The sequence below is a fragment of the Microcaecilia unicolor genome, chromosome 1 (genome assembly GCF_901765095.1).
Source record: "Microcaecilia unicolor chromosome 1, aMicUni1.1, whole genome shotgun sequence".
NCBI classification, from domain to species: Eukaryota; Metazoa; Chordata; class Amphibia; order Gymnophiona; family Siphonopidae; genus Microcaecilia; species Microcaecilia unicolor.
The window spans coordinates 549,858,004-549,930,092 of NC_044031.1; the positions used below are offsets into that span (position 1 = coordinate 549,858,004).

The window sequence follows — 72,089 nt, forward strand, 5'->3', positions numbered from 1 at the left end:
AATGCCCACGAAATGCCCATTTCCCTGCCCATAACCATGCCCCTTTTTGCCTCCATGTGTTAGAAGTTTGGTGCAAATCGTTACAGAATATGCTTAATGAGTTGTGTGCTTAAATTCTAATCAGTACCAATTAGTGCTCATTATTGCTTGTTAAGTGCTGTTATCAGCACTCATTAGCTTATTAAGCCAATTGAGTTGCGCGCATTGTTATAGAATCCACGCCAATTTCAAGCGCAGATCTCTAGGCACGCTATATAGAATCTGGGGGACAGTCTTTTAGCTGGTTATATGGTACATATTACGCTTCATTTAATCATTCTTTATTTATATGATCCCAGGCGGAAGGTGTCCGAGAGAGACTTTCAGAGCAGCAGTACCACCGACTTGTGGACTACGTTACAAAGTTATCCCATCACCTGGTGCCCAGTGCTTCTTCCATACAGATGGCTTCACAGGTCATAGCTGCAGAACCACCACCAAATGTCATCAAAACTTATCAGTATCTAGTTGAGCCACATTTTGCAAGAGTATTCATCAGCAGATTTACTATGGTAAAAAACAAGGCCTTGCGAAAAGGATTTTACTGAATACCAGGGCAAGAATGTTTCAACTATGCACAAACCAAATATACTTTCTTAAGGGAAATTATTTGGTTACTTTATATTTTTATTTCAACAGTTAGTTACATATATTATTTTTAAAAAGAACTGTTGACATGCTTTATGCTTATTAGCGTTTTGGAAGTTAAGAATAAAGACTAGGAAATGATAGACACGTTAGAAAGAACTGACCTTAAGGCTTTCATCTTCAGGAACAACCTCTTCCACAAAATCTTTTCACAGAGTACAGTACACCATGTTGCATTTCAGGAGACTGGACTTCTGCATAAAATACTGGATAGAACCCAGATATAAGCCAGTTATTAGTATGTTTAGGAAAATAATTAGTTTCTCTTATTGTCCTAGAAACATGAAGGTAAATATCACAGCAAATATACATTACCATTCCATATGGAAAGAACTCAGATTTCACACATATAGAAAACTTAAGATTTCGCACATGACTTAAATATTCTCCAAATACCAGAGCTGAACCATACTCTAATCAGAACAAGATCATAATTCACTTCCTACCATTAAATTTTTATTTTTTGAAGCAAATCATTCATGAGAGATGGAAGTGATATTGTGCCTTTACCCAGCAGACTGAATCTGGTATTGCTGGCAGGGACCATGAACAAACAATAATCCTTGTTCCTGAGTTCAACCCCGCGTAGTTAAATAAATAAGTTTAACATATTGTTGTGACCACTGACAAGCACAAATAGGGTAACCCCACCCCCTACACCAAATTATCATACATTATCATGTTTTATAAATAAGTGATAGCTAGTTGATGTAATTTTTCCTTTTACACTCCAACCTGTTTACACAACATTTTCCATAGATAAAAGGTTGTTAAATTTGACATTTGAAATATGGCTATCCAGCTGTTTGTGTTCCATAGAACACCGAACATCTGAATTCCTGCTTTAGTTGTATAATGTTTAAAATAAAACTATTTAATAATAAAAATATGTATATATGTGTGATTTCCATTCCTCAATGTTTTATGTACAACTGAGCAAGACTATGTAAACAGTTTAATATTGCTGATTTTAGATGATCTATGCATAAAGTATATTGTAATACGAAACTGGTGAATCAAATAAAGACTATTCTCACAATATTTGGTCTCTTTGTTAAGTATACAAAACTAATACAATTAAAATGTGTCATATATATAGATATATGTATATTTAGAATGTTTACATACTTTTTCATAAAACTTAGCATATGAGCCACCAATGTCAGAATTAATATATGCAATGCACTCTAACTGTAAGAGTTTACTGTACTTAAGACCTACAATACAATATATACTTTTTAGCACTGGTATAACCTGCTGGGGCTCAGTGGTTCCAGTATTTCTCTACCTGTAGCAAGTGATAGATTATTCAGGCTGGTGTTCCTGGCCCCTGTCTACCTCCCAGCAGTGCAGGCAGGAGCCGCACAGCTTGGTAAAGCCTAACGAGCTCTAAGGTTCCTGAATCCACTGACCGGACCTGGTTAAGCAAGGAGCACTCCTTTGCTGCCCTCAATCATTGCCTCATAGCAGCCATTGGGTGAGGCCTATGGCTTGGCCTCTTGGAGCTCTGCCACAAGGGATGTGGATCCCCATTCTCCCTCACTGCCCTTGCATCTTTGTGGGTCGTCGTCCCCCCCCCCCCCCCCAGGCTGTGAGGGTACAACTATGAAATCCTGTACTGAGAATGTATGATATGCACATGTAAATAATGCCACTAAATCTAGTGGACAGACACATCTACACAGAGGTCCCAAAATTCAGAATTCCCTCTTATTATTCACTGATAAGCCACATGGACAACAAGGACCAAACAGAGAAACATTTATTTATAAAGATAGTGCCAGACCAAGTATAAATAAAAGTAGAGTTTACAGACAAATGTAAAAGGCCTTGATAAATATTTAGAATAATAAAATGAACAGAAGTTAGATGGAATAACACACATCCCCTATTGGCAAAAAAGCCACCTTAAAATCCAGCTCAAATAATGATCACAGAATTTAAATTATAATACTAGTACTATAAATCATTTTCTATAGCGCTATCAGTCGTATGCAGCACTTCACAATTGAACATGAAGAAAAGACAGTCCCTGCTCAAAAGAGCTTACAATCTAAATCAGGACAACCTCAGTCTGTTGGTATCAGGTTGTCTCCTCACAGTGGAAGCTGGCACTGCAGGTACAAGGCGCTGATAATCTTCTATTGTTGTATAGTGCACGTCATGGTCGTTGTGTTGATGTTGTGCAGATGTTAAATTATCTTGTGCCTTTTGCAGATGCATCTTATATGATTTCTTATCTGAGCTGGACTTCATATCCTTATATCATCATGACAGGTGATTGGTCCATTCTCTATTGTTGTAGTTATGGAAAACCAAGTAGTCTAGGTTTATAACAATATTCCTTGTCCAAGGTTACCTGCATACCTTTTGACAGAGTAATATGAGCCACTGGATAGACGGTTCCAGGGTCACAGCCAGTGGACTTTCTTAAATGCAATGCAAGGCATGAGTCTTACAGTGCAGTCAGATGACATCATAAACCAGCACCACAGGTTCAAATAAGATAAGGTTTGTGATTCACTGGTTATAGTCGTGGCAGGAGGCTTTACCCCTAGCAGCTCCAGGCAAAAAGAAAATGGACTGGGGTTTGCCTGATTTAGTTTTATTCCTTGGTATAGGGAATACATCTAAGTTATAAAAAAAAAAAGACTTTGGGGGAAAAACCCACACACAGCAGACCCTTCGGAACCGGATGGGGAGAGTCCCAGACCATGATAAGCCTCTGCACTGGCCATGTTGCCAGGCGTGCCAGCAGGCTGGCACTGCAAGGCGTTTGTGAGTTCCTCGCTGATGCACTGATCTTTCCTGCCAGCTTAGCATGCACACCTGAGGTAATTTTCAGGGTGCTTTTCGACATGCAGGCCTCAGTGGAGGAGATGCACTTCTAGATGCAGGCCTCAGAGAGGTGTCTTTCTCTTCAGGTATGCAGGGGTGAGACTTTATTACCCAGGAAATGTTGCGCAGATTGAGCTGTGGTATATGGGGAGAAAGACCTGGCACTGTAGCCTTTTTTATTACTGCTTAGCATAAGAACATAAGAATAGCCATACTGGGTTAAACCAATGGTCCATCTAGCCAAGTATCCTTTATCCAACAGTGGCCAATCCAGATCACAAGTACCTGGCAGAAACCCAAATAGTAGCAACAACCCATGCTACCAATCCCAGGGCAAACAGTGGCTTTCCCATGTCTATCTTAAAAGGCACTATAATATTCTCAGTTTTCTTCTCCATTCTTGTCCTAATAATTCCAAGCATTCAATTTGCTTTCCTAGCCACTGCTGCACACTGAGCAAAGGGTTTCAACACCTAAATCCTTTTCCTAGGCAGTGACTCCTAATGTGGAGTATATCTGGTCTGGGCTTCCAGACCTCCTTCACTCAGTTTCCCCCTCCCCCATGATACTTCCTATCATTGTTACCTGATTCCCTCTCAGTTCTTTAATCCCCTATCCTTCTCCTCCCTCAGATTCTTTTCTCCTTTATCTTCTCTCTCTCTGAAATGGGAAACTTCATGAAAACTACATATCTTCCCTCAGGCATCATGACAGCTTACATAGTTCTTGTTCTCTACTGAGTTAATATTTCAGTAGATGACACATGCATGTCAGAGTGCCTCTCCTCCTCACTCATTCCTGGCTTGAGGGACAATAATGGGAACAGCTTGCAGAGCTGGCTCTCTGTTCTGCTATCCAGTGAAGCTTCCCAGAGTGCCTTTAAGACTGAGTTAGGCTTGTGTTTCAAGAAAAAAGGGGGGAACCCTATTCTGGAGTGCCTATTGGGGCACTTGAAACATTTTGTGCTCCATATAGCGCTTTTTTTGCGTGATGGTGCTTTCAGGGGGTCCTTCCAAATGTGGATGCCCTCTTCATGTTTCTTCCAAAAAAGAAGAGTTCAGGATTAATATAATGGTTCGTGCAGCAGCAGGCTGAGAATCGAGGGACCCAGGTTCAAATCCCTTTTCAACATTTCTGCTATGCCTGTGCAGGGGAGCTCAGCTCTAAGGGAGGTGCATGATGTCATTGGCAGGAATGGCAGCCATTTTGTCTTCCCATCTATGACCTGAATATAATACACAATGCTGACAAATATTTTTCAATAAACTTATTAACAATCTTCTCCCTATATATATGTATATGAATAGGGACGTGCTCATATGTTTCCGAAGGACAGTCACAGACTCACTGGTCTTCAATGTTGTCCAGGCATATAATCATAGCACAACTCTATTTTTTTTTTTTGAAAAATGCCTCATGCCACAAGTAACATATTTGTACGTTCAATGCTATGAAACTTTAACTTAAAATAACGGGAGGTTTCACAGCATTGAGTGTACGAATATGTTACTTGTGGCACTTTGAGGCATTTCTGCAGCAGGAGCTTTCACAGTTCCCATTGGGGCTTAGGAGCAGGGCTGGTATCTTCCACACTAACCATGGCCCCAATTGCTGGGGAGGTCAAATTGTGGCCCCTGGGGGGGCCCATGCTCTGTTTTGGATCCAGCACTTTGTCCTGCTGATTAAGTAGACTCTGGCAGCTGAGGCTGGCTCCTCCATGTAGGAGCATCTCCCAGGAGCCAAATGCCACAGGGTTGATCAGGCTCCGAGAGTGGCTCTTGTCATATTGGAGTCTGTTTTGGGGGACCTAGGGAAAAAATAAGATACCCGTAGCAGGTACTCTCCGAGGACAGCAGGCTGATTATTCTTACAACTGGACGACATCCGCATCAGCCCAGGAACCGGCATTTGCCATAGCAAAAAGAAAAACTTTCCTAGAGCCTTCTGGCGCATGTGCACCACACATGCGCAGACTGACTTCCTGCCCGCTGTGCAAGCACATACCTCAGTTAAGTCTAAAGCATTAACAAATAACTCCAAGAGGAAGAGGGTGGGTTTGTTAGAATAATCAGCCTGCTGTCCTCGGAGAATACCTGCTACAGGTAAGTATCTTTGCTTTCTCCAAGGACAAGCAGGCTGGATTATACTCACAACTGGGGTATCACTAGCATCCAGGCTCACCCAAAACAATAAACATTGGTGAATTGGGCCTCGCAATGGCGAGGACATAACGTAGATTAACCTGAAACTATATACAACTAGCTGAGAGTACAGCCTGGAACAGAATAAAATGGGCCTAGATGGGTGGAGTTGGATTCTAAACCCCAAACAGATTATGCAGCACCAACTGCCTAAACTGATTGTCGCGTCGGGTATCTTGCTCAAGGCAGTAGTGAGATGTGAATGTGTGGACTGAAGACCACGTTGCAGCCTTGTAAATCTCTTCAATGGAGACTGACTTTAAGTGAGCCACCTACGCAGCCATGGCTCTGATATTATGAGCCGTGACATAGCCCTCCAGAGTCAGCCCAGCTTGGGCATAAGTGAAGGATATGCAATCTGCTAGCCAAGTGGAGATTGTGCATTTTCCGATGGTGACTCCCCTCCTGTTAGGATCAAAAGCAACAAACAACTGGGCGGACTGTCTGAAAGGCTTTGTCAGCTCCACATAAAAGTCCAAGGTGTAGAAGTTGCTTTCACCAGGGTGGGCATGAGCACCGGGAAAAAATGTTGGCAAGACAATTGACTGGTTCAGATGGAACTCCGACACCACCTTCGGCAGGAACTTAGGGTGCATGTGGAGGACTACTCTGTTGTGATGAAACTTAGTATAAAGTGCATCCACTACTAGGGCCTGAAGCTCAATGACCCTATGAGCTGAAGTAATGGCCACCAAGAAAATGACCTTCCAAGTCAAGTACTTTCTGTTCCGGGGCAGAGGGAGCTGCAACGAACGAGTGAAGTTAGCAAACTCGGAGCAGGCGCGCGCCGCAGCACCCCCTCCCCCAGCGGCGAGCACCCAGGGGGGGGGGTCATTTCACCGGAGGGGGGGGAGGTGTCATTTAGCGGGGGGGGGAGCATCGGCGATCCGCCCCGGGTGCCATCCAGGCTAGGAATGCCACTGACTCTTACGGAGTTGGTCTTGAGACCAGACTCTGACAAGTGTAGAAAGTATTCAAGCAGGGTCTGTGTAGGACAAGAGAGAGGATCTAGGGCCTTGCTGTCACACCAGACGGCAAACCTCTTCCATTTAAAAGAGTAACACCTCTTAGTGGAATCTTTTCTGGAAGCAAGCAAGACCCAGGAGACACCCTCTGAAAGATCCAAGGAAGCGAACTCTACGCTTTCAACATCTAGGCTGTGAGAGCCAGAGACTGGAGGTTGGGATGTAGAAGCAACTCTTTGTTCTGAGTGATGAGAGTTGGAAAACACTCCAATCTCCATGGTTCTTCAGAGGACAACTCCAGAAGAAGAGGGAACCAAATCTGATGCAGCCAGTAGGATACAATTAGGATCATGGTTCCGCAGTCTTGAGTTTCAGCAAAGTCTTCCCTACTAGAGGTATGGAAGGATACGCATACCGAATGCCTGTTCCCCAATGTAGGATAAATGTATCTGACACTTGTCTGTTGTGGGCCTGAAGCCTGGAACATAACTGAGGGACCTTGTGATTGATTTAAGTGGCAAAAAGATCCACCAAGGGGGTGCCCCACGCTCGGAAGATCTTGTGGGCGATGCCCATATTCAGCGATCACTCATGAGATTGCATTAACCTGCTCAGCTTGTCGGCCAGACTGTAGTTTATGCCCACCAGATAAGTGGGTTGGAGAAACATGCCTTAACGGCAAGCCCAAAGCCACATTTGGATGACTTCCTGACACAGAGGGTGAGACCCGGTACCCCCCTGCTTGTTGGTGTAGTACATCATAACCTGATTGTCTGTTTGAAGGCTTTCAGAGATCAGCTGTCCAACCAAATTATCTTGATTCAGAGTGTTCCAGATCGCTCTTAGCTCCAGGAGGCTGATCTGAAGACCTGTTTCCTGGGAGGACCAGGCTCCCTGAGTGTGAAGCCCATCTACATGAGCTCCCCACCCCAGGAGGGATGCATCCATCGTCAGCACTTTCTACGGCTGAGGAATTTGGAATGATAGCCCCATGGTCAAATTGAGTTGGATTGTCCACCGCTGAAGAGTTGCAAAAGTCTGTGGACAGTCAGATAACATCCTCCAGATTCCCCGCAGCTTGATACCACTGAGAAGCTAGGGTCCATTGAGCTAATCTCATATGAAGATGTGCCATGGGTATTACATGAACTGTGGAGGCCATGTGCCCCAAGAGTCTCAACATCTGCCGAGCTGTGACCTGCTGAGACACTCGAACTGCAGACACCAGGGACAGAAGGTTGTCTGCTCGCGTCTCGGGGAGATAAGCCCGAGCTGTCGAACTCCAGTTTTTGAACAGGAGCGAGATGGGACTTGGTGTAAGTTATTATGGACCCTAGTAGCTCTAGCACCTGAATAGTAATCCGCATGGACTCCAGAGCACCATCCTCCGAGGTGCTCTTCACCAGCGAACCGTCAAGATAAGGGAGCACATGCAACCCCAGTCTGTGTAGCGACGCTGCGACTACTGCTAGGCACTTTGTAAACACTCTGGGCGCAGATGCTGGGCCAAAGGGCAGTACGCGGTACTGAAAGTGCTGTGTTCCCAGCCAAAATAGAAGATACTTCCTGTGAGCAGGAAGTATTGAAACTTGTGTGTAAGCATCCTTGAAATCCAGAGAGCATAGCCAATCGTTTTCCTGAATCATGGGAAGAAGGGTACGTAGAGAAACCATCCTGAACTTTTCTCGGACTAGAAATTTGTTCAGGACCCTTAGATCTAGGATGGGACGCATCCTCCCTGTTTTGTTGTGCGCAAGGAAGTACCTGGAATAGAATCCCAGCCCTTGTTCCCCTGATGGAATGGGTTCGACTGCATGGGCCTTTAGAAGGGCAGAGAGTTCCTCTGCAAGTACTTGCTTGTGCTGGGAGCTGTATGAATAAGCTCCCGGTGGGCAATTTGGAGGTCTAGATTCCAGATTGAGAGTGTATCCTAACTGGACTATTTGAAAAACCCACCGGTCGGAGATTACGAGAGGCTACCTTTGGTGAAAAAACATTAACCTCCCCCCAACCAGCAAGTCATCCAGTATGGACACTTTTACTGTGGCTATGTTCTGCTGGAGCCAGTCAAAAGCCCGTCTCTTGCTTTTGCTGAGGAGCAACAGGGGCCTTAGGTGCTTGCTATTGATGAGAATGAGCATGCTGGGGCTGAGCCTGAATAGGCTGTCGGAACGCCGGAGTGTACCTACGCCCAGCAAAAGGAATAGGGAGCATTGTGTCCCCCCAAAAAACCTCCTGATTGAGGAGGCTGTAGCAGAAGGCACCCGGCGGGTGAGAGAAGCCATAGCATCATTATGCTTTTTGATCTGGTTGACCAGATCTTCCACCTTCTCTCCGAAAAGGTTATCCCCCTGGCAAGGTACATCCGCCATCCTCTGCTGGACCAAATAGTCTAGGTCAGAGACATGCAGCCATGAGAGTCTGTGCATCACTATACCTTGAGCAGAGATTCTGGATGCCACATCAAAAGTGTCGTAAGCGCCAGGAATTTATGCCTTCTGCTGCGGGACCATCTAGCAAAAAGGCTTGGCCTGCTCCAGAGGGAGGGCATCAACCAAGGTAGACAGCTGCCTCATGGAGTTCTGCATTTGAACGCTCGTGAAGAGCTGGTAAGATTGGATATGGGCAGTGAGCATAGCAGCCTGATACGTCTTCCTCCTAAAGGAGTCCAAGGTCCTAGCTTCTCTGCTTGGGGGCACCAAGGCATAGTCTCTAGTACTCTCGGCTCTCTTGAGGGCAGAGTCCACCACCATGGGGGATAATTGAGACCTCATCAACCCAGGTTCACCGTGGATCCGATACTGGGAATCAGTCTTCTTAGGGATCACAGGACTAGACAGAGGGAATGACCAGTTTCGCATAAGGACTTCTCAGAGTACCTTATGCGAAGGAGCTATCACTGCCTCCTAAGGTAGAGCGTCTCAGCCCTGGGCTCATCCTCCACTTCCATAGGGAATGGAATGGCCTCAGCCATTTCCTGCACAAACGATAAAAAAGAGAGGCTCTCAGGAGGAGACAGTCTCCTCTCAGGTGGAGGGGAAGGTTCAGAGGGAATCCTAAAAGACTCATCGGAAGAACAATACCTGGGATCTTCCTCTGACTCCCACAAGCACTCCTCCTCAGTATTGGAAAGCAATTCTCTAAGGGAGCTCTGAGACTGAGCCTGCCTCGACGCCGAAGAACAAAGTCCTCAATGGCGATGTTGAGAGGCCGAAGCCCGCATGGACTGCGATGAATCTTCCTCCACCGACGATGGGGAGTCGACCTGAGTGGCAGCCGACACCGGAGCTGCAAACGGCACCGAGGACAGGGACCTCACCGCAGGTGAAGGACCAGACGCAACTGCAGCAGACGGCACGGCAGGTGCAAGCACCCTCGACGCCGAAGCAGACTGGTGCAGCAGTCCTTCCAGAAGCTCTGGAAGTAGGCCCGGATGCGCTTGTCGAGAGCCACCATTGGAAAAGGCTGGGAGGCCAGTGGAGCAGTCGGTGGCAGAATTAGTTGAGGTTCAGGAGCAGGAACTGGACTGCTAAGAAGCTGACGCATTGGCACCTCCTGTATGGAGGGGGAGCATTCCTCCTGGCACCGACGCTTCTCGAGTGCTGAATCCTTCAATGCCCGGAGCTCCTGGCACTGTGTATCAAAGGAGAATGGTGATGGTGCTTCTTAGCCTTCGCTCGATGCCCATCACTGAGGCTCCTCAGTGCCAACAAGGACGACGTCGAATCCTCATGTTGCCTCTGGGTCGGGTCCAGAGGTCTCGAGATAGGTGGAGACCCACTTGATGCCTCACTGCTCCCAGTGCGAGTTGGCCTCTCAGCAGCCATGTGTACTTCTGCTCCTGACATTGATGCGTCCCTCGATGTCGACACCGCTGACCTCGATGCAGATACCAACATCGAATGACCGGACCGAGCCCCAAAATGTTTCTCGTGTTGGGCCTCTCGAGCAAGTTGGGTCCTCTTCTTCATACAAAGACACAAGGCACAATGAGCTGGGCTATGGTCGTGCCAAAGGCACTGATTACACCAAGAATGGGTATCTGTACCTGAGATGTTCCAGTTGCACTGAGTACAACGTTTGAAGCCGCTGGGTGTCTTCAATGACATGGAAGGAAAAACGGCACCAGGGAAATCAAAGAACTTGATTGTGCCTAAGTACCTTGTCCTGATATCATTATATTATGTTGTTATCCACTTACCCACTTCTTAATCAACATAATTTTTGTATGAACCTTAATAGCAATAATTCTGAAATTCTTCTCCGTTAATATCATTGCCAAAATATTCCTATGCACCTTCTGTTATATATACTCTGATTCTCTATTCCATCAATGTGATTGTAGTTGTATTATATTGTAAGCCACATTGAGCCTGCAAATGGGTGGGAAAATGTGGGATATAAATGCAGCAAAATAAAAAAAATAAAATAAAAAGGACACAAAAAAGGGTAGAAACCTGACTGTGCGGCCTAAAACCGGCCGCCATCGAAAAAGAAAGGACGCAAGGGGAAAAAATGGACCTGTGAAAATAAAGGACTCTGTTTTTTTTTTTTTTTTTGAATGAAGAAAATAAATAAGGGGGAAAGAAACACGCAACAAAAGTCGAATAGCAAAAACAGAAGGCTCTTTTTTCAGGCAGTAACAAGGAGCACAGAATGAACCTGTCGCAGAAAAAAAGAAACTGAGGTACGCGCTCAGGCAGCGGGCAGGAATTCAGTCCATGCATGCACAGTGCGCGCTGCATGCACACCAGAAGGCTCTAGCAAAGCTTTTCTTTTTGCTATGGAAAATGCCAGTTCCCGGGCCGACGCAGACGACCCAGTTGTGAGTATAATCCAGCCTGCTTGTCCTTGGAGAACCTTTGGACACCCCTAGTAGCTTTCAGGGTCTGATTCTGAAACAGAGTCCCCCCCCCCCCCCCCCCCCAGAAGGAAGAGGAGGATTGTTCACTTGTCATTCAGCTGTTATAGTGGGAAGAACTTTCTGCTTCTTTGTCTCAGTTTCTGAAGCCCTGGGCTTCTCTAAGAATCCTTTGATTGAGCTATCAGAGGTAGTCCCTATCTTACATAAGCACATAAGTATTGCCATACTGGGAAAGACCAAAGCCCAGCATCCTGTTTCCAACACAAATACCTGGCAAGATCCCCCAAAACGTACGAAACATTATATACTGCTTATCCCAGAAATAGTGGATTTTCCCCAAGTCCATTTAATAATTGTCTATAGACTTTTCCTTTAGGAAGCCGACCAAACCTTTTTTAAACCCTGGGCCTTTCCCTCACTACTCATGGGGACATTGCTGTTCAGGGGACATCGCTCACTTTTTGAAGGGGTCTATCATTTACATTCTCCTGTCCATTCATCTCTTTTCTCTTGGGATTTGAATTTGGTGCTGAATGTTCTCTCAGGTTCACCCTTTGAGCCTCTGAAGTTGGCTTCCCTTAAGGACCTCACTCTGAAGGTAGTCTTTCTGGTGGCAATTTCCTGAGCCAGGAGGGTTTCAGAATTTCAGGCTTTGTCTTGTCGGGACCCTATCTCTCCTTCTCAGATAATTCGGTGTCCATCCACACTATTCTTTTGTTTCTTCCCAAGGTGATATCTCCCTTTCATGTGAATCATGAGGTACGTCTGCCCTCCTTTGTAGATGGGGAATCAGACTCTACTGTTAGGAGTTTTGTTTAGGGACTTGCAGGACACAAATGTGTTTTGCCTTTGGATCATCTTTTTGTTCTGTCCATTGCCCTAGGACCAGGCTGAGTCCAAAGCTTCCATTGCCCATTGGATCTAAACAGCCTTCGAGGCAGCCCACATTTACAGGAACAAGAGAGTGCCTCCAGGTTTGAGAGTTCACTCAACTTGGGCTGAGGCCCAGGCAGTTTTTCCAGAGTACATCTGCCAGATGGCAATGTGGTTGTTGCTCCATTCCTTTGTGAAGCATTACCGATTGGATGTGCTAACCAGAGACTATTTGGACTTTGGTAGAGCTATCATTTAGGCTTCACCTGCCTTGTGAGTATTTGAGTACTTCCTGCTTGTTAAGAATGGTTTTAGTCATATCTATCATTTCCTTTTCTATAGTCAGGCTGCACCATCCTTAGACCCTCCCTCAGAAGATGGCAGTTGTCAGGACTCTCAGGGATCCCTTTCTCTCCAGTAATATAAAAAAATATCAGATTAAGAAAATGTGATTCATTATAGCTGCAATGGTTGACGGGGCATGGGGTTTGCTGTATGGACCCTTCTGTAGCTTTAGCAGAGGCATAGTGGTGCTCTCCACTGAACGCCATTAGGTTCTACCAGTGATATCACTGGCAAAGTTCAGTATCTCTATCTCCATCTGCTGGCAAGAAGGGATCACACCCACTTGTTAAAGACAGTACAGGATGACTAAAGGAAAGAAAATTAGCAGGTATGACTAAATTTCACCTTTTAAGTCTCATCTGAGTGGAAACTGCTGGGCCTGCCTTTGGGCTCAAGGAATAGTGATATGGGTTTGGGGGTGGGGGGAGGAAGTGTGGAGATAGGTAGTTGGATTATGAGGGTATATTACTAAGGTAAAGAATATTTTGTTTTGAATGTTGACACTTCTACTGGTTGGTGGGAGTGGGGTTCATAGGGTGGGGGGGCAAATTTTAGTAGCCATTCCCTTTTGTGCTAGCAGTGCTTTGGCTGCCTGCTGACTAGCCAGCTGGCTCTTTATTACACCCAGGTGCTGTGAAGGGGATTGGATTTTGGTATACCACTTTTCTGTGGTTATTAATCAAAGCTGTCACATATTATATATACAAGTGCTTAGTTTGTATTTGGAGCAATGGAGGTTTAAGTGACATACCCAGAGTCACAAAGAGCTGTAGTGGGAATCAAACCTGATTCCCCTGCCACTGCACTAACCATTAGGCATTTTTTTCCGTGGCTGCCAGGGTATGTAGACATGTCATACCAAGTACCTGAGCCAATTGGTCTTGGTTGGGGGAAACAGGAATCATTACTTTGCTTGAGGCTGTTGGGACCAGATGACAGCACCTAGAGGCTTACATATACTGACTGGCTGGGACCTAGGCTGGTTGTAGTAATCTGCAGCTAGTAATATGATGGAGACTATGGGTGGTGGATTAAAAGGGGTTGGTTTTTTTTACTGTTGTGCAGGTTGGTTTATGCGTGCCGCATGGCAGGCAGCTGGTTTGTTTTCTCAAGTGTGACCATTGCTGTTTTATATATTGGCTCAAGCTTAAAAGTTTGATTTGATGTATTCTACATATAAAGTTGAGGCTAACTTTTTGACCAAACTAAATTGGTTCTGTTTTTATGTGGAGATATGGAGAGGGCTGGTTTATATGAAGGATGAAAAGGCATGCATGAGGTCCAGTGCCAGCTACCAGGGTTACTCAGCCTAGAATTGCATCAGTATTCCTGCTGCTGTAATGGGACAGGATTAAACAAAAGCTTCTGTTTGGCGGTTTACTTGCAGAAGTACTCCTGGTATTTTTAAACTAAGTTAAATTACTTTATTTACACTGAATCCTTTGTGTGCTTCTTATTATTATGTAGGTTACATCATATGCAACCCCCCAAGCCTACGGAATTTCATCAGTTCAGACCACAGCTTTACAATGAGCTGCGGACTACTGTGCAGTTTCACAATGACAGCTAGCTTTGCTCATGAAGATCATGTTTGCATCAAACAAAATTTATGAAGTCTAGAGCACCAGAGATGATGAATGAGCAAATTAGCAAAGCAATAGAAGTATTTATTTCACATTATTTGCAGTGACATTTCCTTTGCTTGTCATTTTAAATTGTAATTAAAACCAGAGAGCTTTGTGTATTTGATGTCCAAGTTAATGTTGCCTTGGGTACTATGCCTTTACCTGGATTTGTAGGTAATAAGGTCCCCCATCACCCCTATCCCTTTTCAACAGACTTTTTTCTGGTATATGTATAGAAAGTCTGGTCTTGACAGACTGTTAATAGACTACAAGCTTACCAGATTTTGATTTTGTTCATTTAGGTTAGAGAGGTGTGGTAGCCGTGTTAATCCACTTTTAAAGGTAATCAATAGAAATAAAACAAAATAAAACATGGAAAAGAAAATAAGATCATACCTTTTTTATTGGACATAACTTACTACATTTCTTAATTAGCTTTCGAAGGTTGCCCTTCTTCATCAGATCGGAAAAAATCTAGGTCATTTAGGTTAAAATTATAGCTTGTATAAGTGTAGCCGAATGTGCTTATGTATGTAGGGAGGGGGTGTATGAAGGATTCAGGTATAAATGTTTTATATAAAACTGTTCTAGTGTAAGCTTACCCTACTTTTAATATACTTCTTTTATTAGGCAGGCCTCATATAAGTAGCTTTAATCATTACATGTACAGGTAGGTTACAAAAATCAATTAAAATGAAATGCTGTAGGTAAAAGGGTCAGAGTTCTTGAAGGGAAGATACACTAATTGTTGATTACAATTCCAGTCGCTCCTCTGCAAGGCTCAGACATCAGTTCAAACCTATTTCTCACATTATCAAAAATGTGCTGCAGAAGTTTTAAGACCAGACTAGCCTAACCTGAATGGTAATGATGATGCCATTTTTAACAAAGGGCACATTTTCTGACATCTTTCCATAGTAATATTATTTACATCTTAGATTAGCTCAGTACCAGTAGTAGTATTTAATTATCTGCTTCTTCACATTCAAGTAGGATATGTTCTCCAATTTTTTCAAGACAATTAACTTATAAATAATGAGCAAATTGAAAGTATGCAGGCTTGAAACCGTAAAGACAAAAAAATTATGGTAATTCATATCCTTTTCCATGGATTCAGGTTTAGATGTCTCTTTTTTTCATATCCAGATGATATATTTCTGCTATGTCCAGTTAAGGAGAAATGTAATGACTCATTGATATACTTGGAACAAACTATTGCAGGTATAAGATACATGGGCCTCTAATAACGTTTTGAAACTTAAAAGATTAAACACCAAAATTATCTGATTTGGAAATGACAAAAGTGTGCCTGTTAGGAATTAAAATTGGTAACAAACAAGGTTCTAAGGATTGAAAACAACTCCAGGATTCTTGGTGTTATTTTTAACACTAAACTTGAGTTTAAACATCAGATAAAAGGCTTTGTCAAGGAAATTCTTCTTTAGGTTAAGATAGCTGAGAGCTATAAGGCCTATGTTAAGCTCATGTTGTTTTAGAGAGTTCTTTCTCAGTCTATTACTCACTTACCTTGAGTACTGTTACTCTATTTACAGTGGGATTCCTGACAAACTTTTGACTAGATTACAATTATTTCAAAATAGTTTGTGACAAGATTGATTTTTTTTTTTGATCAAAGAAATGTGAGAGAACATCTCCTTTACTCAAAACATTATATTGGTTACCTGTAAGATCTAGGATTAAATTTAAAATAGCTTGTTTGGCTTTTAAATCAATATATGGTATTTCATCAGATCGGTTAGTATACTGTTTTCCTAAGAAGTTTTCCTCACCTCAGAGTATGCAACATTTTAAATTAAATTTTCCCTCTGTAAAGAATATTTATAGGAAAAATCTATTAGAATACACCTTTGCTAATCAGGGTGCTAAGCTATGGAATCAGTTGCCCCCCTAAGCTTTCAGCGAGCTCTTAAAACAGCGCTAATTATATCATGTTTCTGTTTGATCTCTAGTTAATTATATGCTTGTAATTCTTCCCACTTTAGGGTTTCTTTCTTTTGTGGTCTGCACTGAATCTAATTGAAAGGCAACAGAATATAAGAACATGGAATAGAACAGAATAATATACAGTCTGTGGATGAAATTTTCTGTGAATATAAAATAAAATTTTAAAAAAGCATCAGTTGTAAGCTTACATCCTGAAATTTTTCTGGCATGGTATAATTAAACATGAAAACCATATTAATATTGAAAATGAGTAATGCCTTCAAGCTGATATACACAAGAACATTGTGAAGGGATCCTGAAGAGTTCTGTAAGTCCATGGTATAACTAATAGGGATTCTGTATGCTTTCTTAAACCATCCAAACACACGGGGTGGGAAGAACAAACTTTGCTTTGCTGTGATTAAAAGACTCATGGTGTATTGTTCTACTTAAGGGCAAAAAGCTTTGAACACTGGATTTAGGGGATAGGTCCGTATAGTGTATCAGATCATGCCCCCGTTTGGTGTTCTTTGGATATTGGGGGTTCAGGAGATAAACAATATCTATGGAGCTTCCCACCACAGTTATATTGGGACCCCGTATATCGTGAACATTTGCTGCACAAATGGGCGGATTATCAGCTTCACAACGTGGGTCACTTACATCAGCCGATATTTTATTGGGAAGTGGCTAAAGCAGTGCTTAGAGGGGAGATTTTGGCATATACTTCCTTCAGAGGTCAAGGGATAGAGGAATCTTGAGGTTAGAAAAACAATTGGTTAAAACTCAACTTCAGTCTGGGGTACATCTGATCCCTCAGTTACGAAGCTCTCTTATCGCACTTCAAATGTCTCTTAATGAGCTTCTCCATGAGAGGGCAGTGAAATCTGACAAAATTTACAAGTATCAATTGTATCTTTATGGGAATAAATCAGGGAAGCTCCTTTCTAACTTGCTTAAACAGTCAGGGGTGGGGTCTCACACTATGTCTCAGGTAGATCGGGGGGATGGAGTACTTGTGCGGACAGATTGGGAGATAGCAGCATTTTTTCAGCAGTATTATCAACAACTGTATGGTCACCCTCCGGAAACAATGTTGGAGGGAGACATCTATTTAGATTTGCCTTGCCTGGGGGAGGGTGATTTAAGTAAACTCTGCTCCCATAGCGGAGGAGGAAGTGGCCCTGGCGATTCAGCAGAGCACCCTATTTAAGGCGCCAGGGACTGATGGATTTAGAGCGGAATTTTGTAAACTTTTGTGCCCTTCAATTATTCACACTTTGCAGTCCTTTTTCACTCAATGTGTAACAGAGGGAGACTTCTCACAATCTCTCCAGTTGGCCCAAATTGTATTACTCTTGAAGCCAGGGAAGGATCCGGTGAAACATTCTTCTTATAGGCCTATATCTCTCTTGACTATTTGTGACAATCCTGGACAACCGTTTGGCCCAGGTGATCCCAGCTCTCATAGCGGAACCTCAGGTGGGGTTTGTCCGTGGGTGTACCATAACTCACAATATGCAAAAAATCTTCATCTCAATGGAACATGTGGAAAGCACAAATAAACCTTGTCAGTCAGTTTTGACGCAGAGAAGGCATTTGACCGTGTTATTTGGGGTTTCTTTTTGCCACTCTACATCGCTATAGTATCACAGGAATTTTTTCTGGATGCTATTCGTGCCCTTTATAATTCACCCAAGGCGCGGACACAAGTGAATGTTTCTCCTCTGTGTTTGGGATCTATCGGGGTATGCGCCAGGGCTGCCTTCTGACCAGTGACGCTGACCGGCGCGCGGCACCCCCCCAGCGGCGTGCACCCGGGGGTGAGGGGGTTCTTTCGCCGGGGTGGGGGGGTGTTCTTTCGCCAGGGCGGGGTCGCGCTGCACGGGGGGGGGGCTGCACCCGGGGGGCGGGGCGGGGCGCATCGGCGATCCGCCCTGGGTGTCAGCGCCCCTAGGAACACCACTGCTTCTGACCCCACTGCTTTTTGTTCTATCTCTGGCCTCTTTAGTTAGGGAAATTATAGGTAGCCAGGACATTGATGGGGTTAGAATAGGCCCCCATGAATTTAAACTTTCGGCCTTTGCAGATGATCTGTTGGTGCATATTGTAGAACCCCCACGCATCTTTGATAGCATTGATAGAGAGCTTTGCAGAATGTGGGGATTTCTTGGGCTTTAGATTGAATCTAGATAAATCCTTGGCAATGCCCACTATGCCTTCTGTCCAAGAGGCCTGGGAGGGCCCTTTTCCATTGCAATGGGAGACCATCTCTTTTCGCTACTTAGGCATTTAGTTGCCTTTGAGAAGCTCCCTGCTTTATAATGCTAATTTATCAGTCTTATTAGAACGTACCAGGATAAGTTTGGCTAAATGGGTACATTTTCCTCTGTCGATCGACAGTAGACTTCAGCTTTTTAATATGGTCCTATTATTTCCTAAATGGCTGTATACCCTTCAACTGTTACCTCTTAAATTATTGAAGCATGATTTATCTGCTTTATAGAAGCTTTTATCACATTTTTGCTGGGCAGGCGATAAGCCAGAAATGTCCTTTAAATATTTACGTAGATCTTGGAAATATGGAGGTATGGGTCTCCCAAATTTACGCTTATATAATTATGCCTGCCTGCCTCATCATTTGGGTGATTGGGTGCTAAAGGAGCAAGGTTACACACCGCGAGATTATGAGGCAGCATACTATTCACCATGGCATATTAACTCTCTTTTGCATTGCTCGTCGGGACTCCTGCCACCTTGGCTCTGCTGAAGTGCGATAATTCATTCATTGCGACAGGTATGGCATCATTTGGTCCTGCTTCTTGGGAGCCAGCCAGAGATCTCGGATCAGTTTCCAATTCAAGGTAATTTGCGGTTCTCCCTGGGATGGGATAATGCTAGTTTTAAACACTGGACAATGAGAGGGGTTCTTTTGATACAGCATGTTCTAGATGCTGCTTTCTTGGGCACTTCTTCAGACAAGGGGGATTGCTGAATCTAGAAATTTTTTGGTGTACCAACAACTACAGCATTACATACATTCTTTGGATTTGTCCACTTTATATCCCTTTTTGGGCACTCAACTGCAGACATTTTTTGATAAATTTTGTTTACCCTCCTTTGCCCCTTAGGAGGGGAAACACTTCAGCCCTCGGAGGTAAACTCCTTGGCTGGAATAAGAGAGACAATTCAGACTTAGTTTAGGCACAACCAAGTAAAATCTTTATTGGTATTTCTCTAAGCCAGTACAAAATGATTGTTCTCTCTGGAGCAGAGTTGGCACACAGCCAGCAAGACGTTCAGGCTGAGCTCACTACAAGGCTGCTCAGCTAGGCTTTCTCATTCTGCACTTATATAATGTAGTAAGTTTAATTTCTTCTAAATCATGTGATTTCTTCTAGTCTATCTTATGCTTCATATAAGGATTTTCCTGTTTTCCTTCATTACATATATATGGTTATATTCTGTTACTTTTTCTCATTATACAAAAATGGTCATTTCCTTTATTCTACCATCCTCTCCTGCTTCTGTTCACATGCACACATCGTGCTCATTGGCTAATCCCTTATCTGTAAAGCGTGATCCCATCATGCAGCAAACAAGTTGCATGAAACACCTGGCTTCTTGTTCTCTAAAAACATATTTGTGGAGAAGCATCTCCTTCTTTGGAGGGTCCTCAGTCTCACTTCATCATCAAGGTTATATCAATTTTTTGTCTGCCATATATGAACTACATAGCTTCAATTCCTCCTGAGTTTCTCCTTGTCATGTGATTTACCAGAAGTGCATAATAATATTAGCTGTTTACTGATAATCAAGGCTCATACACTCTGTATATAGGCCACAGTAGGAACAAAACTTATGCTGATGACAGGAGATATGAGTGCTTGCAGGCCAGGCCTCCACACCAAGCATAGGGAGGAATATACAATTTAGAGATGGGCATTTGTCTCTGCCCTTCATAAAGCTTTGCAGCTAGTCTCCCCGGTTCGGACCTTTGAGGACCCTATCTGTAAATGGTGTCGGAAATTGGGTTTACCGGCTACTTCTCTAGACCTTCATAAGCTTATTAAGCACATTCTGGAGATCTCAGTGAGTGCTGAGTTAAGGGAGTGTCAGTTCTGTACACTGCACAGGGCATATTTTACACAAGAACAAATGTTTAATGTGGATGCAGTGGAGACCCCAGTCTGCCAAAAGTGTCAGCAATGTCATAATTCTTTCTTTCATGCTTTTTGGAGTTGTTCAAAAAATAAAAATTTTCTGGAGAGAGCTGTCTCGAATTATCTCAGGAGGTTATTGGGTCATGAGTTGTTGTTTTCCCCAGCAGGGCTACTATTAGATAAATACGAAGACATTCATATCTCCAGTCGTTCACAGGTTTTATTTCTCTGTAAAGCGGGGTCCTTCTTTGTGGGAGGGTTGGGGAGGAGGTCCCTTCTTTCTGGGCTTGGAGAAATCATATGCTGGCATTGATGCTTTTGGAACGCAGGAACATTAGGTGCTCTCCCAAGCATTTGAAATGATCTTTTGCAGTGTGGGATGTGTACATTCGGTCCCTGCTGCATCGGGCCAGCACTTAATTCTAAATTCTTCTTAACTGGATAGACTTCTATTGGAAAAGCGGGACACCCTTGTGCTGTTTTGTTTTGATTGGAGACCTTGTGCCGCATGCACCTCAGACTTCTCCAGGGGATAGGGTTCTTCCCCCCCCTTTTTTTTGGGGGGGGGGGAGTGGGGACACTAATACAACATTGTGTAAAGTTTGATGACGGACTTTTTTTCTCATAATTTTCTTGCTCATTCAATGAATGTTGAATGGTATTGTTTATAAATTTATTATGCTTATGTGGTGTGTGGGATATGTCATCAATAAAAACATGGTTGAATCATACAGATTTTCTGGGGTGTTGTAAGAGCACAGGCACTCCAGACATTATTTTTACTCCCTCCCCTTTTTCTTTTTTCCGTTGTTTACCTACAGTTGCTTTTATTTTCAGTAAGGGTGTTTGTGGGTGGGTGATGCCTGGGTGTGGGGAGATTAAAATTGTTTCTATTTTGATGACTGTTATGTAATTTTGTCTTTGTTATGTGCATTTTGCTGTTTGGTATTTGTCAGCAGTAAAAAATGTTGAATCATAAACACTGAATTTAGGTGCAAAGAAAACTGGATAACCTGAAAGCTCAATACCCATTTGCACACACTACCACCCATGTGCGATAACAAAAGAACCACAGGAAAAAGAAAAAAAAAAAACCATAAGCAACCATTTCATTACAGGGTTGTTTTTAAAAAAGAGCTAGACACAGTTGTAATGGTGCCAGGCAGATGACCTGAATTTGACACCCCCATCGGCCAGGGCTGAATTCACAAGGATAAAAAATGAATAAGTTCAATGGTGCTTATTTTGATAAACTGTCTGCAATGACAGAGCTACTAAGGTGTGATGTAAATTAAGGTGTGGTGGGGGGAGGGGAGTCAGGTAGTTGTAACTGAAGGTTCAGTTCTGGATAAGCTCCAAACCCAAAGGAGGAGGAAGAAACTAGTACTACTGAACATTCACAGCATGGTGCAGTGCAGATAAGTTTTCAGTTTAAACATATTCCTGCCCCACAGAGCTACCAATTTAATAGGTAACTGAGGCCACAGGAGATAAAACTTGTCCAAGGAAACATCAATGGCAGAAACAGGATGCCGACCGCAAAAACAGTAGGCCACTTCCTCTCCTCACAAATAACAAAAATGCTTATTTGTAAAATTGGGCTGTATCATTTTAGTTCATGCAAGCAAATATAGGAGTATATATTAACTGAGATATGTTTGTACTATTTAGTGCATGTTGTTTTATGCACATTATATTGATTTTGCTTTTAATGTACCTTAGATTTTAATGCATACAGCTGCATGCTCTGTTTCTATTTTCTACATGTTTAAATTGTATTGTTCTTAACATGCAATATCTTGTATATATCAGCACCACTGCTTGGTGGTTTCTTTAGAGACAGCACTTAGAACATAAGAATAACCATACTGGGTCAAACCAATGGTCCACCTAGCCCAGAATCCTAATTCCAACAGTGGCCAAGCCAAGTCACAATTTCTGGCAGAAACCCAAGTAACAGCAACATTCCATACTACCAAACCCAGGGCAAGCAGTGGCTTTCCCCATGTGTCAATTACAGACTATGGACTTTTCCTCCAGGAACCTGTCCAAACCTTTTTTAAACCCAGATAAGATAACCGCTGCTACCACATCCTCTGGAAGTGAGTTTCAGAGCTTAACTATTCTCTGAATGAAAAAAATATTTCCTCATATTTGTTGTTTTAAAAATACAGTGCACTCAACATTTCAGTGCACGTTGGATAAGCGTACTTCAGTCCTGTTTTTGGCACCATCAATTTCTATGGGGACGAACTTCGGTTTAGCACACCACTGATAAATGCAAGATTCGCTTAAATGCATGGTTTAAGACCTCTGCAGGAAAGACTCCGCATAAGCACACGCACGGAATATGGAAGCCGATTGGCGCATGACAAAGGGGTGGTAAATTTGAAATCTTGTTGGATAACTGCCACAGGCAGAAGAAGCGAAAGAATGTTGTTAGAGTATACACTGGAGTTGTCGTCGTCATCGCACAACTGTAAGACTTTAACACTGGCTGAACGAATAGATGTTCTTAAAAAATTAGAAAACAAACAAAGTCAAGCATCTATTGCTAAAGAATGTGGTGTCAATCCCAGTCAAATTTCACATGTCTTGAAGCAGAAAGACCAGCTTCTGGAAGACTGGCAAAACAATACAAATCCACAATGGAAACAAAAACGGGTGGGAAAAGCTGAGGAGGTAGAAGATGCTCTTCTTCAGTAGTTTTCTCATCAGGAGCAGACAGTTTCCTGTCAGTGGTCCACTGCTTATGGAGAAAGCGAATCAGCTAGCTGAAAGTCTTGGACTAACTGAATTCAAAGCCACTGTTGGATGGTTGGAAAGATGGAAGGAGAGGAATAACATAAAATTCAAGAAACAGCATGGTGAAAACAAGACGCTGATGACTTTGGTGCTGAAAATTGGGTTGTTTCAGTTCTTCCTACCATCTTGAATGAGTTTGCACCGCGAGATATTTTCGATGCTGACAAAAACGGTCTCTACTGGCGAGCGATTCCTGATGGAACACTTATTCAAACAAACTGAAACTACAGGAAGTAAAACGTCAAAGGACCGACTAATGATCCTCCTTTGCTGCAATATGGATGGGAGTGAGAAGTTGGAACCACTCGTCATTGGAAAGAGCAAACAGCCCCGTTGCTTCAAGAATGTTAAGCGACTTCCTGTGTCATACGAGGCTAATGCAAATTCATGGATGAATGGGGAAATTTGGAAACAGTGGCTAAAGAAGTTAGACATTAAAATGCGGGCACAAAAGCGTCAGATTTTGTTGCTTTGTGATAATTGTGCTGCACACAGTGATGTCGTCAGGCTGTCTAACGTCAAGGTGGTCTTTCTGCCACCAAACACTACCCTCTCTGATCCAACCTATGGATCAAGGCATAATAGCCATTTTCAAATAACATTATCAGGCTCTTGTGCTACATCGTCCGATGAGCGTTATGGATGACCAGACTGGCAAGGATAAACGTGCTGTTGAACTGGCTCGTAATCTATCACTGTTGGATTCCCTACATATGCAGAAAGAAGCCTGGAATCATGTTGCACAGGCAACCATTGTGAACTGCTACAAGCGGGCAAGCTTTGATAGGGATGTGGAGAGGACGAAACAGATGCAGCTGTTGCAAATGCGTCAGATGAACAGGCTATTGACATTCCAGCCAGTGTTACTGAAGAGGAGTTTCATCACTACGTAGCTGTTGATTATGATCTACAAACAGCTGACAACAGCACTGATGTCCAGATATGCACCTAAACGCAGGCAACGGCTGATGATGAAACAGATGATGAAATGAGCAATGAGGCACATGCTGACGAAATTCAAAAACCTCCTGTCACTTTTGCAAGAACGCTGGAGAGTCTCAACACTGTGCGGGCCTATCTGGAGGCCACTGAATGTCAGTGCTATGACAGTTTTTACCGTCTGGCAGACGTAGTCTATGGAACTCACAGACACAAGAGTGTACAGAGGACTATGACTGATTACTTCAAGTAAGCCTAACATCAGTTAATGGAGACTGTATACTGTACATATAATAAACAGTACTGTACATATCAGATATCAAGCTTCTTTGGGTCACAATGGTTAAGTGCACGCTCCGGTTAACTGCATGTATTTCTTTGGTCCCAGACCCTTATACTTAAGCGGATAGCACTGTACTTCCATGTAATTTTATTGAGTGTCCCCCTGGTCTTTATACTTTTTGAAAGAGTGAAAAATTGATTCACTTTTACCGCTCAGGATTTTACAGACCTCAATCATATCCCCCTCAGCTGTCTCTTTTCCAAGTTGAAGAGCCCTAGCCGCTTTAGCCTTTCTTCATATGGGAGGAATTCCATCCCCGTTATGATTTTGGTCACTCTTTTTAGAGCCTTTTCTAATTACGCTATATTGTTTTTGAGATACAGTAACCAGAATTGCACAAAGTAAAGGTGAGGTTGCAGCATGGAGCAATATAGAGGCATTATAATATTCTTGTCTTATTTTGCATCCCTTTCCTAATAATCCATAGCATCTTGTTGCATTTTTGGTGGCCACTGCACACTGGGCAGAAGATTTCAGAGTACTGTCTACCATAACTGGCCTGTAACTTTCAAGTTTGTCCTGGTCAAATTTGTTTTTCTTAGCAGAGGGCGAACCACTGCCCTTCCTAATGCTGTTGGTAGTTGCCCATCAGAAAGCGGTGTTAACAATTTTCGTGCCACCTTTTATAAGGCCCATACTTGCCTGTTGCACTATCTTTGAAGGGCAGGGGTCAAAGGAGCAGGTAGTTGGTTGAAGGTCTCATAGTACTTTGTCATGGCTCTCCTGTCATTGGGTTAAAAGTGTCGCACCTGTCATGAAGGGGCAAGGTTGTGCATCCCTGGTTGACTAGTTTAAATGTTCAATGCACAAATGAATTATTCTGTTTTGAACATGTTTCAGGGACAACTGGTTTTGTAAATCAAAATATTTTTTTTCATGCAGATCTCCCAGTATAACGATTGGCTGCTCTGCGCATGCCCAGTTGGCCGACTGGCTTCCAAGGAAATCGCGTGCAAATCAGCTAACAGCTCATTTGCATGCGATTTTCCTTCATGCATGCCCTTTCTTTACCAATTCGCTAAGGGATTGGTAAGGAAAGAGAGCTCTTTACGTGGGGTTAGTGCATCTAGCCCTATGTTCTGGGAGATCAATTTAATGAGGCAACTGAGGCTTCTCATATGCTGGGGAGCTCTGGATTCGATACATGGTGTCCTATCTTCTTGGGCAGGACAGGGACTGACTTGAGGGGACTCCCAGTTCTTCACATGAACATCCTTCAGGATCCAGTGAAGAGGGACCATCACGGTCTCTCTAGGAGGAGACGTAGTCCAGGACCTCAAATATCTCAGCCCTGGTCTCGTCCTCCATCTCTAAACAAATGGGAATGGCAGCTGCCATTTATTGCACAAAACCTGGGAAGGAAAGGCACTCAGGTGGAGACTTTCTCCTTTCCTCTGGAGGGGAGGGGCCAGATGAGGTGCCATAAGACTCCTCCTCTGAGAAGTACTGTGCATCATCATCAGACTCCCATGAATGTTCCTCATCGGTGTTGGCAAAAAAAACTCCTCATGGGAGGGTCGAGTCCATGCCTGCCTTGAAACAGAGCCATGTCCTCGAGAAGGGCATTAAGGAGTGGGTTCCAACCTTAACTCCAGCGAAGCTTCCTCATCGACACTGAAGGGGTGCCCATAGACTGCTGTCGTTACCGGTGCCACATGAGACACCTGCAGCAACCTCACCACAAGTTAAGAACCTTGTGGGGCTGCAGAAGCAAGCACGCCCCCAAGAGGTCAGAGAGCAAGGCCCGGACACGCTCACTGAGACGGGCCGGGGTAATGGTTCAGAGACAGACTGCTTAACTGCCAGGGTTGAGATGGGTGCCTGGTCCTGGCTGTGTGGAGACCAGTGCATTGGTCCCTCTTGTATGGAGAGGGAGTGGTCCTCCCAGCGTGACATTTCTCGGAGACTGAATCCCTTGGTTCCCCGGTGCTCCCAGCACCATGGTTCAAGGGGTATCGATGCTTCTTGGCCTTCATCCGATACCGGCCATCAATGCTCGATGAATCCCGTCACTCTGTGTTGGGTCCGATTGTGACCTGTCCCGAGAGCCATGCATGGTGGACCACTTCAAGGCATGTGAAGACCCACTTGATGCAAATCCAGTCCCAGTATACAAGACGGGCCACTCAACCATACAGACCAAAGATGCCAAAGTTTCAGACCTGGTTCCAAAAATCTTTTCCCTTTGAGCCTCTAAGGACAGCTGGTTTCTTTTCTTCATACGAAGGCAATGAACACAGCTAGAAGGGGTATGTTCAGGCCCCAAACACTGAAGACACCAAGAATGGGTGTCGTTGCAGAGATGGTTCCTACTGTACCTGCTACAGTGCTTAAAGCCACTGGGAACCTTCGATTACATGGAAGGGAAAACAGCAGTGGCCAAATCAAATGGCCCAAGGTGACTAAAAAAGGGGTACTTACCAGAAAAAAATTACCCAAACAGAGCTCAGGCCTAAGAGTGCCCATTGAGCATGTCAAATATAAAGGAAACCTAAAGTGGGGGAAAAATAAACTATAAGGGAAGGAAGAGGGACTCTTCTGGGGAAAAAAACCCAAAACAACTCAGGGCAAAAAAAACCCAAAGGGAAGGCACAAAAACATTAAAAAAAAAGATGCTCACGCACCAGATGCGCAGTGAGAAGTGCAGGACAATTGTGTTCTCTTCACTGTGGATAAGAGCCTGATAGTCCTAGGCACTCGCACATGTGCCGAAGGGATGCTGCGTGTGCTCAAAAAGCTATTTTTAGCTGTTTAAGCTCAGCACTGGGCAACATGGATGACCTTACCCAAATGTCAGAATATGGCCTGGTTGACCTCGGAGAAAGAGAAATCATGTTAAAAAAAAAAAACCCTGCTCAATAATAAGTTGTGATCTCTTTAAATCCTATGTGATTTAGGCGACACGATTGTACTGTGTTTCTGCAAGGTGGGTGCTTTGATTTGAATGCACACCATCATCATTATGATATTTTTATTGTTAATTGCATTTTTATTCCTATTGGTCTTTGTTTATTTATAGATTAATGCAAAATTTGTTGCTTATTTTAACATGTATGCTAGTTTATACTTTAGACAAGCTTTTATGTGACCTTTTTTCATTATGTTTATTATTCATTCTTTAAGGTTTTCCTAAGCTTTTTGAACTGGATGTATATGTAACATTTGTTTGCAATGCTTTTTATTCATTTTGTGTGTTTCAGATATTGTTTGACCCCCCCCCCCCCCCCCCAACACAGGCCTTTGGGCTGAAACATGGTCCGTGTCAGGTCTATTGAATTTGTAATAAAGAATCTCCTGCCACCCACTTTGCTCCTTGCATTATGTTACATTAAGCAACACACACAATCAAATGATTGACATAATCTAGAACAGTATGCATGAGAATGTGTGTCTGTGTATAAATGGACACACATGACTGTTCTGGAGCTCTATTGCATCACACTATTGGGAAAAAAATCAACCATCTCCGGTAATACTTCTAAATCTATTTGGTTAATGGTAGCAGCAAAATTCAGCATTACACACAAATATCAGAAAAGCTTTATTAGACTTAAGACATTTATTGGATTATATTCAGCACAGAAATTTTACAATTCAGGCATCAATCTTCATCTGAAATGTGGCCTGCAAAAGGAAGAAGAAAAAAAAGTGGTACGTGAATACAACCATCACATTTTCTGACTTGACAGCTAGATGTAAAATGGTTTTAAGGCTATTAGTCATGATTATGTTATCTAGTAATGCAAGAATAGTTTAGAAAGTTAATTTTCTCAACTGAGCTAGCATCATCCTCAAGCAGCAGAATGCATGTAAGATGAAAAGCAAAACTTCTGCAAGTGCTAACTAATCTTAAAAGGTGTGTAGAACCTTTCAGCTTTTAGGGTGTTTAGCTTAAGAACAAAGCTGGGACAAAGATCAGTTCATGAAGAATGGCTGCTTTTCTGGTTAAGTATTAGTTTATTTTGTGGACAGATAACCAGTTTTGAATCAACTGTATTTTGCTACATTGTATACAAAAAACATGAACATATACAGGGCAATTCTATAAGCCAGTGCTTACAGTAGATGTATGTGCCAGTTAGGTGCATCAAAGTGATAACTGGCAGTTGGGCACATATGTGGCTTAGGAACTATTCTATAAAGGTAGCGCCTAACTGTAAAGGAGGCCTACACATAGGTGGAGTATGAGCATCTCTCAGTTACACAGTTTATAGAATACTATAAAACGTAGGCATGCCAGTTTAAGCCTCCCACTGACATGGCTTAAGAGAATAAGACAATGCCAACATACGCTAGCATTCTATAATGGAATCAAGACATCAAGATACCATTTATAGAACTAGCACATGGCATTTGGGTGCCTAAACTCGGGCACCAATTTATAAAATTGTCCCAATAATTAATATTTACATGAATGCATAGATCCTTTTAATAGACCCTATTTCCCCAAATGCAGCACTCACTCTCATTCCTGGCTCTTAGTAGACATTTGAAATCTTGATCTGCATCCATAATCTTGCAGATATAGCTAATCGAGTGAGAAGTGCAAGATAATGGGTGCTACACAAAGCCAAGGGTGAGCAGTCTGCCCCACTGGGATCACAATTACTTGCTTGAAAAAAAAAAAAAAAAAGATATTCTAAATAAAGGATTAAAAGCAGTTTAAACCAGGGGTTCTCAACCCAGTCCTCAAACACTTAGCCAGTCGAGTTTCGGAATTTATGGGTGACAACTTGTTTTCAGTTTAAAACAAGATCCTCAACTCAAGTGAAGAGAGAATTCAAGAAGCTAGTGGCCACCAATAACTGCAGCATGGCATACACAAAGCAAATGTACACCATCTGTCTGCAGCTGCTATTAAATCTAGCAGAGGGACACAGAATAAAGCTTGACATTTGTCAACTGCATACTTGCCAAAATCCCAGCAAGGGATTAAGCTTCCCCTAGTACAGTGTTCATTAATTTTGAAGCCCGGGTCACTTTAGATTCTATTGAGTAGAAGGAGTCACCAAATATTTTCCCATACGGGCCCACAAAATTGCTGACCAGTGTGTGTCAAAATCAGTGACAACCATCCCCACCAGCCTGCCTTCATTGGGGGGGGGGGGGGGGGGGGCATCCTCAAGGATGTGAGCATTTCCAAATGCATTCTCTTTTGTCTACTGAGAAATACCTTGTCCTCAAGGATGCAGCTCTTCCCCCCATCCACTTTCCCCTTTCTGTCCTGAGCCTGGGTAGAGAGGCAGAGTAGCAGGCAAAACAAACAAAAAAAGCACTGAAGAATACTGCCCTTGCATCTTTGCCTAAGTACAACAGAGCAAACCAAAAAGTGAAAGCAAATCAAGATCCTGAACAGTGACTGGCACCCTTGCTTCAAACTGAAAAAAAAAAGTGTCACAGTGTCTCAAAACTTCTAAAACAGGGATAGGGAACTGTGGCTCTCAGCAACATCCCATCCTCCTCCTGTTCTGGCAACACATCCCACCAGGATCAGCAGACCACCTTTTTGTTTGGAGCAGCCAAATAAACCAACCAATCTCTCACCCTGTCCTCATGCAATCTGTTGATAGTGCTGCTTATGCATCCCCACACTTCCTCCTGGAAACCAAAAATGGAACCATGAACACTTGCTCTACCTAACCCCCATTGAGGTAAACAAGTTTAAAAAAAAGTTATAACAATAAAGGGGCAATTTTAAAAAGCCCTGGGAAGGGACATGAAATCATCAGGGCTTCACATGTCAGCCATGTCTATCTACTAAGCGCCATCTGTGCTGTAATTGTACCACCCCTGCATTCTACAATATGTCAATTCTCTCTCCAGACAGCAGGAAGAATGCATTCATGATGAAAAGCTCACATTATTTTTCTGGTGTGGAATGCTCTACTATCTTCATTGTATTTACACTTATAAACCACCCACCATTAGTATATGCTCTAGGGCAGTGGTTCCCAAACCTGATCCTGGAGACAGCCCAGCCAGTCAGGGTTTTGGGATATACACAATGAATATTCACGAGAGAGATTTGAATGCCGGGGAGGCAGTGCATGCAAATCTCTCTCGTGAATACACATTGTGGATATCCCAAAAACTTGACTGGCTGGGCTGTCTCCAGGATCAGGTTTGGAAATCACTGCTCTAGGGGATGGTGTACAGAGTAGTATGAAGGGAAATAGCAATACCACACCCTCTTTCCTCCACCCCAGAGTGCAAAAGAGCAATCACAAAACTAAAGTCCAAGAAAATGTTTCAAAGTACCTTTTGTCACAGTACCTCTTCATATGATCTATTTGCCTTTGGGTCGCGCACTTTGAAAAATACCAGCTTCTCTCATGGCTTCAAACTCTTTCATTGCATCATAGTTTTTATAGAACTCTGCATATGCTCTTTTCCTGGGCTCTGCAACGCCAAACTGGGGGGGGGGAAAAAAAAAAAAAAAAAAAAAAAAAGATTGCTTAAGGCTCTTCAACATGCAGGGGAAAAAAGTGCTAGTTTCACAAGGAAAAGAGGAAAAGGAAACAAAATATTTTTGAAGCCCAACTGACAAAAATATTTAAAAAGACTCAGAAAAACAAAATACTTCTTTGTTAGCTGTAACCCATAAACACATGGCAGAATGCACATTCTTCTTTCCTTCTGCCTCTCTTGCCTTTACTCCTTTCCTCATCTCAGCTCTTTTCCAACAGCAGTAACATGACTCTTACCATACCCCAGCACTGCATGCTGCAGGTATGCCTAGTTGCTGAGGTTTGCAATTTGCACGGGCAATGTGTGCTTTTCAGGTGTACCTAGTTCTGGCATCATATTGGCTCCAGTATTCTGCACCCTTTCAGCATTCTGTGCTTGAGCAAATGCTTTTTGCCAGTATTATGCAGGGTTGGTTTGTGTGCAAATCCAACAGCTCACAGGTTATCTCCTAGTGGCCACAAATTATAGCTCAGATATTCAAGGCTACATATTCAGAGCTACCAAAGTTACCCAGTTCCAGGAGGGACACTTTTTGGCTAGCCTGCTTTTGAAATGATTTGCCATCTACTACCATAAACAATCCTAAAGAACTTGACAGCATCATGTACACAGTCACTTCATGCCCACCACCCTGCCAGGCTTACTAACTCTCATTCTATTCTCTGCTCATTTGCTTCATTTCATTGTTCCAGGCTACCTCCACTTCTCTCTGTAGCATCTTTCAGTCTCTCTTCTCCAGTCTTTTCTCCACCCCCACCCCCACCAGACAAGCCTCTCTTCTCCAGCCTTTTCTTCCCCCTCCCCCCTTCAGACGCCCCTCTCTTCCCAATAGCACTTCCTTTTCAGCACAGCAGCAGAGGTTTGTCCTAGCCTAGGCTGTGGTAGCAATGTCAGCACCATTTCTCTTCCACGGTGCCCCAGCAAAAAGAAATTAAGGAGAGCAGCTACTGCTGCCTGCGTTACCTGCCCCAAGCCATATTAACTGCAGCTGCTCCATGGCAGTAGGAAGTTGGCCCACATTGCAGTACCAATGGTGGCTTACTCTTAAGAGGTCTGGCACCAAAGCAATGCATCTGTCCATAGCAACAGTGGCTCCCTTTTATTAATTTCCTCAGAGAGCCACAGATCCCTTTCCTTAGCAGCAACTGTATGCAGAATTACATTTATTTAGTTACTATACTATACAGGAGATCTTTTTATACCACTCTCTCTCTCCTGTCAACTTATGGAGGCATCCAAATTTTGGGGGTTAATGGAAATCTAGTTACTGTACTTAAGTAAAGTTTTGTCATTTTTACTTGTAAAGAAGTACAGGAAACATTTGTTACTTTTACCGAAGTAATATTTCACCAATTTTGTACTACTGATGCTTGCAGTTTAAGTAAAATATAAAAACAGAAGAGACCTAAATGATGATTACTCAGTAAATCAAATGAAACAGCAAAACCTGAAAACAGGATTTTGCTATTGCAACCCTCATCTCATAGTGAATTATATCTTAAATTATGTAGTTCAGGGAATATAGCCTATGAGGACAGTGGAGTTGCCTGTGTTTGTTGAATTGGTTACTGGTCTCCAGCCAACCAGAACAGTGATGAGTTAGGTCACTTTGAAGAGGAGAGGAAGCTGAAGCTGGTTTCAATTCTTGGTGAACAGACATATTTCTCTGGATTGATAGTCTGCTTGTCTGGCCTTAAGACTGAACATTTTCACATATTTTGACATTCTTGAATCAGTTTTTGAAGATATTCAGAGTTTGCCATCAGATGAAAAATTGTTAGAACAGAATGATTTCAACTTTGTACATAAGTATTGCCATTCTGGAAAAGACCAAAGGTTCATCGAGCCCAGCATCCTGTTTCCAACAGTGGCCAATCCAGGTCACAGATACCCGGCAAGATCCTCTCTCTGTAATTAGACAGCATGACAATAATAAAAATGAAGATGTAAATGATTAGGCAGCACTACTTCTAATGCAGATGTGAAAACAATAATGAAGACAAAGCATACTTTGCTATAAAGAAGTCAAGTATTTCAGATTCCCTTGATCAATTCCTGCAGACCCTGTCAAAAGGCATCAGTTAATAATGCAGCCTGGCCTGATTTGAAGGAATTTTTTTCATCAGGCTTAACACTCCACTTCCTGCTAGTGAATTTGTTGAAAACCTTTTCAACTGTGCTGGATTAATGACTCACAAGCACACTCACACGAGTCATTTTCAAAATTTAGTTTTACTAAACGTGAGGTGGACTGAATTGCAGAGCAATAATGTTGTTGGATAAAAACATTAACAGTAGCTGAATTCATTATATTTGCACTTTTACTTTTTACTCAAGAAAGTATATTAGACAATAGCTTTTTTACTTTCAATTAAGTATATTAGTGAAAGGAGGAAGACTAAAAAGGGAATTGTGAGACTGAAAGATGCTACGAACCGCTATGTAGATAATGATGAAGAAAAAGCAAATTTGCTAAACAGATACTTTTGTTCTGTTTTCACACAAGAAAATCCTGGAGGGCCACAACTGACTGGCAAAAGTACATATGAGAATGGAGTGGATATAGCACTGTTCATGGAAGAGAGTGTGTTTGAACGACTTGAAAATCTAAAGGTGGACAAAGCCATGGGACAAAGACGGGATCCACCCCAGGATACTGAGGGAGCTCAGGGAGATTCTGGTGGGTCCCTTTAAAGATTTGTTTAATAAATCCTTGGAGATGGGAGAGGTTCCGTGGGATTGGAGAACAGCGGATGTGGTCCCTCTTCACAAAAGTGGTGATAGGGAAGAAACTGGAAACTACAGGCCGGTAAGCCTCACTTCGGTTATTGGAAAAGTAATGGAAGTGATACTGAAGGAAAGGATAGTGAATTTCCTGGAAGCCAGTAAGTTGCAAGATCCGAGACAACATGGTTTTACCAAAGGGAAATCGTGCCAAACGAACCTCATTGAATTCTTTGACTGAGTGATCGGAGAATTGAATCATGGACGGGCTACAGACGTAATCTACTTAGATTTCAGCAAAGCTTTTGACATGGTTCCCCACAGGAGGCTCTTGAATAAACTTGACAGGCTGAAGATGGTGAACTGGATTAGGAACTGGTTGACGGACAGACGCCAGAGGGTGGTGGTTAATGGAATTCGCTCGGATTAGGGAAAGGTGAGCAGTGGAGTGCCTCAGGGATCGGTGCTGGGGCCGATTCTGTTCAATATATTTGTGAGTGACATTGCCGAAGGGTTAGAAGGTAAAGTTTGCCTTTTTGCGGATGATACTAAGATTTGAAACAGAGTGGACACCCGGGAAGGAGTAGACAGCATGAAAAAGGATCTGCAGAAGCTAGAAGAATGGTCTAAGGTTTGACAATTAAAATTCAATGCGAAGAAATGCAAAGTGATGCACTTAGGGAGTAGAAATCCACGGGAGACATATGTGTTAGGCAGTGAGAGTCTGATATGTAGACGGGGAGAGAGATCTTGCGGTGATAGTATCTGAGGATCTGAAGGCAACGAAACAGTGTGCCAACTTGCCGTAGCTAGAAGGTTGCTAGGCTGTATAGAGAGAGGTGTGACCAGCAGAAGAAAGGAGGTGTTGATGCCCCTGTATAAGTCGTTGGTGAGGCCCCACCTGGAGTATTGTGTTCAGTTTTGGAGGCCGTATCTTGCTAAGGATGTAAAAAGAATTGAAGCAGTGCAAAGAAAAGCTACAAAAATGGTATGGGATTTGCGTTACAAGTCGTATGAGGAGAGACTTGCTGATCTGAACATGTATACCCTGGAGGAAAGGAGAAACAGGGGTGATCTGATACAGATGTTCAAATATTTGAAAGGTATTAATCTGCAAACAAACCTTTTCCGTAGATGGGAAGGCGGTAGAACTAGAGGACATGAAATGAGATTGAAGGGGGGCAGACTCAAGAAAAATGTCAGGAAGTATTTTTTCACGGAGATAGTGGTGGATACTTGGAAACGGTAAGGGAATTAAAAAATGCGTGGGATAAACATAAAGGAATCCTGTTCAGAAGGAATGGATCCTCAGAAGCTTAGCGGAGATTGGGTGGCAGAGCCGATGGTGGGAGGCGGAGCTAGTGCTGGGCAGACTTCTACAGTCTGTGCCCTGAAAATGGCAGATAAACTCATATGTGCTACTTTATGTGTATCTTGTTGAGCAGACTGGATGGACTGTACAGGTCTTTCTCTGCCATCATCTACTATGTTACTATGTAAGTACAGACATTTTTTTGTGTTCTTCACTGTACTTTTACTTAAGTATTAAAATATACATTTTTACTTTTAAGTACTTTGACCAACACTGCTTTATACCCTCTAGTCCCTGCCTGCCTCCCTATCCCACCTAATAGTAAACATTGCTCATGCTACTTTACCCCTTATATAAAATCACAGAGCAGCACCTTTACCAAATCGAGTAATTATTATAAATCCACTGTTACAGCACCACTATCTTTGACCTAGATCAGCAACTAAGTATAAAATGTATACAAGTATAATGGATTAAACTCTCTACTTTCACTGTCTTCCATGACCTCCTTTGTCTGTCTTACAGGACAGTTTAGCTCCACCCAGTTGTGCCCAAGTCGACATATCCAGAAGATTCCAAGAGTATTTCAAGCTCTCACTGTAGCAGCACAGTACTGAAAGAGCACATACAAGGAGCGGTCATAATGTCTTACTAATCTGCCAAAACTGGCGCGGGGGAAAGGGAGTGTCTTCCACGACTCCTCCACTAACCAGCAACTGACCCTTTCCCCTCTTGGTGGCCAGAAGAGGCCATTTGGTCAACCTCCTTAACACAGCAATTTCCAGCAGCTCTAAGAGTCACGACTCCAGGAACTTACCCAAGTCCAAACTTTAAGCCCTGGGCACCAATTAGCACCTGTAGACCTCTCTTGGTTTCTCAAAACACTTCTAAGGCCAGGAGACAGCATCCTAGAGCCCAGGGAGTTAAGACAAATTTTTCTCCTCACTGTGTGGCCCCTCAATGTGGGACCTATCCAGCTGCTTCACTTTCCCCGGGAAAATCTGTACCTGAGGCAACTCACCTAGAATCACCAGAAGCCACTAAGGGATCTGAACCAGGTTTCCCTCATTCTCAGCCCTTTTCCCTATGAGGTTACACAGGGTGCTGTGGGAGTCCTAGATTCACTGGGATGTAACAATTGCTAGCCAAACCTCCACTCACGGGGAGCAAGTTCTGCAGTACTTTGCACCAGTCCCTGAAGTCAAAGTACCACAGCCCAATGGAAGACTGCCCCACTGAGCCCAACGCCGGTGGCCCCTAATGCATCAAGTGCTGATCAGTATGATCCAGATTCCCTTAATAAGGCCATTTGGGAACCATGGAATCTGTATCCAACACGTTTTTAGTTCCTTGCCAGCAGGAGAAAGCACTGACCGTAGTCCTATGACTGGCACTTGCTAGCTAGCCAGTACAGCTGACCACCTCCTACCATGTGCCCACCACTCACCGTCAGAACCACTCCAGGCTTCCTGGCTCCTCTCTATCCTTGACCCTCCCACAGGGAGTTGACCGACCTCTTCTCCAGGGGTTCCCAGCACTTCTTTGCTAAAAGCATTGGTTTTTTTCTCTCAACTTTACTGCACAGCTGCTAAATTTGTGTTGCCATAATCCAATCCACCACAACATGATTAGCCCTCACTTGTCTCTTTCTACAAGTGACTAGGAAGTCAGGAGGGAATGAGAGGGGATCACAGACCACTTACCATCCTTTCTGCAGGGGCCCCATAAGGACTCTGCTCTCAAGGCACAACCCCCTTGGTACTGGGACCCATGTGCTGAGGTACTGGAACTGGTTTAGAAACGGAGGATGGGGGAGGGGAGGCAAAATCCCCCCACCTTCAGCTGGCAGAGGGCCCATGAGACCTCTACCAACCAACCACATGAAGGGAGAGCCTGTAGTCTGTGGCTCAGGAATGAAGAGGACATGAAACATCTCTGGACTCCAGCAGGGAAAGGTCCGTGAACCAATCCAACCATCAGATTCAACTATAGAGCCACAGCCAATGGCCTGAGCCCTTGGGAATCAGACCTGCTGCAGGTAGAGAAATAGTAGCTGGTTCCAGTATTTTCTACCTTCATCTGCTGGTTGGGCTTCTGAATTTCAGTGTCCTCTTCTGACCAAGACATATTTGGTCCCCTTAATTTTAATCACATCTATCGAGGCACAGATCTTACAGAAGCCTCTAATCACATAGTATCAAGGTTGGATCCTTCATCCAAACATTCAATCCCTATTGCTGACAGCTTGAAAGTCAAGTGCAGTTTATTGGCATCCCTTGAGCTTTCCAAATATGTTCACATAATCATATTAAGTTCCACAAAGCCATCCACCAGAAAAATTATAACTTTAAAATGGAGGAGCTTCTCCTTTTGGTACAACTGGGAGAAAATGCTTCTCATATGATTTAATCCATTATCTCTTCTCTCTACAAATCAAGTCTGAACAGATCTTCAATAAAACATGCATCATACCATGTAAATATAAACAGTGTCCAAATATCACTTTATCCCTTAACAACCAGAGTCATGAAGAGGTTGCAGCATGATACCCTCAGTCAAAAAGCCACTGGATCCTTGGGACAAGAATGCTGTGCGAGCTCAATTGACAATACCACTTTTTGAACCACTGGAAATGACAGACTTAGAATTCCTCAACTGGAAGATCTCACGCCTAGTAACCATAACCTAGGCCAGGAGAGTGAGTTTTACACACTAAGTTCCAATGCCCTATATCTGAAATTTCACCACAATCACAGGATTCTCCATACTCACCTTACACTTCTTTGGAAATGAATCTACTACTACTAATAATCATTTCTATAGCACTAGTAGATATATGCAGCGCTGTACAAATTATATGCAGATACTTTCTCTGTCCCTCAAGGGCTTACAATCTAAGTTTTTGTACCTAGGGCAATGGAGGGTTAAGTGACTTGCCCAAGGTCTCAAGGAGATGCAGTGGAAATCAAACCAGGTAGCCAGGATCAAAGCCCGCTGCATTAACCATTAAGCCTAGGCCACTCCTCTAGTCCATAATCTCAGACTTCCACATTAACTAATTCAAAATGCTTCATACGTACTTCTCAAAGCTCCGCGCAGGTAAAAGTCAACATATGCTTTATACCTTAGACCAGTCCTTCTCAACCCAGTCCTCAGGGCACATCCAGCTAGTCAGGTTTTCAAGACATCCATAATGCATAAGTGCAAGATGTTTGCAAAAGAAGGACACTGTGCATGCAAATCTATCTTATCCATATTCGCTATGGATATCCTTAAAAATCTGACTGGCTAGGTGTGCCCCAAGGACAGAGTTGAGAACCACTGTCTTAGACCCTCTGTATTTACGCCTTGGGGGCTGAGTCAGGTTTTAAGAATATCCTCAATGAATATGCATGAGAGGTTTGCATGCCTCCTACACCCATTGTATGCAAATCTCATGCATATTCATTAGGGGTATCCTAAAAAACCTGACTTGTTGGCAGCCCTCAAGGGCTGGGAATGAATACCAAGGCCCTAGACAGATTGTCTGTTTGAAACAGAACCTTCAGATAGGCATTCTATGAAGGATTTTAAATTAACAGCCAACTATCCCATCATATCTTTAACACTGTGCTGAAAGCAGCTCAGGGGAAAGGAATGAAAAGTACAAAAAAATTATGACCAAGCAACAAGTGTTGCACAGCCAAACTGGGTAATAATCACAAAATTAAATACTGAAAGTTAAGACAGCAACTTAAAATTCTCTCCTCCTATGGGCCTCGCACCAGGGCTTTCCAATCTGTCCTGGTGATTCCATAGCCACACCAGGGCTTTCAGGATATCCACAGTGCATAAGACTTCTCATCTTTGTCTCTGGGGCAGGTCCCTTGAGCTGAAGCAAAGAATCATCTCTCTTTTGAAGGATAGATTAGATCCTTACCTTCTGTCATCTTACCATCCAGTCTCTCAATTACCCATTTTGGGTAAGTGTATTGAATGACTTGTGTACAATCAAACAATCAACTATTGGAATTTATAAAATAAGTTAATGTCTTTAGCCTGGGCAGTCAGGTATTTGGAGGGGCCATGGGGCTTAAACTGTATTGCTTCCCTTTAAAATGATGTGAGGCTTAGTGAGGATAATGGGATGGACAGTCTGCTTGTGTGTCTTTCTTAGAAAGAAAAATGAAGGCAGATAAAGACCATATCGCCTATCCAGTCTGCCCATCCATGCCATCTACTATCCCTTCCTCTCACTTACAGATCCTATGTATTTTATCCCAAACTTTCTTGAATTCAGATACCCTTTTCATCTCCATCGCCATGTGTTCATCACCCTTTCCATTAAGAAATATTTTCTTAGGTAACTCCCGAGTCTGTCCCTTTTCACCACCATTCTATTACCCCTCCTCATTCCAGAGCTTCCTTTCAATCGAGTCTCGCCTCCTGTGCATTTATGCTACAGAGATATTTAAATGTCTCTACTGTATCTCCCTTCCCTCGCCTCTCTTTCAAAAGTATACATATTGAGATCTTTAAGTCTGTCCCCATACACTTTATGACAATTGACCATTTTAGTAGCTGCCCTCTGGACTGTCCGTTTATATCTTTTTGAAGGTGTGGTCTCCAGAACTGTACACAGTACTCTAAATGAGGTCTCAACAGACACTTATTCAGAGGCATTATCAGCTCCTTTTTCCTACTAGCCACTCCTCTCCCTATGTACCCAATCACACTTCTAGCTTTTGCTACAGCCTTTTCTGTTTGGCCACCTTAAGATCATCATATTACAATCACCCCCCAAGTCTCACTCTTCTTTCGTATGCAGAAGTACCTCACCCCTAAACTGTAACGCTCCCTTGGGTTTTTAGTCCAGATGCATGATTATGCATTTTTTCAGCATTAAATCTTAGTTGACAAATTTGTTATTAGCTTCTACCATAGTTAGGGTGCCTTTGTTTGAAGCTCGGTATCAAATCATGCAAAGTATATCCAGAGCATCCAATGCACGCAATCTCATATATATTTTTTGTGGATATTCTGAAAGCCAACTGCTGTGGGGTCACCAATGCAGACCTGGGAAGTGCTTGCCTATGTGAATCTGAAAGTTTGATAAGAAGGAAGACCTCACCTTGTACATAATGGCAACACCAAGCGATACAGTGAACGCTCCAATTAAGTGGAATCGAAGACGTTTGGCCAAGAGGCCTCGCATCTGTGGTTTAGCCAGCAGTCCAGTTGACATGGTGGTGGCTCCTAATACACAGAAAACATTCTTTTACTAACCTCTGCAAGCCTTTGCTTTTGCTAATTAAGTAGTCTAGTCTTTCAACGTTTATTTCTTTAGTAAATAACAGATGTAACAATATCTATTCAACTTGTTCATTAAAATACATTTGAGATAAATACAGTGTCAGTTTGAAAGAAAATGAGACTAATTCTTCTGTTGACTGCCTAAAGCAAATGTACTCAAAATACGGTCCACTGACAAATTTCATGCAGCCCATTGAGGCAGCTGCCAAAGCTAGAGTGCATTTAGCTGCAGCCCACTTTTAACAGTTATCTACCCATGTAGGTACCATGAGCATGTGCAAAAACAACAGGCACAAGATCAGCAACAAGAGGAAGCATGATCATTTATTTCTGCACATGTTCTAAGAACCACCATGTGTAGATCATAACAACAAAAAACAGTAGCTGAATGCACTCCTGTGTCACATGGCTGGACTTGGGGCAACATCCCCCTTCCCAAACAAAAAACAGTGAGAGCAGCATAAGTCAAAGTTGACAGCCATAGGGATTTGAAGGAAGAGAGGTGCTGAATCTAGTGTACGCACTACAGCTGAAAGGAAGTAGCACAGGTCCTGTGTTAACAGCTCTTCTATTAACAAAGCTGCCATCTGTTGGTGCTAACCCACAAGTGAGAAGCCAGTTAAGGTTTTGGGGGTTCTGACCCGGGCACAGCACTGGTATGTAGGAGGGGGAGGGGTAGAGAGCTTAAAAAAAATCCATAGAAAAAAGTCTTAATCTACCATCTCCCTACTGATAGAACTGAAAAATTAACTTGCAGAACTATTGCTAGCAACGGTAAAATTATGTCTTTTCTGATAATTTTCTTTCCTTTAGCTGCAGCAGATAAATCCAGTAACTGATGGATTATGTCCATCTACCAGCAGGTGGCGATAGAGATTACAAACTGAACTGAGTGATACTGGATGACCAGCCCCTCCATCAGCCAGTGTATGCTGCATCACAAAGCAGAATCCGGCACTCTCTAAAAACCTTCTTCACTGTACCTTCTGTACCGTAAAATATGGCAGACTGCCAAAGCTGCTAAACCCAAAGCTGTCGAAACACTGTTTCCTTTTGGTTCTGATCTCCCCATTGTATTCCCTAAGAACAGCAAGACTACAAGTCCCAGCATGCAACAAAGTAAACCCAGAACTGGATCAATCCTGTCTTGTGAATCTGGCTCCAGTTGGTAGCCTTAACATTACTGGCTGTACAAAGCAGAAAGGGATTGGGCATGAGAGTTAATTTGCATGGTACACATGGTCATACTCAGCATTAAAATGTAATAAGGCCATTAACTATTCTTCTGCAACTTAGAAAAGAAAGCTGTGGCTTTTAACATGTACACCATACAAGAAATTTTTTTACCAGATCCAGGGCAACATAGAAAGTTTGGACAAGAGGATTTAATATCAGTTCAGGGAATTTAAATATGTTTTTTTTTTCCAGTGACCAGAAAAGTGCCTACAACTTTAAAAGACAGAAAGTAAAAGCTCTTGAACAAAAATGAAAGTACCAACACAGATCTGTGTCTATTGTTCTGTAGATAAATATCAACCTCACAAAAATTTTATGTGCAAGAAATTTTTGAGAGACTAATATATATGCACTAAATATGCACAGATATAGTGCTGTCACTTTTATTTGGACTTGCACAAAGGGTCTACAGGGTGGGAGACTCACCTTGTGCATGTGTCTAGCAAGTTTCCCCAGATCGGTGCACAAATGGTGTGTGCTTGAAATTAGATCGTCATTAATTTACCACATTAGGCAGTTTTAATTTTGCAGTAGCTTTCAACAATCCTCATGGATTTTTGCATCACTTTCTCCTTATACAGTGAAACCTCGGTTTTCGTTGACTTCAGATTTCGTCGTTTTCGTTTTTCATCGAATTTGTTAGCGGAAAATTTGTCTCTGTTTTCGTCAGCGTGCCCAAGCTGCTAATTTTGCGTTCTCCTGCAGCGTTCTTCTGGGGCGTTCATTTATTCTATACATTAGTCTTTTTTAATCATGTAAAAGAAAAATTTCTTATTGCCTCGGTTTTCGACGATTATTTTCGGACGGATTATCGACGAAAACCGAGGTTTCACTGTATTTAAACCCAATGCAACTGTGCCCTTTCTTCACTCACTGATCAACTGAAGGAAAGTTAATTCTTAAATGCTTGTCACAGAAGAATTAAGTAAAAAAAAAAAAAAAAAAGATATTCATGTTTGTTGGCCTTTATTTCTATGTATTACATGAAGATACAGCGTTCGTGGAAAATGAGGTTGGTCAGAGGTGTTTTTCACAGAAAGGGTGGTAGATGCATGAACAGCCTCTCCATAGTAGTCACACAGGTAGGAGACAGCGATAACATCAAGCAGCGTTAATGGGAGCCCTTAAAAAGAAGTATCACCAGAACACAGTTGAGACGGTAAATGGGTAAAAAAAAAAAAAACAATACACAATTCCCGGGTCGAGTAAATCACGGATCTAAACCGCACCACTTTAAATAGCGGTCTCTGTTTTACCCGAACCCCACAATTACTGATCCTATCTCCTTTCTTTCATAGAAACATAAACGCGCGAAAATAAAAGCAAAAAAAAAAAAAAAAAAAGTAAAGACAATAGGTGATGCACCTTTTTACTGAACTGACGATCTATGTCTTCACTTGTTTTGGGGGAGCTAAAACCAAATTACCAATGCAACTCTCCCACGCCGAGCTCCCATCCTCACACACATTCGGGCACCAGTTTCTCCATCTCTCCTCTACTCCCCTCCCTGTTCAAACTAGTTGCCTACAAAGTACCACTGCTTCGCTATATAACACTCTCCTGTCCTCTCCCTTTGAGGGGTCCCGACCGTCCCCCGCCTTGCCAAGGACAGGAAGTTGGGACGCCAGAGAAGGACGGGCCTGTCACGGGCAACCTCAAGGACAAGTTAGTAGACAGCTGCACGGGAATGGGGTTTGCTCCCGTGGGGAGTGTACGAGTCTCTCGGTGAGCATCAACACCACCTACCTACCTATCTATCTATCCAGGGTTCTCCAAGACGTCCAACTACTGCTTCCTCCTTCCTTGATTCCTTTAATATCTCAGCGCAACTGCACGTACTCTCCGATGCAGTAGCAAGGCTCACGGAGGACCAGAAGCGTCAGAAGTCACCTGATCTACGGGCGCATGCGTATGGCGACCTCCACGTGCACCCAGTACGTCAGGTGATGAGTTCGAATCGCACGTTATTAGTGCGAGACTCGCTGCATGAGGGGCCGGACAAAGAGCAAGTGTGTGCGGCTGTGCTCATAGTAACATAGTAGAAGTAGATGACGGCAGAAAAAGACCTGCACGGTCCATCCAGTCTGCCCAACAAGATAAACTCACATGTGCCAGTTTTTGTGTATACCTTACGTTGATTTGTATCTGTCTTTTTCAGGGCACAGACGGTATAAGTCTTCCCAGCACTATCCCCGCCTCCCACCGCCGGCTCTGCAATCTCGGCTAAGCTCCTGAGGATCCATTCCTTCTGAGCAGGATTCCTTTATGTTTATCCCACGCATGTTTGAATTGAGTTAGGGTTTGTTGCACAGTGCTACGTTTGCCACCAAGTCAGTAGGTGTTAAAATAATGCACTGAGAGTTATTTTATACTTCTTTTTTTTTTTATTCGCATCAGTTCTACAAATAATTTTATGCATAAAGCGTATGCATAGATATGGAAGTGTACTAAGGGCAGACTGGGGGCTAGCATAGGTTATAGGTAGAGCACGTAATTAAGCTGCTCTGAATATAACTTAAGCCAACTAAATAAAAAGTTTACGTTTTATATGCATGAATGGTGGCAAAGGTACAGCTTATATGGATTATTAGTTCAATAAAAAAAGTATTACTTCATTCTTTTGATTTGTTTGTTTTTATTTATTAACCTCTGTTTCCATAGTTTAGACTAGCAGGCAATCATACTACTTTAGCTATGTGTAATGGGTATGTGGTTCAAATAATACATTATTCTTCCCTTACATGTACAATTAATAAAGTGCCTTTGCTTATTTGGAAATATTAATTGGGAAGAATATATATTTCATAAGTGGGTCTGTAACAGGGTCTCTAATGTATTTCAATGAGTAGAGAGGTGTGGTAGCTGTCTTAGTCCACTTTTAAAGGTAATCAATAGAAATAAAACAAAATAAAACATGGAAAAGAAAATAAGATGATACCTTTTTTATTGGACATAATACATTTCTTGATTAGCTTTCGAAGGTTGCCCTTCTTCGTCAGATCGGAAATAAGCAAATTTTGGTAGATGACAGTATATGTAAGTGAAACATCAAAGCATTTCAGTGACAGTCTAACAGGATAGGGGTGGATAGGTGAGAGACAGGAAGAGTCGGGTGGTTGAGGGACAGGGAGATGCATGGAGATAGGAGAGTGACAAAGCAGTACAATTTTATGGTTTATAATGGGCGAAAAAACTCAGATCTTTGTTAAGTCCTGTCTGGTGGGTGTCAAAATACTTAATCATTCTGACTTCAAAGGTCTTACGTTCCTATATTGTTTTAAAGTTCCCTTTCAGGATTCTTATCATGAAATCACTGGTACAGTGTTCTGGTTTTGTAAAGTGCTGCCCCACAGGGGTGACATCCTTATATGGTTTGTCTATATAAATTAAATCTCTTCTTTAGCATCTGACTTGTTTCTCCAATGTAGCAGCCTTCGTTGCATTTTTTACACTGAATGATATATACCACATTGAAAGATGAGCATGTGAAAGATTCCTTAATGTTGAATATTGCTCCTTTGTGAATGACCATGGGGTCCTGTGAAATATTTTGGCATAGTTTGCAGCTGGATATATTGCAAGGATGTGTGCCATTCTTTTCTTTTTGAGTCTGTGTTGGGAGCTTACTTCTAATTAGCTTGTGTTTTAAGTTGGGTGGCTCTCGGAAGGCCAGCACTGGTGGGGATGGGCATATCTCTTTCAGTAATTCATCCTCCTGGAGTAGAGGCTGTAAATCTTTTATGATTTTTCTTAATTTTTCCAGCTCTGGGTTGTATGTCACTATAAGGGGGATTCGGTCTGTGGCTTTTTTTTTTCTTTGTACTGTAGCAGATTTTCCCTGGGTGTTTTGAGGGAGGAGGCAATATTCTTGGAGATTATTTTGGGGTTGTAGCCTTTCAGTTCAAAGGATTCAGTCAGGGTTTCAAGGTGTCTGTCTCTGTCCCCTGGGTCAGAGCAGATACGGTGGTATCTTGTGGCTTGGCTGTAAATAATGGATCTTTTTGTATGTGAAGGGTGGAAACTGGAGTTGTGGAGGTAGCTGCATTTGTCTGTGGGTTTCTTGTATATGGATGTTTGTATATAGCCATTGCTGATTGAGACTGTGGTGTCCAAAAATTTGACTTTTTCTGGGGTGTAGTCAATTTTGAATCTGATTGTAGGATGGTATGTATTGAAGGAATTGTAAAATTGTTTCAGAGTTTCTGCCCCCTCAGTCCAAATCATAAAAATGTCATCGATGTACCGGTAGTATTTTAGGGGTTTGGTCTGGTATGTATTCAGAAATGTCTCTTCCAGCTCAGCCATAAAGAGGTTGGCATATTGGGGTGCTGTCCTGGTGCCCATCGCAGGGCCCATTATTTGTAGATAGATATCATTGTTAAAGCGGAAATAGTTGTGAGTTAAAATAAATTTGATTAATTTTGTAATGGTTTTTGGTGAGTATTGATGGTACAGTGTGGATGTTTTTAGGAGTTTCTCACATGTAGCTATGCCATCCGCATGGGGAATGTTGCTGTATAGTGATTTTACATCCATCGTGACATAAATGAAATAACTACTTCTGAAGGTTATGGATACAGGTGGGGATGGAGAAGATTACCTGTGGGGACTGGCAGGGATGGGTCCCTGTGCAGCAGCTCTCTAGTTGGAAGGTGGGATGTGGGGGCAGAGAGTTTGAGAATGAGGGAGAGATGCTGGATTGGAGATTGGGATTTGGGTTTGAGATAGAGAGGGAGAGATACCAAAGGAGGGGGAGAGTGTCGCATATGAGTTGTTGAGTGTCTGCTTCTTCCAGTTTGCATCTCACCGCACTAGGAGGCTGATCTCAAAGCTGGGCTCTAAAGCCCACAATGCAAAAGCACATAGCGCAACAGTGCAGAAAAATAGCTGAGCAATGCTCAAAAGAAATCTTATGCAAATGATATGTGTGGATAACTGGTGCTAACAAACCGAGAGCAAAGGGAGTATTGTGCCTGGCATATGCACACAAAGGATTTGCAAAAAGTATGGTTCTTATACTCGTGCCTAGACAAACCCGGAAGTGTGAGTACACATCAGCGCTGTTTGTCAGTGCTTTTAAATATGAGCCTTTCAAAAATTGTTTGCACTTTAAATTTTTGAAAGGCTCATATTTAAGTGCAGACAAACAGGCACCAATGTATGCTTTCACTTTCTGTTTTGGTTGGGCTTGTTAACACCCTTGGTTCCACTTGCAAAAGAAGATGAAAAATTGACAAGAACTCTTCTCTGAACACCTCCTGTGCTGCCCCTGACCTGGCAGTACATTTTCAACATTAATGGCCATTATTTCTTCAGTTGGGTAAGATGAAAGTCAAACACCCAATCATTGTGACCAAGTATTCGGGGAGTGAACTATTGTTAGGCAATGAATTTCTAAAAAGGTTGTGACTAGTACTGGATTATATTCATGAGATAATGTGGACGCAGGTTAATCCTATCTTGTACGGGCGAGTGAAACAAGCCAAAGTGGATCTTGTCGTTTGTGCATTGGGAAGGAATACTAACTGACCCCATTTGCAGCAATGTTTAGTGTACATGTTATCACCCCTGCTCGAGCAGTTTGAGAATTTTGCACACAAAAATGTGTGCAAATCATGTGCTAACTGCTTTTTAACGCTGGCATTCGTTTTGGACATCAGCCCCTAGGAGACATTGGGTCTCTTAGACCTACAAAGTTAATAGGTTTCTTTGGAACTTTGTAAGTCTTAAGTACTTTGAAAATATGCCTCATTAATACCTTGGACCTGCTTTAACCTCCTTGAATCCCTGTGTTGGGGTCTGGGAGCTACCTGGACAAAGGGCACAGGAGTAGTCTTTGAAAACCTTTAAGGAGAGAGCTCCAGTTTCTTCCTGAACCACAGGCCTTGTGTGTGCATCCAGTAAAGGGCGTCTCCCAGACTCCTGTATTGCACTTGATTATGCACACATACGTGGAGTTGCACATGTAGTGGACTCATTTAGGAAGAAAACTCCCTTGTGTCTCTATCGCTGTGTGACTGACTTCTAGAAAGCCCCTGCCTCGCAGTGTGACCGGCTTCTAGAACACCCCTGTGTCTCACTGTGACTGGCTTCTAGAACGCCCTTGTGTCACAGTATGACTGGCTTCTAGAACTCCCCTGTGTTTCTGTCACTGTGTGACTGATTTCTAGAATGCCCCTGTGTCGCACTGTTACTGGCTTCTAGAATACCCTGTGTCCCAGTGTGACTGGCTTCTAGAACGCATCTGTGTCTCAATGTGAGTGGCTTCAAGAATGCCCCAGTATCTCTGTCTCTGTGTGACTGGTTTCTAGAATTCCCCCATGTCTCTGTCACTGTGTGACTGATTTCTAGAATTCCCCTGGGTCACTTTTGCTGTGTGACTGGCTACTAGAACACACCTGTGTCTCTGTTGCAGTATGACTGGCTTCTAGAATACCCCTGTGTCTTATTCTGACTGGCTCCTAGAATGTCCCTGAGTCTCAGTGTGACTGACTTCTAGAACACCCCTATAGCTTAGTGTGACTGACTTCTAGAATGCCTCTATGTCTCTGTTTCAGTTTGACTGGCTTCTAGACCACGCTTGGGTCTTAGTGTGACTGGCTTTTAGAATGCTCCTTGACAAAGACAGAGACTCAGGGGTGTTCTAGACGCAAGTCACAGTAAGATACAGGGGCATTCTAGAAGCAGTATGACTAGAAGCTAGTCACACTGTTAGCTTCTAACATGCCCCTGTATCTTAGTGTTAATTGCTTCTAGAACCCCCCTATGTCTTAGTGTGACTGGCTTCTGTAACACCCTGTGTCTCAGTGTGACTGGCTTCTAGAATGCCCGTGTCTATATTGCAGTGTGACTGACTTCCAGAACACCCCGGTGTCTTAGTGTGACTGGCTTCTAGAACGCCCCTGTGTCTTATTGTGACTGGTTTATAGAACACCCGTTTCTTAGTGTGACTGGCTTCTAGAACACCCCTGTTTCTCTTTCGCTGTGTGACTGGCTTCAAGAACGCCCCTGTGTCTCTGTGTGACTAGCTTCTAGAACGCACCTGTGTCTCAGTGTGACTGGCTTCTAGAATGCCCCTGTGTCTCAGTATGACTTCTAGAATGCCTCTGTGTCTCTGTCTCAGTATGACTGGCTTCTAGAACGCCCCTGTGTCTCAGTATGACTTCTAAAATGTCCCTGTGTCTCTGTTTCTGTGTGACAGGCTTCTAAAACGCCCATCTGTCTTTGTTGCTTGCACTGTGCCTGGCTTCTAGAACCCCCCCCCCCCTGTCTGTCCTACAGTATGACTGACTTCTAGAACACCCCTGTATCTCTGTTGCAGTGTGACTGGTTTCTAGAATCCCCTGTGTCTCTGTTGCAATGTGATTTGCTTCTAGAATGCCCCTGTATCTTACTGTGACTTGCGTCTAGAACACCCCTGAGTCTCTGTTTCAGTTTGACTGGCTTCTAGAACACACCTGTGTCTCACTATCAGCCAGTCCCATCACTCTGACATAGTAACTTACGTGTCATAGATGGCAGCAGCGTTTCTCTTGTATCTCTTATACCAGATGACCAAAGTCAGCTGACTAGTACAACAAATCACAGCACAGCGTATCACAGCCCTAAACTAATGTCATCCATTCTGTCTCAGCAGTCAGTCCAAAGGGATGTACTGAATTCAGCTGAAAAATCTATCGTTCTTTAAAATTAAGGACTGTCTCATAATGACCACCCTTCTTGAACTTGGTCAATAATTCCCCATCTAATATCATTAACAGAATGATTCTTTTCCAACCAATGTTGTAATAAAGGAGCTTGTATATTACCTGTTACTATACAAGATTTATGCTCTGTTAATCTTAGCTTAACCGGTCTACTACTGCTACCCACATAAACCATTTGATATGGACAAACTATAATGTATACCACATTATTGCTAACACAAGTAGTCATACTCCCTGCAAAAATTGTTGTTTTTATTTGAAGCTCAATCCACATTGGTCCTGACATAGTTTGAGAACACCACTGGCAACGCCCACATGGATTATGAGCATGTGTCTGCTTAGGGGCACTAATGTGTGATGGTGCTGCCGGGACATCAACTTCCCTATTGTTGGAAAATTTGCAAAAATTGAACACAATTGCATGCCAATGTTTCTTTCATTTCACAAATATATTCACTAACCCGCCCTGTTCGGTGTGGTAATGCCGACACAGCCCATTCACTTTTGTCAGTATTGCCACGCAGCTTAGTAAGTTTGAATAAGTTAACACACAAGTAAGATTCTCTTGTATGTTATGACTTTTCTCCTTTATCAACAATTCTCTCTGTGTAAAATGTGCTCTCAAATATGCCTATTATATAGCTTTTTCTAGGATATTATTGTGTTAGAAATCTTTCCTTTAACAATATTGATTGCTGTTTTAAATTCTTTCATAGCTAAACATATTTGTTTTATTTGGATAAATTGACTAATAGATCGTTATCTGCCGTCATCTACTAGGTTAGGAAGATTTCAAAGCACATAGACTTACAAAGTTGCTGGGGATATCCACAATGAATATTCATGAGAGTGATTTGCATGCAGTGGAGGCAGTGCATGCAAATCTCTGTCATGAATATTCATTGTGGATATCCTAAAATCCTGACTGGCTGGGGTGTCTCCAGGACCAGGTTTGGGAACCATTTTTAGCATGTAATTACAGAACAGAGCCAGTGGATGGCAGTATTCTAAAAAATGTTAGTGCACAAATGGTGCTGAAAATTAGGCACCTTATTGTACAACGTGTGTGTGTGTTGGGCGGGGGGGGGGTAATGTGTCTGTGCACCTGCTGTATGTTCCTGGGCAATTTTAATTTCAAACATTTTTATTGAGAATTCCACAGTAATTACATACTCATTGAACTCAACAATAACATCCAGTATACAGCTATCACTGCCAAGCACAAATGTACAACCATTCTCAACTTTTATTTTAACTTGTCCTTTTACCTACCAATAAGCCAACCTCCCCTCCCTCCCCTCTCCTATTCCCCCTTGTCCCTATTACCACCCCCTACCCACGCCCCCTGTCCACCCCTGAACCATCCCGGCCCCTAACAGCTCCCCCTTACACTCCCCCCTCAGCAAACCCCATCCCCTCCCAAGGATAGCTCCTATCACTCCAATGGACGACTAAACACCTCACTCCACCATATTATTCACAATACATTAAGTACCAGGCTCTTGCCTCTCGCAGATAGTGTATCTATATAAACCCCCCACACCTTCAAAAATTTTTTTTTGCATTTTGGGGAGCTCTTAGACTCTCGTGCCTCCCACATCATCAACCGGTGCACCAGATTACGCCAATGCCAGTATTCCGGAGCAGCATCTGATGTCCAATAAATCAGTATGCATTTCCTCGCTAACAAGCATAGTTTGCGGAATAGCAATGTACCCTCCGCTGAATTCCTCCTAAAGGAGCCAGGCATGTCCAGTAACAGTTGAACTGGGGTTCCCACTACCTCCCAGGTTAATAAGAAAGTCAGATAGTTTACTACTCTACCCCAGAAACCCTGCACCACTTCACAACTCCAGAACGTATGATAAAACGTGTTCTCTGCTCGCTTACAACGTTGGCACAAAGGCGTTCATATCCCTCCAACCTTCTCCAATTGGACTTGAGTAAAGTAAGCTCTATGAATGACTCGGAACGCACATTCCCGGTATTGAGCACCACTAACCAGCTGCGATATTCCTTTCAACTGTCAAAGAACATCCTGTTCCTGGGCAATTTTATCAGAGTCCATGAAATGCTGGTCTCTTTAAAAATTACTTCCTTAGTGCATAGGCCTTGTTTCTAATCAATATGACTATGTAATCCATGCAAATGTATACTCAAGATATAATCAGTATATAACCAAAGAATTAATGATTGTTAGCAATATATATACACACATATGTAAGAGTAAGATTAAACCTGCATATTAATAGGTTGGAAAATATTATTGTTGTAATCATAGTATGTTACTTAATCGCAGATATGGGTAAGCCCCAAGAAGGATTGAAACAACTGAAATAGTGCCTATGTTGTGACCTGAATTTTGACCATACCGGTTTTCGATTAGACTCTCCAATTCGATAGTTTTATAGGATACCTTCTGGAATGGATGGTACCATGGTACGTTAACCCTGGTGTCACCCTATGAGATAGGGTGAAGAGGGGAATGTTAATATGTGTTCTAGCTTGAGACCTATCCACTGGAATGGTGGTGGGCCAAGCTACACAGCTTAAAACAGCTGAAAAGCACTAACTAGGCCTGATAACCAGCTGATGGCCTTATAGCAGAGAGCCTGCAAGAGCAGGACTGCTTGGTGAGTCTTAATGGTACAACTTTTAAATTGAGTGTAACACTTACGATGTAGAAATTAATGACAAAAATGGGAAAAAGTTTGGTTCTTAAAATGGAGATTGTCTTTATAAAATGGCTTCCGGTATCACAAGATATAAAGACACAGATCTCTCTCTCAGGATTAGGAAAGAGGTTTTAAAAGTGTTGAAATTGGCACTATGAAGCAATCTTTGAGAGGAGGGGCAGGTGGGCACCTGATCTGCGGTTAAGTGTGATTCAGAGATGAAGCAAGATTAGAGAAAAAAAGTCCCTCTCCATAGACTTGTATGGGGACCAAATACTATATAAGAAGTGAGCATCAGAGCTATCGTTGGAACGTTTTCCCCAACGAATCTCGAAGGAGCGAAGCTCTGGCCGGTTGAATCCAGAATCTGTCCTATGAATGTACCAAACTGAAGTCCTGATTTGGGTGAGAATAAAAAGACTATTTCTGTAACTAAACTGTTTCTGTCTTTGTTTCAATCTATTCTCTCTCTTCCACCTGTTTCACAGAATACCACACACACAAGTAAGATTTCTGACCCACATATATTTCATATATTTCATAGATTTCATGTGGGAACATAAATGGCCAAAGATTCACTTAGATCCAAATAGACAGAAAGCAGTGGTCATGGGAATTAGATTTGAACTGCGCCTTCTGTTACCTCCCCAGCGCCGGCACCCATGGAATGGGGTGTCACTGGAATTCAGGGAGGCGGTGATTAACAAGATCTTAGAAGAACAAACCCTCTGTACACCTCCGTGGGGAAGGGTCCTGCGGGGGTCTAGAGAGGGGTAGATAAAAACAGCCTCTAAGGTCTCTATTCACTAAAATGCTTGTAACTTTTACTAACACTAGAATGGGTAACATTAATCTTTCCACATTCACTCTAAGGTAACTGAACTGGCCCCAGTGAAAATAATGGGACCCCAGGAATGACCATGTACAGTAACCTTTTAAAAACATCATGCTATCTTAGGGGGGCTTTTACTAATGATTAGCACATGTTAGTTGTAACATGACCCATAGGAATAAAGTGGGACCTGTACTTTTCTAGGTAAAGTCTAGTAGAGCTTAAACAAGCATAAACTATCCCCAAGTAGAAGCTTCACCAGTAGACTCTCAGTTCTTAAGCAAATCTTCTTTATTGCACTCATAATAAACTAAGAAAATCCAACTTACAGTTCAGTTGCTTAGAAGAGAATTGTTGCCTTCTGCACATGCAGTCTGTATCTAGCCACCCCAGAGGCAAGGAAATGGCCAGAACCTCAGCTTAGCTGAGAGGAAAAGCTGTTACACTCAAGGAACATAAGGGGGAGAACTCAGAGAAAATAAATGGGGAATGACTTAGGGAAATGGTGAAAAATCTTGATGGAATTCTAGTGGATTAAGGAGGGATCAGCCCCCTGGAACAGCTGCTGATCACCAAAGCATGCTAGGAAAACTGGGCTTTCTCACACAGCCCGAAGGCAGAGTGGGATGGCTGGTTCTAGCCCAGAGCTCACAGCCAATAGAGAAAGCTCACAAGGAGTCAATCACAGGCACTGCAAACTATAGGAAAAGCAGTCCTAATACACAGTGCTAACTATTACACAAACAATGCAATTGAATACAAATTATATTCATGTTAAATATACACCACAGTATATCCTGCCTCCATGAATATGGGGGCGGAACAGGCCCTGTGGCAGATAACATAGTATCTGTATAGTAACATAGTAGATGACGGCAGAAAAAGACCTGCAAGGTCCATCCAGTCTGCCCAACAATATAACTCATATGTGCTACTTTTTGTGTATACCTTACCTTGATTTGTATCTGTATAGTAACATAGTAGATGACGGCAGAACATGTGCTAATCTTTAGTCAAAGATCCCCTTAGTCTGGGAATCTGTAAATGAGGCAGGGCTCACAGTCAGATATGGATAAATGTTTAGATTGGTCAGGTACCAGTTACTTTGTATAACTTCTCACTGTTAGATTGGGCTGGTATCACTCTATGAGCTTCTGCCCAGTTTAGGATGTTGCTGACATCATCAGATGGACTTTGCTTGTCTTAAAAGGAATAATGAGCCTCATGCTTCTTTAACAGTGCCGATAGTACATTCTGCCAAGTGTTATAAGTACAAGTTAAAGGGTCTCAAGCAACAGAAAGGGGCCCCAAAGCATGGAGTCCACTTTGGAAGATCTAGGAGCAGCAGTAAATGTCCCCCACCCCACCCCCCTTCCCAACACACAGACTACAAGAGCTGCTTGGGTGGAATTTATGCCACCGATTCTGTACCAGAGATCTCATTATTGGCCTGTTCACCTTTATTCAAGCCCCAGTGGTTCCTTTTTTCAAAACCAGGATAATCAATCAACCCAAGTACCTATTTGATTTATTAACTTGGGGACTGATATATTTTATTTATTTAAAAAGTTATATGCCACTTAATTGACTAATTTAGTGGTTTACAAAAGAACATACATAGTATATATAAATCTATTTATCTGGGTAGCAGCAATAGCAGCACCTGCTACCTGGATAACTAGCGCTCATAGTACCCAGACAACAATAGTCAGCAGTATAATCTGGATAATGTACTGAATATCATGTCTGGCCATCTCAGCACTATCCAGGTAGCGCCAGAAGTTATCCAGGGACCAAAGATATTCTGTGAGGGTATCCAGATAACTATCCAGATAACTTGCCCAGACAGCTATCCGGAAACCAGTGCTGAATATCGGTAGTATTTAGATAGTCAGTGCTGGTATCCAGCAGTGTTCCCTCTAAGCTGAATGGGAGTCCTCCAACTGCATTTCTGATATTGGGGTTTGTGTTGGGAGGGGGTGATGCTTCAATACTGTGTTTTCAATCGCTAGGGACAACCAGGTTCCCTGGAGTCCTGCTGCTTGCTTGTCCCTCACTATTGAAAATGTGATAGTGAAACGGCACCCCCCCCCCCCCCCCACTGGCAGGACTATAGGTGGAGGACTCATGCTAAGCTTTGAGAGAACAGTGCTATCTGGGTACTGTCCAGCACTGAATATCTGACTATACAAAAACCCACGGCAGCCAGCATTTAAAAATACCCTGGCCACTGCTCTTTACAATGCATTGGAGCAAATCACAGTATGCTATTAGATATGATATAATACATATGAGAAAATGGATGGGAGGTGATATACTACCTTTCTGTAGTTACAATCAAAGTGGTTTACATCTTATATACAGGTACTTATTTTGTACCTGGGGCAATGGAGAGTTAAGGAGGTCTTTTACTAAGGCTTAGCTCGAGTTATCTGCAGCAGGGCCCACAGGAATAAAATGGGCCCTGCTGCAGATAACTCGAGCTAAGCTTTAGTAAAAGACACCCTAAGTGACTTGCCCAGAGTCACAAGGAGTGGGAATTGAACCCGATTCCCTGGGTTCTAAGGCCACTGTACTAACCATTAGGCTGCTCCTCCATTCCTCAAATAAAATAAACAGCTATTCACCTCAGCCTTCCTTACAGCCTCTAACTGAGTTTAATATAGGATGTTCTGCTGCCTCTATACAGCTCAGCCTATGTGAAGTAGACCGAAGAACAGTCACAACAGCACATGCAGCTTTCGAGTATTTGTGGATTCTAAAAAATTCTTCATCAGGCCATTAGTAGATGGAAACAGTTCCCATACTCTACCAATGTAGACAATGCATTGCAGCAGACTACATTGACTTTGTGAGTCTGTCCATGTGCCTGACAGCATCATATAAAAGACAGGAGGGATTTTCAAATCTTCAAATCTCTGCTTAAAATTCACCTCTTCAATGCTGCCTTCGGCACCTAACCTTTCGAGAAATATAGTATGCCCTATCAGATTGTCTCTACACTTGTCTTTAGATTGTACACCTGTCTTTTAGATTGTAAGCTCATTGAGCAGGGACTGTCCTTCCATGTTAAATTGTACAGCGCTGCGTAACCCTAGTAGCGCTTTAGAAAATGTTAAGCAGTAATTTTCATCCTGTATGACAAGTAGATTTATAAAAGCCAATAGAAAGTTTCATGCTTGATAAAGTCACAAAATGTAAATGTCTCATTTGAACATGTGCTAATTTTTCAAGTTCTGAAGCTGAGCAGTTCATTTTTATTAATCTGTCTGATAACTATGGGATATTGTTCCTTTCTTTTCTTTTCTTTTCTCTTCCTTTCTGAATTTCTGCACTGGGAATTACTGATGTTGGCTGCATATCAGAGGCGGCTATTTGCATGTCTCAGAAATGCAGTCACTGAAAACTGTGTTGGGATTGTGGTTTGGAAAAAGCCTGAAGATACATTCTAACCAATTTAGATGTTCATAATTTTTACACTGTGATGTTTAAAAAAAAAATTCCTAGGCAGATCCATCTTTCACCACTCAAGAGTGTTTCACGTCAGCATTCAGATTCCAACATGCATGGAGAAAACATGTGGCAACCTCATGCTGGGGCTGTGGGATATTTTCATGGAATGAGTACGATTTTTCACTGAGTAAACTGGTCAGTTTCATAGAGAAATAGGCCTTGATTCTGGCCCACATGGGACTTAGAAGAATTTATTGCAAAAATGTATGCGTGCATCAGGAAAATACATTTCTTCATACCTTCAGTTTGAAAAAGACTTGTGAAAGGCCCCACATATTCAAAAGACCCAAATAAACCCTCTTTGCTTGGGGCTATAGACTAATCTGACACCCACACCTACACCCCCATTGACAGTATGTAACAGGTTACTGGCTACATTAAATTTGGGGGTGGCAGGACTGTTTTCTTTTGCTGGACATGCAAAGATATATTGCTAATCTCAAAAGCACTCATTCTGTATCTGGACTAGCTTGCTACAAACACTGTAACTTAGACCACCAGTTCCTTATATCTTGTTTAATTGTACAAAGAACTTGCCTTGAATTTAGCCACCCATCTATTTATCCCAAATGACTCTGTACCACCCATCTTGTCCCTATCTATATATCTGCACTTGGTCCCTCGGCTATATGGTAAGCTATATTGTATAAAAGCATTATAGCATCATATCTATATTATTTGAATGTTCTATTAGGTGCTTATTAGATGTTTCATTAGTATTATGCTGGTATTGCCTTGTATCTCTATTATTTGAATTTCAGTGCTGTTAAATGTGTATATTTTTGATACTGTTTAATGGTAGTCTTATTATTAGGCTTCAATTTGCCCTTTTCAAGTTTACCTCATTTATCTTATTTATGTTTATACTTGGTCATTTTACTATTGTCATGCTGATAACAAAATTGTAAGTCTTATGTTAAACTATACCTGCTGTACATCGCCTTGGATAAATCTCTTCCTAAAGGCGGTTAATAAATCCCAATGAATAAATAAAAAGCATCTGGAATTGGGTAAAAGAAGCATATGGGGCATATTCACAGCGTTATAACACAGTAGGTGATGGCAGATAAAGACCTGTATTGTCCATCCAGTCTGCCCAACAAGATAAACTGATAGCATAAGGTATGATGTGATACTACATATGTATACTTGATCTTGATTTGTCCTTGCCATTTTCAGGGCACAGACCATAGAAGTCTGCTCGGCAGTGGCGTAGCCACAGGTGGGCCTGGGTGGGCACAGGCCCACCCAGTTTAGGCTCAGGCCCACCCATAAGCGGCACAACTCTGATGTGACTGGCGAGCCTCAAGCCTCGTCAGCAGAAGACTCCCAGCATCTCTCCCTCCCCTCCTCCAAAGGCATTTTGGCATCCGTCAACTCAACCCCCCCAACCTCTCTGTACCTTTTCAATTTTTCAATATTTCGCAAACAGCAACTCATACCCGCAGCTCGTGCCAGTTCAGAGCTTTCCCTCTGATGTAACTTCCTGTTTCCACAGTAGTGGTACCAGGTCAGAGGGAAGGCTCTGGACTGGTGAGAGCAGCAGATCTGAGTCACTGTTTGCTGACAGTGAAGCACTGAAGACTTGAAAAAGTATGAAGGGAAGGAGGGGAGTGTGGAATTGAGAAATTATTGGTCGCCTGGGGGGGGGGGGGGAGTGGAGGGACAGATGCCGGATAGGATTTTTATGCCCACCCACTTTAGGCTCAGGCCCACCCAAAATTGCGTGTCTGGCTATGCCCCTGCTGCTTGGCAGTGGTTTTGTTCTCCAACTTCTGAAGTTGTCATTGAAGCCCCACTCTAGCTCATCCAAATCTGTCAAGCCATGATCAGGGCACAGACTATGGATGTCAGTATAAGCAAGAAGCTAAAAACACTTGACCACATTTTGGTTCCCATATGGCAGCGGTTCCCAAATGGTGTGCCGTGGCAAATCCTGAACTCCCTCCCACCGCCACCCGAACAGTTGCTGCGTTGCTGCTCCCTCATTATGTCTCTTTTTCTCTTTCCTTCCCTATGCCCCATGAGTCCTGCATCTTTCCTTCTCCGTTCTGCCGGCTCTCCTCTGTAGCCCTAGGCCCATGTACCTCTCTGATAGTGGCGATTGAGACAGTTTTCCACCAATGTCTGAGCTGCCCTCTTCTCTGGAGCATCCCGCCTACTTTGATGCAACTTCCTGTTATCCGTGTAGGCGGGACGTGCCTGAGAAGAGGCCCCGATGCTGATGGAAAACTTTCTTAATCATCACTGCTGCTGGAGAGGTACAGGGGACTGGGGCTATGGAGGAGAGTTGGCAAGAGGGAGAGATGCAGGGCTCACTGGGAGTGGAGAAGAGAGACTTGATTGGAGGAGGAAGGTTGAAGGGGAGAGAAGTCAGACTGTTCAGGGGGTGGGCAGGCCTGGAAGAGAGAAGAAGAGACGTGGCAGTCAAGTGGGTCAGGGTAGGCAGGGCAGGATAGTACAGGAAGAAGGGAAAAAAGAAGGGAGAAGCTGAATATGGGAAGAGAAAAGGACAAAGAAAAGATGCTGGGCAAGCAGGAACATTGGGACAGAAAAAGGGGAAGATGGAGACACGGGGGCAGAGGATGCCCCCCAGGGCTGCTCCAGGTGAAGGTGAGCAGTATAAGAATACAGGGGGGGGGGGCAGTAGAGAACTGTGGGGGGTGGAGACCTATGTGGCCCGGGGAGGGGGTGCCACGAAAAATTGCTCTGACACTAAGGGTGCCGTGAACCGAAAAACTTTGGACATGCTCTGAATCACTTATGTTACCTTGCTCCGTAGGAAACAATGGTGATAAAGCAACATGACAACAGGAATAAAGAAACCTCACTAACTACATTTGCACATTACCAACTTTATTACTGTATATTAATACTACAGCTATGAGCCTTGGTTCAAGGCATGACTTTGGTTCAGGATCTAAAATGAGAGAAAAATTTAAAGGCCCATGACTCTGACTTGAACTCCAGTGTTGCTCAAAGGCTCATGAGCTATTGAGACATTGCAGAGCAAGCAGACCTCTGCAGGAATAAGGAAGGAGGGAGAGAGGGTCTAACTTGCAGAGTTGCATGAATGTGGCAATATGGTGGTAACAGATGTCCTTGAAAAACAGAACAAAGATGGCTTCTCAGGAAGATGACTTAGATTTCCAGTAAAAGCAAGTCTATTATGGACTTTTCCAGTAAATATTAACCAACTTATTACCATAGCCAACTATGACATTAACGTAGACCCAATAAGGTGTGCTTACTGTCATATTATCTGTATCCTGAGTGGACATATAAAAATGAGTGTACTTCCTACTTCAAGCCAGAGAGACAGCCAAGCTGCTCTCTCCTATGAGAAACCAATGAATTGTATCTGAATTGGCATTTTCATAGGTAGCCATGAGTCTTTTATATCTACTAATTGGCTTTGAGTGGTAAAATATAACATTAAAGACTCAGACCCAGAAAACACGTATGTGTAGCTGGGGTACAATATTCCCATAACCAAGTGATTGTACATGTTGCTTGTATATTCTTTGGAGTCTTAGATATAGAGGTAATTACATGTAGCAGTATTCTGTACTCTCAGTGAGGTATCACTGATCTGTTAATTGTACAAATTCTCAATGAGGTATCTAATAAAGAGAAATCTGGGAAGTATTCAGAGACTGTGTTAACTGATTGAGTCACAAGTCTGAGCTTCCTATGAGAAATCCTATGCTTATATTGCTTTTCCTATTGATCCTGTATTGCATTTATTTGGTGAGTAATAAAACCTTTATAAGATTATTTCTCATATCTGTAGTTTTCTCATACTTACTTAGTTTCTGTATTACTCAGAGTGCATGCACTGCTCTGCTGAAGCAGAAGTCTAGGTATCACAGAGAAATAGATGTAATTCCCTATAATAACGGACACATTAAGGCAGCCTTGGGTGTTTTGTTCCTTCTAAGGTATTGTGGCTGAACCACAGAGCTGAGAGGGATAGATACACCCTAAAATAAATAATTATACATTACATATACTAAATATTTTTTGTTTCCGTTTTCTAACCAATATGCAGCACTTTCATAGTTTGCATATTGTTCATGTTAGACTACTAAGTTTTACATTTTAAAAGTTTTTCCTCAATCCATTCTGAAAAAATACCATTTTTTAACTGTAAGTGCAGATACAAAAAGCAATCTTCTCATTCCTTTCATAATTTTACTCAACTGTTCTATACTGATTAGTAATATTAAAAAAAAGCTGAGCTTTTCAATTTAGGTTCCTAAGTTAGACTTCTAATTTGTGCCCTATTTTCAGCCAGAAGCTTTCATCTGAAAATGTACCTTCATGTTTTCAGTAGAGCTTGAATTGACTCAGTGATTTTTTTTTATTGTTAGCTTCGATGGTTTCATCTAGAGAGGGTAGAAGGTCAAGCCCAAGATATTTTAAATTTTTTGAAGACCATACTAAGCCAAAAGGAGCTACTAAATCTGGACTGGCATGAATATTGAACAGTAAAACTTCAGTTTTTTGGACATTGATTTTATAGCCAGAGAGGTGGGCATAAACATTTACTAAATCAAAAAAAAATAAGTTATGGCTAGTTCAGGATGAGATAAGAAAAGCATAACATCATCAGCATAAGCTAAAACTTTCATTTCCAGTGAAACTATTTTTACACCAGTGATTATAGGGAAGTACTAATAGTAATTAGGAATAGTTCTAAAACTATATTAAAAAGTAACGGGGAAAGGGGGCAACCTTGGCAAGTACCTCTTTTGAGAGAGATTGGAGTAGAGAGTGCATTGTTTGCCAATATACAGGCGGTCGGGGTTGGAATAAAGAACACTGATCTTTTTATTTTTACTTACCTACTTTTCTACTTCTCCACTTCAGCTTTTCCATTAAGATTTTCAATTGGTAACTCATTTAACTTAATTATCATTATTTGTTGTTACATATTCATTTTATTCTGGATTGATTGTACTCCTAATTCTCCTGTGGTGGTTGTAAACTATAGTTGATTTCTTTTTGTTTTCCTGCATTTTGTTATTGAAAAGGTCAATAAAATTCTTGTAAAAAAAAGAAAATTCACCTTCATCTAGAAGCTTAAAAGTTAAGTTTATAAATTTAGGCCTGAAGAAGAAACCCACAGGGGTTTTTATTTAAACTTTATTTATTAAATTTTAACAAAATAATGCAGGAATAATGCTGTGAGGCCAAACACACACACACAAAAAGCAATAATTCAAAGAAGAAAAAAATGAAGGGTCCCTTTTACTAAGGTATTCTAGCAGATTTAGCACGCATTAAAAATTAGCATGCATAAACACTAAGACACCCATTATATTCCTATGAGTGTCTTAGCATTTAGTGCTTGCAAAATCCTCTAGTGCACCTTAGTAACAGGGGCCTTCAATTCCTCAACCAACCATTCAAATTCACAAGGTTTGAGATTCCAAGAGATCAAACAGTTTAAATAAATATGTTAGCCAAGTCTAACAATAAAAGGAAATAAATCCTACAGGGAGAGGTAACAATACTTTAAACGGGTATAGCTAAATTAGGGGTCCTTTTACTAAGGTGCGCTGAAAAATGGCCTGTGGTAGTGTAGATGCGTGTTTTGGGCGTGCACAGAATTCTTTTTTAGCACACCTACAAAAAATGCCTTTTTTTTTTGCTGAAAATGGACGTGCGTCAAAATGAAAATTGCCACGTGTCCATTTTGGGTCTGAGACCTTACCGCAAGCCATTGACCTAGCGGTAAGGTCTCACGCGGTAACCGAGCGGTAATGGTCTATGCACATCAAATGCCACTTGACGCGTGTAGCTGCCAAGCACCAGAAAATACAAAATATTTTTCAGACACGTGTAGTGGACGCGCTCCAAAATTGAAATTACCACAAGGGCCATGCGGTAACCAGGCGGTAACTCCAAACTGGCACATGTTGGCACCTATGCGGCTTAGTAAAAGGGCCCCAAAAAGTGCTGCTCTAACTGCATCCATAGGGCGAAGCTAGCTAAGCCACCTGTTTCTACAACCTTGTTACTCAAATGCATCACTTACTGAGAGGGTTCAAAGAAAATATAGGTCTTATCTTGATCCTTTATCATATACTTATGTAATCCCCCATTGTATGGGGATTACTGAGAGAGTAAGTTCCCTAGAGAGTCACTGGGAGGTCCCAGTGTGGGAGAAAGCCCAGCCCAAGGGGAGTGGTTGGAAATAAAACACAGAGAGATAATACCCTAGTTCTGAAGAGTGACAAGGGGGGGGGGGGGAAACTTGGAGGAGATAAAGTTAAATGTTTGCCCTTTAGAGGGGTCTTTGGTTGCCTGCAAGCCCCTGCCAAGTGACCTGAAGAAGGAGAAGGGGGATCCTGAAGCGCCACATTAGATTGGACTAGTAAAGAGGAGCAGTTGTTGTCCCACTCACAATAACTAATGAAGGAGTCAGAGCTTCAGGCAGATTGGGGAGTCCAACCTGTAAGCAGGGTTCAGGGCCTGCTGAAGGCCGGGGTGCCGCCCTGTGAGGTACACCCTCTGAAGGAGGACAGCCATAAGAGACTGTGCCTAGTGTTAATGGAGTGAATCGGTAGAGAACAGCTCTGAGGTTACATCTGGCCAACAGGATAAGCATGGACAGGGGTGCTTGTGAATATGTGAATAGCCCTGACAAATAAAGAAAAGAATCCCCTGTACGTTGTAAACAAGGCTCCTACTGGCTAAGTCCGTGAAGCCTCCTCACCTCCAGCACCGAGCTCTCTGTTTTCCTCTTTATGTGTTTCTTCTTCTTTCTGGGGCCTGTTTTTGGGATTTGCAACCCAGCCCCCTTTTCTTCAACAGCTCCTCGGCTGTTTTAACCCCAGTCCAATTACAGCCAGGGTTCTCTCAGTACAGCTCAATAAAGTCAGGCTGTTTCTAACACAGTCCAAATACAGCCAGGCTTCTCGCAGCACAGTTCAATGGAGCTAGGCTGTTTCAAACACAGTCCAAGTACAGCCAGGCTTCTCTCAGCACAGCTCAATAAAGTCAGGCTGTTTCTAACACAGTCCAATTACAGCCAGGCTTCTCTCAGCACAGTTCAATGGAGCTAGGCTGTTTCAAACACAGTCCAAGTACAGCCAGGCTTCTCTCAGCCCAGCTCAATAAAGTCAGGCTGTTTCTAACACAGTCCAATTACAGCCAGGCTTCTCTCAGCACAGTTCTCTCAGCACAGCTCAATAAAGTCAGGCTGTTTCTAACACAGTCCAATTACAGCCAGGCTTCTCTCAGCACAGTTCAATGAAGTCAGGCTGTTTCTAACACAGTCCAATTACAGCCAGGCTTCTCTCAGCACAGTTCTCTCAGCACAGCTCAATAAAGTCAGGCTGTTTCTAACACAGTCCAATTACAGCCAGGCTTCTCTCAGCACAGCTCAATAGAGCTAGGCTTTGCGCGGGCTCAAAGCCTTGGGTCCCACCCTCTGGGTCAGTCTCTATTCTCCTGACCTCCTCCCGCATTGACCCAGGCCTCTCCCCTATACCTCCAGTGCAGGCTGAGCCATAGCCAAGAGCTCCATGGGTTCGTCTAAGACCAGCTCAGCCTCCTCTTGCTCCATCGCCTCCGGTTCATTCTCCTCCTCTCCTTCAGTAGCCCAGTCCATTTTCTCCTCCCCCCACCCCTTTTCCCACTGATTACACTTTTTTTCATTAACTCTGCTAGGCTGCTTTTCCTTCTCCTGCCACCGGTTCCACCACCTCCTCCACCAGGTGGGAGAATCAGCTTTTCCTTTTCCCTGGCGGCCCTCTTCTGGAGCTCCTTGGTTCTGCACCCTACTTCTCCTCCCCCGGAGCTCTCCTGTGGCCTTCTGGGAGTTGTAGTTTCCCATCTTTATGTCCCTTTTGGGCAAAACCTGAGCATCCCTAGGGCCTTCCCTCCTACCCTCCGGCTCTCTTTTCTCCGGTGGGTAGCTGGGGTCCCTCTTCCTTTCGGCATATTCCTTACATACCCCCTCCCTTAAGCTTTTACTCCCCAATTCTTCCCCCTTTTCTTCCTTATCCTCGCCTACCCGGGATAGGGCATCCACATTTCCCAAACATCTCCCCGGACGATGCTCCACTGTGTATTGGAAGGGTTGTAGTGCTAAATACCACCGCATTAGCCTCCCATTGTTATTTTTCATTAAATTTAGCCACTTCAGTGGGGCATGGTCCGTTACTAGCTTAAATGGCCTCCCTTCGAGATAGACCGTACACTCTTGTATTGCCCACCTGATAGCTAAACACTCCTTCTCTATGGTGGAGTAATGGTTCTCATGAGGTAGGAGTTTACGGCTTAGATATAGCACGGGATGTTCTGCCCCTTCATGTTCCTGAGACAGCACTGCCCCTAGCCCCCTCCCCGATGCATCCGTTTGTAGGATAAAGGGGTTTTTCGAAATCTACGGCCTTCAACACCAGTTCATGGCACAGGGCCTGCTGCATCTGCTCTAACGCTCGCAACTCCGCCTCCCCCCACCTCAGCTGGTCCGGGCTCTTACCCCTCAACATGTCCGTTAAGGGAGTAGCCATTACAGAAAAGTGCGGGATGAATCTCCTGTAATACCCCACCATACCCAGGAACCTACGCAATTGTTTTTTTCGATTGGGTCGGGGAAAGTCTTGGATGCTTTTAACTTTATTCAGTAAGGGTCGCACCTCCCCCCGGCCTACATTATACCCCAAATACTTCACCCTATACTGGGCAAAGTAACATTTCTTCGGGTTAAGGGTAAGTCCAGCCTCCCTAAACGATTGCAACACTGCCCCTACCTGTTTCAAATGATTGTTCCAGTCCTCACTGTGTACTACCACATCATCCATATAGGCCGCGGCATATGTCTGATGTGGTCTGAGGACCTGGTCCAGCAATCGTTGGCAGCTCGCCGCCGCCGAATTTAGGCCAAAGGGCAGCCTTTTGAATTGGTACAAGCCTATAGGGGTACTAAAAGCTGTCTTTGCTTGGGCTCCGGGGGAAAGGGGAATCTGCCAGTACCCTTTTGTTAAATCTAAAGTGGTAAGATACTGGGCTGACCCCAACCTGTCTACCAACTCTTCAATATAAGGCATAGGATAGGCATCAGCTTGAGAGATAGTATTAAGCTGACGGAAATCAATACAAAATCTCCACTCCCCTTCAGGTTTTGGTACTAACACCACCGGGCTGGACCAGGGACTATGGGATTCCTCAATTACCCCAAAGTCCAACATTTCCTGCACTTGTTTAATGACTTCCCTCCTTTTCATTGGTGAGAGTCTATAGGGCCTTTGCCTTACTATCTTACCCCGTTCAGTTACAATGTCATGCTCTACTAGGTGGGTACTCCCCGGGCATGCTGTCAAAACATCTTTAAAGCGCTATAAGAGCCTTCCTATCTCTTTTTGCTGCCCCTGGGGTAACCAGGGGTTAACTCCGGGCTCGCAGGGTTTGAAAATCTCTCTTATTTGAGGCCCTAACTCCTCTCCTTCCTTTTCGTCACCCCGCGTTTGAAACCCTACCCTCGCTACCCAAGGTTTCATAAGATTAACGTGAAACATCTGGACCCGACCCCTCTCATTCGCTACCTCATACGTGAGGGGACAGAGTCTCCTCTTCACCACCCAGGGTCCTTTCCATCTAGAGGCGAACCTATGGGGATCTTCCGAGATTAAGATGAGGACCCTATCCCCGGTGGCAAACTCCCTGTTCCGAGTCCCTCTATCGTAATATCCCTTTTGTTGTTCTTGGCTCTGTTCTAGCCGGTCCTGGGCATACTCCTGCATCCTACCCAATCGGCCCCTTAGATCCTGCAAATATTCGCCCACGGACTGCTCGCTGGTTTCCGGAGGTACCCAGTGTTCCTGTACGATATCTAATATACCCCTGGGTCTTCTGCCAAACATTAACTCATACGGTGAAACTCCTAAGGAGTCTTGCACCTTCTCCCGGTATGCATAGAGCACAAAGGGTAAAAGTTGGTCCCACCCGGTCCTATCCTCCCCCAAGGCTTTTTTTAGCATCCCCTTTAAGGTCCTGTTAAAGCGTTCCACCATCCCATTGGTTTGGGGATGGTAAGCCGCCGTACTTACATGTTTTATCCCAAAGGCCTCCCATACTTGTCTTAAGGTATGGGACATAAAGTTGGAACCCCGATCTGTCAAAACTTCTTGGGGAAAACCTACCTCACAAAAAATTTTTATGAGTTCCCAGGCAATACCCTTGGCCGAAATGTTCCTTAAGGGCAGGGCCCATGGATACCTGGTGGCCATGTCCATAACTACTAACACATAGAGATACCCTCTCTGTGACCTTGTTACTGGCCCCACAATATCCATGGCTATTCTCCTCACCGGTTGCTCTACCCGTGGCAGCGGCTTTAATGGGGCTTTAGGAGGGAATCTGTCTGATACCTTCTGACATCTGGGGCAGGACTTGCAGTATTTTTCCACCTCCCCATATATGCCCGGCCAATAAAACCTCGCCAATATTTGGGTCAGGGTGGCCTGGGAGCCCTTATGTCCGCTCAGAGGATGGTCGTGGGCCAGCCTTACCACCAGCGGACGAAAAGCTCGGGGTACCACCAGCTGTTTCCCTCCGCCCGAGTGCTCCCAATTTGGCACCCTTCTATATAGGATGTTCCCTTCTATCAGGAACCCCGGAGCTACCTGGCCTTCTCCCTGGCGCGCCCTTTCCCAGGCATACTCTAAGGTAGGGTCCGTGGCCTGCTCCCTATGAAATTGGGGAAACTGCTCCCTCAATTCTTCCGGGGCCACCGGCAGGTAACTCTCCCTCTGTGCCCGCTGAAGAGCCTCCCTTCTACCCTTCTGCTCCTTTTTTTTCACGGCTTTCCTTTTTTTTTCCCGGCCCAGTTCGCCCAATACCTCCCCCTCAAAAAGGAAAAACCCCCCCTATTCCCTCTGTTTCTTCGTCTACCTCGCGGTGAGCCTGGGCCCTGGTAGTGACTAACACTTTTCTCTCCTCCATACACTCTATAAATGGAGGCCAATCCCTCCCTAAAATCATCTCATGCGGCAATCTGGGTAGAACGGCCATGGCCAGCTCTAACTCTCCGGTGGGCCCCTGTAAGTTGACCCGCTGGAGTGCATAACGGGTCCTGGCCCCATGAATACATTGGATAGACACCCCTCCATCATAGGTCTCCCTGCCCGGGGCTCTCCTCTTTCTTATCTGTTGCCACAGCCTCCGGGAGATCATGGATTGGTCGGCCCCAGAGTCTAACATGGCGGTGATGGGTACTCCCTCCACCTTAACTTGAGTTAGGTACCTGGGCCTAACTCCTTTTTCTACCTGAGAGATCCACCCCTCCCGCCACTGGCAATCCTTTTTGAAATGGCCTACCTTACCACACTTAAAACACCCCTTGCTCCCAAAAGGAATAGCCTTTCTACTCGGGCCGGCGTCTACTTCGGTCTTTTTACTCCCTGCGGGGGTCTCCGGCTTAATTAGGGAAACTTTCGGGCCCCCTTTTTCTAACGCCCGAGTCCTGCCTCCCTCCCGTTCTGGTCCCCCCCACTGCTGGGCTTCCAGGTAACATTCCAAACCCGATGTCACCCCCTCTACCGTCTTACATCCCCTCTTTATTAATTCGGCCCTAATTTCGTCGGGCAGACCCTGGAGGAATTGCTCCACTACTAATTCTTGCAGTACCTCGTGCAGGTTGTGTCGCTCGGGCTCCAACCATTTTTTCACTAAATCCATTAGCTTATTTGCTACCGCTTTAGGGGGGGTCCCCTTTTCCCATTTGGTGGCTCTAAACTTACGTCTGTAAGCTTGTGTACTGAGTCCATATCTGTCCTTGATAGCTTCTTTCAACCTTCCATAGTTGGCAGCCTCTTCCGGAGACAAATCCCTAAAGGCTGCCAAAGCCTCCCCGGATAGAGAAGGCACCAATCTCATGGCCCACTGCTCTTGTGGCCACCCAGCCGCCCCAGCCACCCTCTCAAATGCTGTCAAAAAATCGTCCACATTATCCTGCTCGGACAACTTCCCCCAGTTAAGTGCATTCATGGAGACATGTCCTACCGCACCGCTTCCTCCGGGCCCGTGTCCATTTGCTCCGGTTTCCCCCTCACGGGGAACATTAGCCCCTCTCTGGAAAAAGTCTTGTAGCATGTTGAGTACTGGTTGCTGCTGATCCCGGGCCGCCATCAGAGAGTCCTCGACTATCTTGGCCGTCAGCTCCTGCTGTTTTTGGAACTGGAGAGTCATCCACCCGAAGATCTCCTTGGGGTCCATCACGGCACTGGCACTGCCACCTGGGGGAGGGACAAAACAACAGAGAACCACCTCCAAGTGCGATTACCTCACTTCAGTTGGACTCTTTCTCTGATCCCTCTAACACCTCCCTCCCTCCCCCAGTTAGGCCCGCTTACCGGAACCCAAGATGGGTCTGCGCCTTTCTCAGCGTTGGCCCTCTCGTGGGGCTTCTCGTCCAGTCGGGTCACGGCCTCCTCTAGCGACAGGTCCCGCAGCAAGATCCCACTTCTGACACCACTTGTAAACAAGGCTCCTACTGGCTAAGTCCGTGAAGCCTCCTCACCTCCAGCACCGAGCTCTCTGTTTTCCTCTTTATGTGTTTCTTCTTCTTTCTTGGGCCTGTTTTTGGGATTTGCAACCCAGCCCCCTTTTCTTCAACAGCTCCTCGGCTGTTTTAACCCCAGTCCAATTACAGCCAGGGTTCTCTCAGCACAGCTCAATAAAGTCAGGCTGTTTCTAACACAGTCCAAATACAGCCAGGCTTCTCGCAGCACAGTTCAATGGAGCTAGGCTGTTTCAAACACAGTCCAAGTACAGCCAGGCTTCTCTCAGCACAGCTCAATAAAGTCAGGCTGTTTCTAACAGAGTCCAATTACAGCCAGGCTTCTCTCAGCACAGTTCTCTCAGCACAGCTCAATAAAGTCAGGCTGTTTCTAACACAGTCCAATTATAGCCAGGCTTCTCTCAGCACAGTTCAATGGAGCTAGGCTGTTTCAAACACAGTCCAAGTACAGCCAGGCTTCTCTCAGCCCAGCTCAATAAAGTCAGGCTGTTTCTAACACAGTCCAATTACAACCAGGCTTCTCTCAGCACAGTTCTCTCAGCACAGCTCAATAAAGTCAGGCTGTTTCTAACACAGTCCAATTACAGCCAGGCTTCTCTCAGCACAGCTCAATAGAGCTAGGCTTTGCGCGGGCTCAAAGCCTTGGGTCCCACCCTCTGGGTCAGTCTCTATTCTCCTGACCTCCTCCCGCATTGACCCAGGCCTCTCCCCTATACCTCCAGTGCAGGCTGAGCCATAGCCAAGAGCTCCATGGGTTCGTCTAAGACCAGCTCAGCCTCCTCTTGCTCCATCGCCTCTGGTTCATTCTCCTCCTCTCCTTCAGTAGCCCAGTCCATTTTCTCCTCCCCCCACCCCTTTTCCCGCTGATTACACTTTTCTTCATTAACTCTGCTAGGCTGCTTTTCCTTCTCCTGCCACCGGTTCCACCACCTCCTCCACCAGGTGGGAGAATCAGCTTTTCCTTTTCCCTGGCGGCCCTCTTCTGGAGCTCCTTGGTTCTGCACCCTACTTCTCCTCCCCCGGAGCTCTCCTGTGGCCTTCTGGGAGTTGTAGTTTCCCATCTTTATGTCCCTTTTGGGCAAAACCTGAGCATCCCTAGGGCCTTCCCTCCTACCCTCCGGCTCTCTTTTCTCCGGTGGGTAGCTGGAGTCCCTCTTCCTTTCGGCATATTCCTTACAACGTACACCCGGGAAGAAAGTGGTATATGTGGTCCCCACAGAACAACAGAAGTGAAGATGGATTTAAATATGAGTTTTATATATGTGACTGCTGTGAAGAATCATTGAAGTTGCAAACTGCCTGTTGCAGAAGTTAAATAAAAATGTAGGGGTCCTTTTACTAAGGTGCGCTGAAAAATGGGCTGCACTAGTGTAGGCACGTATTTTGTGTGCGCGCAGATCCATTTTTCAGCACACCTATAAAAAAGGCCTTTTTAAAATTTTTGCCGAAAATGAACGTGTGACAAAATAAAAATTGGCACATGTCCATTTTGGGTCTAAGACCTTACTGCCAGCCATTGACTTAGCGGTAAGGTCTCTTGCATTAACCGTGCGGTAATCGCCTACACATGTGAAGTCAGAGTTACTGCCCCATTTTCGCCGGGCACCAGAAAATAAATGATATTTTCTGGCACACATCAAAAATGAAATTAACACAGGGGCCACACGGTAGCCGGGCGGTAACTCCAAATTGATGCACGCCTATGGGGCTTAGTAAAAGGGCCGTGTGGTTCCTGGCCTAAAGGGCTGAGTGGAACCCAGAACTAGAAAAGTGTCTTCCAAACCCCTGGATCATTATTCCAGACCATTGACCCACCCCAGCTAGACTGTAAGTGATCTAGAAATGAGGTGTGTGCTAAGAGTGGTCTGAGAGTGAGCGAAGACTGTGAAGTTTATGAAAGAATTTTTCTTATGTGGCCTGAAGCCGGAGCTAGTGCACAGGTGAGACCCAGTTACACTTACATAGAAATTTAAGCATAAAAAATAAGCCTCAATATCCAACACTCAGGTAAACAGAAGCAAAAATTACTTCCAACGCTGCTGAGTGTGACCTTAGATATGCCAGGAAACATTCTTACATTACAGGAAAGAAATGGGGAATTTATTTAGAGGAAATAAAATCGCAAAAGCGAGTCCCTATTAGGATCTAAGGCCAGTGTCACCACAAGAGTAGTAGGTGTAACCAGTTATTCTCTTGAAGTTTCTAGAAACCCTGTTAAATTCAGGCTCTCTTGAGAATTTGGTTTCAAAATGTCTTGACTTTCATTATCACTCTTTTTCTTAACTGGGGGAAGGTAAAAAGCTCCCACAATAGGCAATATTGACTGAGGGGGCACTTGTAAATGTTCTAACATATATCTTTTAAACATTTCTAGTGCTGATTACGCCAGGGTTTTTTTGGAAATTTATAAGCCACAAATTACATCACCAGCTAGATTAGCCCCAGATATTCAGAGCCAGGCTATGTGTCCAGGCATTGGTACTGAACTGTGGGGGCTAAATCTGGTGGGGCTGGCTACCAGTGCTTATGCAGGTCCCAGCCAATATTCAGCCGGGGCCTACATAAGACAGTTATGAAGGCCCTGGCTGAATAGCCTCTGGAACCGCATAAGTGGGTTTTAATTTCCAAATGCTGCCAATCCCCCTTCTGGCCCCCCCCCCAAAATGCTCCTCCTTCCTACCCCCTTCCCCAGCCCACAAGACTCAAAATCCTCTTTCCCTCTCCCCTAGAACACGTCACTACTCCAATCCTGGTCCAGAAAGGTCCTCCCAGGCCTACCTGATAGCCCTGGTGGTCCTGGTGAGGGCAATGGGAGCAGGAGCAAAGCCCTTGCTCCTGCCTCTTGCAGCTTCTACTCTTGTCCTCTTTTTCTTTCTACCCGTTTTCTCTTACTATCCTGTTGATATGGAGTTCCTTTCTAATGATTTTATTAAATGTAACAACAAACCAAAAATTGGGAAATGAAAGCGAGCTAGGCAAACCACAGGTTCAACAAGTCACATTTATTCTGTTAAACATAAAATATGAAGACTCAAATATAATCCACTTTGATGGCTTTGCTTTAGGCGGATAATCAAATAAAATCAACCTTGAACCTTGAAAATGGCTACCGAGGCATCTTGCAGGGTTTGTTTCCTGCCGGCACTGCTGATGGCTTCAGCAAATGGATGTGACTTCAGCTCTGATGCTGTAAGCAGATAGTGA

At 43.6% G+C, this 72,089-nt stretch overlaps 2 protein-coding genes across 3 annotated transcripts in view; one reads left to right on the plus strand and one right to left on the minus strand.

Moving 5' to 3' along the window:
- Positions 1–1,709, plus strand: part of VPS13B (vacuolar protein sorting 13 homolog B) — a 1,674,799-nt gene extending 1,673,090 nt beyond the window's left edge. Inside the window, 1 exon segment of the mRNA XM_030217225.1 lies at positions 339–1,709. Coding sequence (XP_030073085.1) covers positions 339–587 — 249 coding nt within the window. The 3' untranslated portion in view covers positions 588–1,709.
- A 26,411-nt stretch (positions 1,710–28,120) lies between these two features.
- Positions 28,121–43,518, minus strand: LOC115479356 (cytochrome c oxidase subunit 6C). Of its 2 annotated transcripts, none has more exons than XM_030217252.1 (4): positions 43,375–43,518; positions 40,207–40,331; positions 30,866–31,004; positions 28,121–28,216 (listed from the first exon to the last, which is right to left on the minus strand). In XM_030217252.1, the coding sequence occupies exons 2-3, from the start codon at positions 40,318–40,320 to the stop codon at positions 30,879–30,881; spliced, it is 240 nt and encodes a 79-aa protein (XP_030073112.1). In that variant the 5' UTR covers positions 40,321–40,331; positions 43,375–43,518; the 3' UTR covers positions 28,121–28,216; positions 30,866–30,878. The 2 variants fall into 2 exon arrangements, with proteins under 2 accessions (XP_030073112.1, XP_030073103.1); XM_030217243.1 differs by having other exon boundaries at positions 30,851–31,004.
- Positions 43,519–72,089: the final 28,571 nt, after the last annotated feature.

Excerpts from the sequence above, each read along its gene's own strand:
- LOC115479356 (XM_030217252.1), bottom strand. The coding sequence starts at position 40,320 with ATGTCAACTGGACTGCTGGCTAAACCACAGATGCGAGGCCTCTTGGCC. Across the intron at positions 31,005-40,206 it reads GTGTTGCCATTATGTACAAG|TTTGGCGTTGCAGAGCCCAG; the intron begins GTGAGGTCTTCC and ends CCCCCCCCCCAG.